Source organism: Chaetodon trifascialis, chromosome 7 (assembly GCF_039877785.1).
Source record: "Chaetodon trifascialis isolate fChaTrf1 chromosome 7, fChaTrf1.hap1, whole genome shotgun sequence".
Classification (NCBI taxonomy): domain Eukaryota; kingdom Metazoa; phylum Chordata; class Actinopteri; order Chaetodontiformes; family Chaetodontidae; genus Chaetodon; species Chaetodon trifascialis.
Window position 1 is genome coordinate 23,514,717 of NC_092062.1, and position 70,347 is coordinate 23,585,063.

General features: G+C 42.3%; 4 protein-coding genes across 7 annotated transcripts; all 4 read left to right on the forward strand.

The window, feature by feature from the left end:
- The first annotated feature begins 9,060 nt into the window (after positions 1–9,060).
- Positions 9,061–20,149, forward strand: csf3r (colony stimulating factor 3 receptor). The gene is made up of 17 exons (XM_070967425.1): positions 9,061–9,200; positions 11,666–11,754; positions 12,872–12,946; positions 13,126–13,422; positions 14,421–14,553; positions 14,711–14,877; positions 15,894–16,063; positions 16,211–16,361; positions 16,650–16,732; positions 16,852–17,059; positions 17,169–17,357; positions 17,573–17,674; positions 17,933–18,079; positions 18,163–18,303; positions 18,409–18,505; positions 18,583–18,661; positions 19,307–20,149. Exons 3-17 carry the CDS (start codon positions 12,883–12,885, stop codon positions 19,787–19,789), a joined length of 2,511 nt encoding a protein of 836 aa, XP_070823526.1. The 5' UTR covers positions 9,061–9,200; positions 11,666–11,754; positions 12,872–12,882; the 3' UTR covers positions 19,790–20,149.
- Positions 20,150–20,382: 233 nt separating this feature from the next.
- On the forward strand, positions 20,383–24,787 carry mrps15 (mitochondrial ribosomal protein S15). Of its 2 annotated transcripts, none has more exons than XM_070966542.1 (8): positions 20,383–20,640; positions 22,390–22,458; positions 22,537–22,612; positions 22,739–22,787; positions 22,938–23,022; positions 23,484–23,542; positions 24,045–24,236; positions 24,517–24,787. In XM_070966542.1, exons 1-8 carry the CDS (start codon positions 20,502–20,504, stop codon positions 24,601–24,603), a joined length of 756 nt encoding a protein of 251 aa, XP_070822643.1. In that variant the 5' UTR covers positions 20,383–20,501; the 3' UTR covers positions 24,604–24,787. The 2 variants fall into 2 exon arrangements, with proteins under 2 accessions (XP_070822643.1, XP_070822645.1); XM_070966544.1 differs by having other exon boundaries at positions 20,405–20,640; positions 22,396–22,458.
- A 3,800-nt stretch (positions 24,788–28,587) lies between these two features.
- On the forward strand, positions 28,588–37,285 carry oscp1b (organic solute carrier partner 1b). Of its 2 annotated transcripts, XM_070967034.1 has the most exons (11): positions 28,588–28,869; positions 29,394–29,435; positions 32,182–32,336; positions 32,752–32,919; positions 33,704–33,784; positions 33,904–34,007; positions 34,491–34,619; positions 34,778–34,847; positions 35,093–35,232; positions 35,310–35,373; positions 36,216–37,285. In XM_070967034.1, exons 1-11 carry the CDS (start codon positions 28,758–28,760, stop codon positions 36,333–36,335), a joined length of 1,185 nt encoding a protein of 394 aa, XP_070823135.1. In that variant the 5' UTR covers positions 28,588–28,757; the 3' UTR covers positions 36,336–37,285. The 2 variants fall into 2 exon arrangements, with proteins under 2 accessions (XP_070823135.1, XP_070823134.1); XM_070967033.1 differs by lacking the exon at positions 29,394–29,435 and having other exon boundaries at positions 28,640–28,869.
- Positions 37,286–39,763: 2,478 nt separating this feature from the next.
- On the forward strand, positions 39,764–56,610 carry stk40 (serine/threonine kinase 40). Of its 2 annotated transcripts, none has more exons than XM_070966685.1 (11): positions 39,764–39,984; positions 43,569–43,695; positions 44,159–44,244; positions 44,902–45,045; positions 46,022–46,246; positions 46,560–46,612; positions 50,313–50,428; positions 51,850–51,994; positions 52,357–52,476; positions 52,596–52,680; positions 52,941–56,610. In XM_070966685.1, the coding sequence occupies exons 2-11, from the start codon at positions 43,578–43,580 to the stop codon at positions 53,157–53,159; spliced, it is 1,311 nt and encodes a 436-aa protein (XP_070822786.1). In that variant the 5' UTR covers positions 39,764–39,984; positions 43,569–43,577; the 3' UTR covers positions 53,160–56,610. The 2 variants fall into 2 exon arrangements, with proteins under 2 accessions (XP_070822786.1, XP_070822787.1); XM_070966686.1 differs by having other exon boundaries at positions 39,891–39,993; positions 52,941–53,281.
- Positions 56,611–70,347: the final 13,737 nt, after the last annotated feature.

Below are 70,347 nucleotides of genomic sequence, written 5' to 3' on the forward strand. Positions count from 1 at the left end.
AGAGGGGATGATGGGAGCTGAGCGAGGGCGCTCGTCGCCACCCTGAGGTTTAGAGGTGGAGCACCGATTCTCTGTTGCTGACCTCTTACGCCATAACCTGCCTCCAGAGGGTGTGCGTCAAGCGATTCAACCTCATCCACATGGGATGTAGGTCAGCTTTGGAGTCTGGAGGAATGTCAGCCGGCACAAAGGCAAAGGCAGCATCACTTACTGTAGCTGATGGACGTTCCTCCGCCATCAGTGTGCCTTCGACGGTTTGAATTAGTAGCCCTGGGTGTGCACTATATAGAAAGCCACAAAGTTAAAGACAATGCTAGTCCATCCTTAATAACAAACAGATGGTGTTTGCAGTGCAGGAGCAGAGGAGCAGGTCTGTAGGTTGATTGAGGGTTGGTGCCACTTTCTGGCTTCGCTCTCCCTCGGGTGACACTGTGGTGGGGAAATAACATGAGCTCCTTGGCCAAGCGGGCATTCACATCTTTGGTTTCACATCACCTGCAATTTAAATTCCATTACTTGCCTTGCCACACTTCAAATAAAGCTCAGGCCTATTAATTACCAAAGTATGGGTTCAGGGTAAAGGTGAACGTGCAATTACAGAATTAAATCAAGCTCCCGTTTAGCTTGTCAGTCCTGACAGAAATAATTTGAGTGAATTATTAAATGCTTCCACCGCTCCCAGCTTCTTCATTGTCGGTTCAGACATACCCGGCTGCAAGAATCCGAGCTCCGTTTCTCCTCCTTTAAGTAAAGCGATTAATTGTGCTGTTTTCAATTAGTATTGAATTCTGCATGTTTATGATAAACAAAGGAAAAATTACCCACTTTCACTGCTGCACATACGCTTGCACATAATGCTTCCTTTGTTCTTTGAACCGTATAATAAAGGTAGTCAAGCTTAATGAGACCATTTTAAATTTGTGGTGGTTATGGTAATCAATTGTATATCACTATCATGGGTTTTATGTTGGGTGAATTAGAAGTTTTAATTAGCTACCTGTTCAGGTAATTTAAACTTCTGCGGTGATGTTATTAATTATATGACAAGCTTGCAAAATATATTTAAATTCACACCAAACGATTCTCCTCACACCTATTTACACATTTTTTCAATTTAGTAACCAAGCCCATACAAACTTCTTTCTCTCTTGCTGTTGTGTATGATTGAGAGATCACAGAATTACAAGTTTGTTGAAAATTGGACTGAACTCTGAATCTTTGCTTGACTCTTATCCCTGCTGCTCAGCCCGCCGTGCAAGTGTGTGTTTCACTTCGCTAAAATAGAAAATAAACAAAAATGTCTTGTTTCGTCGAATTCTGCTGCTAGCAAGCATTTTAACTAATTGCCTGTAATGAAGCAATTTGCCGGTAGCTGACTGGATTCAGTGGTTGAGTTTTGGTCTCTATGACAACCAGCTGTCTGTAATTAGTAAATCAAGCCAGGGCGAGGTTTTGGGCAGTCAGAGTCCTGCAGAAGACGAAGTCCAGAGAGGCAAATGTTTTTTGTGCTGCTGTGACGTTTATGCTGACATGCCTGTAGGGATGTGTGTACCTCTGATGGTTTTTCTCAGGTATTTTAAACCTGAATGTTTCCTGTGGTTAGAAAACAATCATAGCTGCTCTGTGCTGTGCTGTTTGGCTTACAGTGTTTGCTGTCTTTTGCAGCTCCATTGTGCTTCGCTCTGTGTCAGCTGGAGGTGTCTACTGCGCAAAAACAGCTAGAGGTATGTAGTGAGCTTTGAGTGATGTTACTATTTTCATATAATTACCAATTAGCAGGTATGGTTGACATTTGAAAATAATGAACAGAATAAATACAGTTTGAAAATGTGTGTTGTTCTGCTGTAGCCCGTGCTGCTGCCTTGGGTTTGGATTATCCTGGAGTCCATGGAGCTCCTGATCTATACGGACCAGCTCATAATGGGATGCACACAATGCCATTTAGGCCTCAACCTTATAGCAGCAATAACCGTGAGCTGGCTGAGACTGAACCCTATCTGGCCTCCTACATGCAAAATCAACTGGGAGTGAGATACTTTGATGACAGAATACAAAAACAAGCTCACCCCAGGAGCTCTGAATCTACATTTCTACCAAGCCATGGCACTTACAATCAAGTTCAAAATGAGTACACCGCCGACCAAGTGCTTAGACTTCCCAGAGGACAGCCAGTTATTAGCCGCAAGTCCAGTTTTGAGGAGGTGAAGCGCGTTGCCCCGCTAACTCTGGCTGTAGCCCCGGGCCAGTCTGACCTTGTGAATTGGGATCCTCAAGGTCGTAACAAACCACTCTCATTTGTCCACAATGAGCATGACCTTGTTGTTGATGAGCCTGTCCCAAATAAACGTGGCGTGTCTCTGAGTGGGCTCCCCCTGGCCCGAAGCCGGGGTCGTGGCACTTACCAGAGGGTTCTAACTGGGTATGGCCCCGAAAAACAAGTTCCTGTCTACGGTTCATCTGGCTTCACTGACAAAGACCGCATCAGAGCGATGACTGTTCGAGGTCCCGCTGTTGGTACAAAGAAAGGGATTCAGTTTCCTGATCATCTTGCTCTGCCCCTGCGCAGAGCCATCAGTGCGAGACAGTTTGTTCAAGGTAACCCTGTTCTTAGACATATGACAAAAGCAAATTCAGGTCCACTTAGAGTAAGTCAGTGAGCTAAAGGGGTCTGACACATAGCTTGGCTGTCTTGTCAAATAGTGTCCCCATGAGGAGTTCTTAAAGTTAACAGGCAAACATTTTGTGAAGGAAAAATGATGTGAAATCAGAATCTATTTGTCTGTTTTTTTCTGTAATCTTTACTGAAATAAGCAATATCCATCTAATCAGTGTACAAGCTCCTGCATTGCTGCCTCCTCACCTGTAGCTCTAGAACAAGTGGCATCATACAATAAACATAAAATTACAAATGGTGATAATTCTCAGTGCCTCTCTTCCTTCTTTCTTTCCTCATCACAAATGCCTGGGTGTTACCAGAGTGCCATCTGTTGGTTCTAATGGGTAGATATCCTTTCTGGCTCACATTGTTTCACACAGGTGCTGCTAAACAGAAGGTCAGCCTTTGACAAATCCCATAATCTGTTTACAATCTGCTGTTTGCAAGTACTACTAGTGGTTATGCTAATTTCTCCCCATAACCTTGGTCTTTCAGCAATGGCATGTTTCACTGGTGGTCTGGCATCTCTGATAGAGGAAATGAGGTGTTAAAATGCAGCCTGAGATTTGAAATTTGGATAAGTGTCAGCAAATATTGAATATTTATCCTTGCAGTCATTTGATGGAGAGCAGGAGTTAAAAGCACAGGTGGATCTTCTAAGCAAGACTGATTGAAGAAAGGCTTCACGTCAACCCCTGGCTTTGATTCCTCTCCCAAAGACATTTGACTGTGTGAAAGAGTCAGCAGGTAAGGTTGTCCAATGACTGACCCATAAATCAATCAGTCGGGAGGCAGAAAGTGAGTCGGTTATGAGCACTCATCCAGAACGTGAATAGGGAAATGAGTGACAGAACAAAGTAAAGCAATCGACTGTTTATGGGGAGTGGGATGGAAGGCAGTCAAGAGTGGCCATACATCACACAGGATGTCAGGTTGGGAAGAAAACGAGGGCGCTTGGCAGCAGCAGGCAGCCTGTTTGAAGCCCACCTGGAGACCACACATTCGGTGATCAGGCTAAATGCAAAACCTAGAGGTAGATTCTGTGTGTTGATCGCTATAAACTACGTTGTGGAGGAAGCATATGCCCTGAAACTGCTGTTTGCACTGAACAAAGTGTCTTGGCATATGCATTTAATTCATGCAAATGTAACATCTCTATTGTAATGATTCCTGTGAAAGGAGGGCAAATGCTAGACCAGGTATGAAAGTCAGCTGTGTTTATCTTGAATACAGCAAGTGTAAATCACCAGCAGCTTGCAAGACAGAAGCTTTAGTGACTGACAAAAAGTCTGACATCTCTTTATATCAGAGCCTCTGCCTTGTAATACAGATTAATTCAGCTTTTACAGTCAGATTAGATGATCGACCAATGTCACTTCGAGAGCGGCGAAGGGATTGGATTTACGTGAACAGGTGGAGTGACAGTTTGTCCATGTTAACAAGGAAAACAAGAAGAGGGACTAATTATCTGCACAGACTGGACAGAAGAGCATGTATACCTGTAAAACCACCGTGTTACTTTGACATTTACAAGGAAGACCTTTCACTGAGGCATCGAGGGGTTTTAATTGGACTTACGGTCATTTCTGAGGCCCAACAATGTTAGATATTTTTCAGTTGTTTTTTTTTTCTGTAAATCACCATCATAAAATACATTTCTGTGCACCTGTGGGACAAAATAACCAAAACGTAGCTGTTCTTTTGCTTGTGTTGTGGGGTAGTAAGGCCCTGAGACAGGCTTAAATCAACAGACTGTTGACAGTTCACAAAAATTGAACAGGTAGCATTTGTTGCTCAGCTATTGTGCTTACAGATGGCTGCACAACTATAGATTGTGTAGCTCGGGAAGTGAGTCTGTGATCTTCATCATGTTTGCCTGCAGACAGGATTTATGCTTGCCGAGAAAATGTGCAAACATTGCTTATGCCGTCCCAATCCTGAACAATGGATACTTTTGTGCACTGCAAACAAAAGCAGTGTCAAAATAGCTCCGTAGACAAGTTAGCAGCTATACTGTGCACATTTAGAAATGAGCAGCAGTCGATAATAACACTGCAGACCACGCAAACACAGGCCACACCAACACGCTGGTTCCTGTTGGTTGCTTCAGTTTATCACTGAGCAAAGTTTTAAGTCGTTTGGTTTCACGACAGACTGGCACTCTGTGTGCTCGCATCCCCTACAGAATTCAACACAATGGTCCAAAGGCCAGTTTAGTTTTGATGTCACTGGGATCATTGTCCACAGACCAACACACAGTAAAGCTTTATAGGGCCTGCAGAGGAAGTCGTGCCACTCAACTTAGCCGTCAATGGAGCTTGTCGTGCTGCTCATGTCGTCGGCTTTAGGCTGCAAAGTTTTACAAGTGTTTTAGGACAAATGGGCTAAATGTCTGTAAAAAGCTGAATGTTTGGATATCAGCATTATGAAGGGGATCTGTGCATATACATACAACACATGCATGTTCTATTAGTGCACAGTAATTCAGAGCAGAGACTGTTTGCAAACCTTTCTGTGGTGGTGCATTCAGGTGTTTCTTGGAAGTTTTAGTAATTATGTTTGACATCATCACATTATAAGAGGGAAGACTTGAAATCACAACATCTTACTACCAATAAACTGACACTATAAATACTGCTAATAAATAATCACAAATGTCAAATAACTCAAAAATAAATCAATACAAATTAGAACTAAGATTAAATTCACACAAATGCAATTGCTGGCATCACATCACCAAAAAGAAGAGGTACTCATGTTGGTATTCTAGTAACACTATCCCCAAGACTTCAGAGGTGGTCTTTGTGGGTGTAAATATTACATACCACTATAAACTCTGTACCGCTCTGTCCTTCGAGAATAGCCGTCCAAGGTGTTTGCCAACATGTACCCTTGTGTTCACACCCAACACACAACCCTGACAAACTTCTTCTGAGAGGCAGGAAAGTGCTTTTGTCACTTTGAAAATCTGTTGTGTGCGTGGACAATATCAGTGGTAATTTTCACCGTCTGATGATGTCAAAATATACAGGTGTGTATCCAAAGTAAACTAAATTGTCACAGTTTGGTGAAGCCCGCTTCCTAAAAGTAGAGGCTTAATAAATACCTGTTTAGGGGCGCCCGGGTTGCTCATCTGGTCCAGCCTGATGCTGCATTTTCTGCATGTCATCCGGTCTCTTTCCAGAAACAATCATCATTTAAAAACACCTGTTTCACAAAACTGCTTGGGACCCTCCAGTGGGTCTGGAGTTAAATCTTACAGGTCTCTAAATGATGAAAACATTTGTGTCAGATGTTTTTTCTCATCTCTCCTCTCTGCCTTATTCCTGCGAAACAGTGCGCGCTTTCATTTCATCGTGCCACTGAAGGTCGTTCAAATGAATCACTTAAAGGCAGCAAAATTCAGCAAAGCTGTCCACGATCAACCTGTGCTGATGTGTCACAGGCAGACATTATTTTGCACTGTGTCTCACAAATCTCATATATCTTTCACGGCCGTGTTTATTTAACTTTTTCAGCCTCACAAAACAAATCCCATCATCATTTTACCAAAGCTCTGCCATGTCCTGAGTGTGTTACACAATCCCAGAGAAAAGTAGTTAATAAGAATGTGTATTCTCTCTCCTGTGGTTGTGTGTGTTTTGTAATGTGTGTTTCCTCCTCATGTTCCTCTCCACTTGTTGTCCCATACGAGGCTCTCAGTGATCCCACTATAGCCTGCCAGCACAACTGACCTGTGGTAAGGGGGAAATCAATAGTCAATTCCATTTTGCAGCCAGCGTGTGACAGGTACTAGATAGGAGTGGATTGGGTGCATGTAAGGAGCAGGAGCGTGAGTCAGAGCTCATCTGACCCTCTCCTCCCTCCCTCCCTCCCTCCCTCCCTCCCTCCCTCCTTCTCTCAGTGTCTCACTGTCTCGCTCGACCAAGCCTCATGGTGGAAACAGCCGAAGTGTGAGAGGCCACGCTCTCTGGCGCACAGCAGCTCAGATGTACATAATCACATTAAAGCAACATCTCGTGCAAATGTTAAGTATGACAGATACTTGTGAGTATAACCGAATCAATATTGTGTGCCAAATACCACAAGGACTTGTTTAAACGATGCAGGCACACTGAATAAAGACATTAGATTTGTGTGAACTGAAAGCATATGGCAGGACACTTTGTTCAGGACATATGTAAACAGCATCCTTTCACATGCAATGATTGCAACAGTGATGATAGGAACAGAAAGTAAAGCGCATGCACCTTCCACATTGCCACGTTTGAGGACATATGGTCGCTCCATCTGGGAGTTTTGATAATGTGGGCAGATTGTACAGCCCATATCTGAACTGTCACTACAGAGCACATGCACTTTCAGAAGTCTGCATAAATTCAGTCGATTGGTTGGTCCACCATGTTGGTCCAAGCTGAAACAGCTACTGAATAGATTACCGCAGAGATTGCCTCACGTTTCCTGCCACCATGAAGTGGTCGTCTTTGTTTTTTTTTGTGATTTCCTTGAAATTTGGTACAGATGCACGTGAAGTTTAATGACAAAAAAAAAAATTGGACTATTTTCCAAAATCAAGACTGCACTGTCACACTTAACTTTAAATACGTAAAAGACAAATCTACTAATTTCATGAATAAGTGATACAGGAAAATGACATTTTAATGTAAATATAATAATGGAAAATATAATAGTCTGTCATTTTTTAACCCCAACCTCACTTTGACACAAGCGAGTAAGCTTTCACATCACACTTATAATGATAACTTCACCTTTTTTATACTAGACTGACACACATGAGCCATTTTCAACAGGCTGCTGTGGCTCTTTGCTGTATTCCATTAAAATTAGTTGACGTGATGGCCCAGATTTAGTCACGTTATAATGGACTAAAAGCCACTAACAATATCCTGGTTCTAGCTGGTCTGGCATCAGTAATTGCAGCTGTGAGAGGAGTATTTAATAGTAGATAAATATCTCTTACCCCTGAGCTTATAGGTTATATATATTTGAGAACACTTTCAGGACATTTGTGAAAAAGGAAAACCGATAGATTCAATCTGTGGTTTCACTGCTATCCCTTGGTACAGTACATTGATTTTGACTTGTGTGGAGAATGGCGTTGTTTCAACAGAGGGCACTGGGCCTAAAATATTTTTCGATTTGGATCCATGATTAGCAGAAGCCGTGATTACAGCAGTTGTGATTGCAGTTAACCACTGTAATTCTCTGTGTAATAGTTGACAGATATGAGAGGATATTTCCAGCAGTGACTAATTTGGGGTTAGTCACGTCTCTAATGTGAATAAGAATCTAAAGAGGAGACAGCATTCTATTAAGTACAGTACAAGAGCCATAATCAAACCTAGCAAAGCTTCATCAGTTCAACTTAGCTTCGGGGCCCTCAGCTAATTTTACTGCTCACTGAAACGTAGCATGTAATACCCAGTGGATGGAGAACACTTCGTTCATTACTGCTGATTAGGAAAAAAGATCAAGCAAAATATGTCAACGCATGATAACCAGTTAATGTATTTTTAATTAGTGCCTGCTTTCCTTTCCTCCTGTTGATTCCTATTCACAAACCTACCGCTGCGTGCGCTTAATTCCTCCTCCAGCGGCCTCTTGATTAACAGTTAGCTTCCATTATGCTTTTGAGGGCGGCGGAGTGACCGAGCGGGGATGCAGCTGTTAGATTAAAAGTTGAGTGGGTGAGCTCACTGACTCGCCTCGCACACCATTTGAAATGAGGCCTCAGCCAGAGAATCATTTTACAATTTAATAAGCTAATAAACGTGATATGGCAAGTAGTTTCAAGTGCCCTTGGGAGGTCAAGGCACAGTTTACAATCCCATTTAAGAGCTTGTTCTATTACCATGCTGACAAAGGCTTGGACAGGCTCAGAGAGGGAGATGACTGTGATTTGAGGCAGTCTTGGTGATACAGCAGATCTGCCACTTCAAAGGTCACAGTCGACACAGAGGGGTCAGCCTGAACCAGACTTACTGCACTCCTCAAGACAGATCCCTGGAGTCATATTGTAGGGCATTTGACAGCCGCCATATTAACACCTTGTGGGAAAAGACCATAAAATAAAGTTGAAATACCTCTGTGCTCCCATACCAGCAAAGAGAAAGTCAGAGACTGACATTTAATCAAGGTCTAATAGCTGTTCTTATTACTCCATCAGCAATCACAACGCTAATATAGTGTGACAATCATACGTATCACCCGTCAAGACTGACTGAATTTGTTCCAGATTTGATTATTTTTAGCTGAACTGTTCACCTCTTTTCTTTTCGAGAATTTAAACACCCCACTTTTCTTCCCATAACTGGGCCCCACCAGTCATGTGTCTCTTCCTGAAAAATAGTGAAGTTTCACAAATTCAAAACAAGGACGTCGCTGCTTCTGCTGCTGCCGCTGCTTGACTAACACACACATATGTCCTCCAGTCTGAGCTGCTTTGAGCCACACTGTTTCATCTAGTGCTATCAGGGCTGATGAGAGCCTCTCGTCTTTCTGGGTCTGCTGCAGCTGCTGTGTGGTGAGTGGCAAGCCTCTCTGATGGCTCTCCTTTATCTTCACATCAAGCGATTTGCTGGTCCTTTCATTTTGATCCTTGTGCCAGATTGAAAAGGGAAACTTCACAAAACTTGTGTCTGAACGACACAGGTTCAGGCCTAGGAGTCGCATTTTGATCCAGCTCACTGGCTGCTCCGCTTAATTTCATTTAAAACCCTCACTTAATCAGATTGTTTTGGCTGCTCTGTGCTGAACTTGTGCCATTTATCATCCTTAGCAGTTTCCTGTTTATTAATGCCAGCAGATTTTTAACAAACATGAAACACTATAAATATAGAGGATCTTCAAATATTTTGGATATAAAGAGGAATTTTAAAATAAGATGGTCCTTTTAAAGTAAATGTACGTGAAGTTTAATGCTCAAAACATGTCAGATTGAAACTTATTTTTTGAGATGTTTTTAGCTCTATTTTAATGCAGACTATCATTTTGTGAGTTTTGTCTTTGTGACATCCCTCCAAATGGTGACACTACTATGGAAGCAGTGTTAGCGTGTAAAGCTATGGAAAATATGTTTATGTTCTGGTCATCCATTAAAAAAAGAGGATGTGAAACAGATTGCTTTCCTCCCTTTTTGCTTTTTGGACTTTTACAACTGCTGACACTGACGGTCACTATTTCGGAGCTTGAAGGAACTGTTAATTAATCCAAATGCAACAAAAAAAGACTTTCTTGAATGCTTTTTCTTATCTAAAGCACATTGCTGAGTGTGAGAAACAGGACCAAAAGGGGGAAATAGTGGCAAGTTCGTCATTGCACTCTGTGTCAAGGATATTGCCAAATCCTGAAAGTGGGCGTTTGGTAACCCCCAACAGCAACGGGAAAGGAAACATACGGCGGCCATGGCACCATGTTTCTCTGCTCATAATGACATGACTCACTCAGGCACAGTCCAGATAACAAATTTGCATCGATACATTAGGAGCATAATTGGCCGATACACTGAAAACAGCCAGTTTTATTTCGCTGTCTTTATTTAAGCATATCAAATTGTGTTTGTTGACAAAATGCACTCCAAATTCAGAAGCATATCTCTGCTTCTCTCCCCTTCCCTTCCTCTCCATTGCCTTTTGTCAGAGCCACAGGCAATTACCTTTTAGTAGTAAGCAGAAATTCTAAAAAGGAAAGCAGAAGGGAAAATGGAGGCCTTTATGCACGCAGCTGATAAGAAACGGGGAGAAATTCCATTTCTTTTACACTGCTTTAACGCAGACTTCTCCAAATGGCTGGTTATTGCACACTGAGGGCAGCGATCTGACTCTGAGTTTGAGTGATAGTTACAAATTATTAAACTAATACCTCCTTGTCTTATGAGGTTGCTCTCAATTTGACAGTCCAGACATAACATTTCTGCCTAACGGTAGAGAGCTGCTCCAGACCAGAAATACTTGGAAGCGGAATTAATGGAAATCTAATTAGAAATCGTCTCCATTTGTTCCTTTCGCCTTTGAAGAATAAGCTGAAGCCTGTTGACAATAAATATGCTGATGCTGCCAACATGTTTTGGCCTGAGGAACAATGAGCTTCAGATTCTTCAATTTCTCACCAGAATTAGTCAGGGACACCAAGCCCGCGTGTTGCAAGACCACAGGAAGTTTCTTAATGCTGTGGTCTCAGTTACTGGCTCTGTTTATGCATGTGTTTGTGTGTTCACATGTGTGTGTGCGTGTGTGTGTGACCACGTCTGAAATTTCTGCCGGTGGAAAAATCAGTAATAGTCATCTGCTGCACTGTCACATACCAGATGAGAGCTTCCTCCCTTCTGAGCTCCTGGTAGCAATGGGATTATTAGCACCACTTAATAATGAATTGCTACTTGTATCCACTTTTGTGAATTTACAAGTTTAAAATGAGTTCGTTATGTGCCCTGCGATTGGCTGGCGACCGGTCCAGGGTGTACCCCGCCTCTCACCCGTTGACAGCCGAGATAGGCTCCAGCCGCGACCCCAAAAGGGATAAGCGGCATAGAAAATGGATGGATGGATGGAAAATGAGTTAGTTAGTTAATTAATTAATGGTGCCTCTTTCCACACATGAAATGGCATTTTAAATGTTGGAATTGACTCATTTCACCTGTTACTCTTCCTTGTAATGCCCAAATCAGCTGCAAATGGAGAAAAGATTTAAATTGACGTACGAATGTGTCAAATTTACAAATACGTTAGATGAGAAGTCCTCATGTTTTTAGAAGCAGGGACCAGAAAAAAATGCTGTTTGTGGTGTTTTTTGCTTGATAGATGTTGGGAACAATTCATCGATCTTACCAAAAAAAAAGAATATGAGATAGTAGTTAGTTTTTCAAATGTGAAATGGTGTGCCGCATATGATAAATCCGCGTTTTCCATTTATTTGGGCAAATGTAACTTTCCTGTCAATCATCTCATCATTATGTCAGACTAATGACAGCTTTGTGTTTGCTCCGTACAGCACAGAGAGACAGAAATGCTGTGAGGCATGTCTGTGCCTTCCTGCTGTTGCTTTGTGAGCCAGAGTTCGGAGAATTTTAACCTCTCATGGTGAGTGTTGCAAAAAGTCATTCCTCAAAATCCATTTTCATAACACCTGTGCTTGTAATGTGACGTCCCAACTGAGCCTCAAATGTAAGACACAGGTTGTTGACCTAATGTCATGAGCAGAATATGCTGGAGGAGTGCTCCCATCCCTGTTCATTAAACATGACCAACAAGGCTGGTTACTTTTTAACTGGGAATTATAATCTTCCTGTCTGCTTGAAGAAGTTTTATCCCTCTATTAGAATCATAGATTACAATCAGATACAGTGTTTGCTAACAACATAAATATTTTCCCTCTGCAAAGAATCGAAATTTCATGTTGCAACAGCAGGCAGAGCTTTAAATGTCCAAACCGCTCATCGGAAGAAATGTTAGCATTGTACGCTTAAGCAAAAATCAACAAAAAACCCAAACTTTACATTTCTTTACATTTTAATTTTGCACTGTGGTTGAGGGTTGATCAGATTTAAGCAGAAAAGCCCCTCGGTTATGGTTGGAAAATGGTCATCTTTGGGTTTAAAAAACAAGATTTAGTTGCCAGAAACACAGCAGCAGCAGCAGCAGCAGATCCCCTCCTCAGCTCATGTACATGTAGCAGTAATCTGAACCACGTAACTCTGATGCCTATTATAGAAACATATAAGATGTACATATTTAATGGGCCTGAGATTTGCAGAAATGTTTAGTGCCAACAATTTATTGCAACATGGCTGAAATGAGACATCCTTTGTGCAGTCGTGTTGCGTAAATGTAGACCCAAGCTGTCGTGGATTTTCATATCCAGGAGCGTGTCACGTGTCAGTCTTTGGGGTTTGTTTTCTATATGCTCTGCAAACGCCTTACACAGACGGGAAGCACTGGACTCATTCTCAAGCTGTCTGTTCATTTTGAAGTGTTATGCATTATGGAGATCACATCCTTGCTCACATCGGGCCATCATACCAGGCACTTGAAATACAGCGCTGATGATGTATTTTGAAGCAACAGACGCTCTCAAAACCTCACCTCGCACAACGCGGCATGTCTCTGGGAAGGAACGGCAAATCAAATATTGTTGTGATGAGAGGTCATGAGAGTTTGTAATTTAAAAATAATGCATTTCATTTCGGTTGCCAAACAGGTTTTATCATCATGATATCCGCATGGGCGTCAGTGATTGTCATGCTGGTGGCATTTGTGAATGGAGCCAGAAATGGTGAGTGTTGCTCTCAGAGTGAAATAGCAAATCTAAATGGAAATACCCAACCAGCAGTTATGAAGACAATTGTATTACTCTAGGCTTTTCTTTACGATAGTCATCATTTATCAGACTCAGCATTTACAGTTAAGATTCTCTTCCCCCTGCCACATTTGAATTCATGTTCTCGTTGATAGAGGGTGTCATACAGCCATGCGCAAAGCTCCAGACGTCCAGCTCCGTGGTGCCTTTGGGGTCGCCTGTCACAGCCACATGTGTCATCAGAGACAGCTGCCCTCTGGTCATCGGACAAGCTGTTCAAATAGAGTGGCGCCTCGACGATCGCTTTCTCCCCAGCAGCCCCGTGGCCAATGAGAGCGGCACGGTTTCCGAGGTTGTTATACCGAGCTTCAATCAGACCAGGGCGTTCCTCACCTGCTGTGTCCAGGCCTCTCCTGCTCAAGTAGCAGCAGGAGTGGAGATCAGAGCTGGATGTGAGAGAGATTTCAGCTTCTTGTGCATGTTTGTTCATTCACAGTCGAATTAAACTGCTTATTTCACGAGTTCATGTGGGTGGGAAAGTTTATTAAAAGAGCAGTTTAGTGTGAAAATAAAACTTCAATACTGAACAAGTAACTTTAAATTTGCCAGTAACATTGTTTTGTCCATTTTAATGGATGTATGGATGATAGGCCCACATTTTTCTGAGCGCTCGTCCACAGCCTGCGGGCCTTTTTTTAATACAACAGGCTTGTATCTCCGCATTTCATTCATTTCTGCAAAGAAAACCAAATGCAATTGTTCTTTGTAAAGTTTATATTATTTTTTTCAGATATAAGCAAAAAGAAATCTTACAAGATAAGGGCAAGGTGAAGATCTGAACACAAGCTGTATTCACAGAGCTTACACAAGCTTCAGTTATTACGTTCACGATTTGGATTAAATGTACAGTTTTTATTGTCATGCTTTGAATATCATGTGAAATATCCATAAAATATGTATCGTTGTCAGGAGTCTCAGAGATAGAAAAGTGGTCCCTTAAGGAAGAAAATGAGGAAGCACTGATTTAGAAGTTTACAACCAAAGCAGCAATGATTGTATCAGAAGATTAAGTCACAACAAATCACATCAAAAAGAGGCCATGCTTTTTAATTTCTAAAATCTCTTTGCACAGACATTTATGAAGTAAACTACATTTCTAAAACTGCAAACATTAATTGGAAATATAAATAAAGGGACCGAGTACAAAAAACATTAATGAAGAGATCTTGACACTAAATAGTAAAAAAAAAAAAACATAAATACAAATTTCAATCATACAGCAAACCCTGTGTAATAATATACTCATTCTTACTTGATTCCCATGATGCATGAATCCTGTCTAACTTCTAGCTTGTGTCACTTGTAAATACATGTGTAGAAAGTGAATGAAGAGCACTTTCCTTCACAACTCCATAAAAAAACCCTCATCCGCGTATTGTTTCATCTATAGATCCACCAGAGGCACCACAAAACCTCAGCTGCCAGACAAACCTCACCACCCCCAACACCCTGACCTGTAGCTGGGACCCTGGGCAGCAGGAGACCCATCTACTCACAAAATACACCCTCCACACCCAGATATGGTAATAATCTGCCTGTAAATACCGTCTACCAGGAACACACTGACACGGTTCCCAGAAAGCAAACATCTGGTGTCAGGGTTGTTTAAAGTGTCATTTACTAAACATGTCTGCCCGCTTGCACAACTGTGTTTCCCGCTTTATAATTTCCTCATTTCAGGGATGCAAACGAGAGCCACGCTTATGAGGTGCAGCCAGGAGTCCACCGCTATACCATCCCTCGCTCTGGCTTTGTCCTGTTCTCAGAAATGGAATTATATGTAAAGGCGGCGAATGAACTTGGAGAAGCAACCTCAGTACCTCTCATTTTGGAACCCGTCAGTGCAGGTGAGAAACAGAAAATCTGCATTTATTGAATGTTGTCTTTGATTGTTTCCATCGTGGGAATGCAGTGACCTACATTACCAGCCACTATCCAGTTTTTAATACAATTATTATATTGTCCTGAACCATCCTTGAAGGGGAACTCATCATTTTACACATCAAATCTGTGTACAGGTCTTTGGAGCTGTGTGAGGTCTGATAAATGTCTTCACATGATGAAGACTAAAGTCTGACTATGAAATGTTAGAACAAAGTGATCTTACCAGACCTCTGCAGCCTGCTACTCATCCCTGCTAGAGGCTAGCAGCTCAAGGCTACATTAGCCTCTACTCGCATAATGTCGAGTTCACATTACAGGATTGTACCCCTGATTTCCACTTGCTGACAGTTTTTTGGAGATCAGCAACAAAAGGCCTCCAGATCAGAGGCAAATCGGCCTCCACTTGACGCTTGCAAATTGGTGCTCGCTTGATATGTGTGGCCTGTTCAAAGATGCAGTCTGAGAGCTTGCCAAGAGCTCGCCAGAAGCTCACAGACGCCCAAAAGATATCAAGCAGGCTAAATATATGGTCGTGTTAAGGACAGGTCGGGGGACCACAACCATTACATTTCTCTACTTTTTTCACTGCAAATCAGCAACTTGGATCATTTGTTTCTTGCAGACATCCATTTTGGAAGAAAAAAAATCCTCATTATACAGCTTTTCAGTGTTGTTGCCACGTTGCCAAATCCAGCCACCATTTAACATGCAGGGGACAGAATTTTTTCACACAGTTAAAATAGTCTTTGAGGATTCTGTAAATACCCTGAGACCAGCTCTAAGTGCCGTTAGATGACCTTCTGAATTTCTCAAAGATCACCAGGTATTGATTTTTTGGGGGAAAGACTGCTGCTTAGCTGTGTGACACAAACGTAATGGTAATACACGAGAGGTGAACTTTTTCTACACAGATTTATGAGGAGAAAAGATAAGTTGCATCTAAATCACATCGGGGGGGTTTTGCTTTGTTTTATTTCAGCTAAATTTGACCCACCAACAATTCTGAAGGTTCAAGCAGTGCCTAAAAAGTACGGCTGCCTAAAGCTGAGCTGGAGCGTATCTCAGCACCAGGCCTGGATGCGTAGCTTCCAGCTGAACCTGGAAGTCCGTCTCAAGACTGTTGACAGCAGCCAATGGAGTGAACAAGTAGTGAGTACAATTCATTCCAGTATGATTTGAAAAATTCACCTTTGACGTAGTAGCTATGAGTAACCATACAGTAGTATCACCTGCTTGAAGTTGATAATGTGTGTGCCTGGAGTCACATCTGTATGGTTTGTGCGTTCTGTTCCATAGATCCCTGTGAGCAACATTAGACCAACCAGACCTGTTGACCAGTGTCGTCTCCTCCATGGGACTCAGTATCTCACCCAGATAAGAGTCAGATACCAGCAGAGTCCGTGGAGCGAATGGAGCAGCAGCCAGTCTGGACTCACCTTGGAGAGCGGTAGGACTAAATTCAGAGTGACACAATCAGTCACTCTCCCATTTTCCAATCTATTGCCTCTTCTTCCATTTCCTGGTCTTTTCAATATATGCTAATGTCATGTTCTACATCTCTCATTGCTTTGCTCTGTAGCACAGGCTGAATTGATGTATTGAGTTCTGCCACACACTCTGGCAGTGAATCCATAGACCTGTCTTCTATAGAAAAGTTGTATTTTTTTAAAGAATGGGGAGAGAGGTGCAGGCTTTTGATGAGCCGCTAACCTGACAGCCGTCGCTTTCTTTTCAGCTCCCACCGGACGCTTAGACTGGTGGATGAAGGTATCGGGGGAGCACATGCACAAACAACTCAACATAGACTTGTTTTGGAAGGTACACACATCACACATGCTGCTTGACACCTGTCACAAACTGATGTATTTTCTGTTATAGCTCTGGTTGAGTGTGTGAGGTCTGCCTTTAAAACATATTCTCACTTTTTTTTTTTCCAGCCATCAAAACAATTCCGTGCCAACAGCCAAAATGTGTCATACGTTGTCTCGGCGCAAAAACTGCCAGGTGAAAAGGGAAAGGTCTGCACTACAATGGGGAATTATTGTACTTTCCAGCTTCCCAGGAGGGCAAAGAAAGTGTATCTGAGTGCTGTAAATGCAGCAGGGAAATCCAACCCAACTGAAGTTCGGATTTTTCTACCTACAGGTAAAAGTGACATCCTTAAATCACGTTGAACTGGATTAGAAATCGGCTCAGGGACAATAAGCTCAAGACGTTTTTCTCACAACGTGTTCGATATGTTCTGCGTCTGTAGCTCACACAGTGATATCAGACGTCTCAGTCATTCCTCGGGATGACAGATCCCTTCTGGTCCAGTGGAGAAGTCTGGCTTCTTCCAGTCCGACTGATTATGTGGTGGAATGGAGACCTTTGTTAACAACAGACCTCTCGCTCACCCAGTTTGAAATAACTAACAGAAACCAGACCAGCCTTGTTATAACAGGTATGTTTTATAGCATTTGTATTGCAGGTTTTCAGATCCATGTCCTTCTTATTTTACTCACCTTTTATTTGGTTTTCCTAATCTGATGCTCATCCTTTACCATGAGAATTCCTGCTTATGCAAGGTCTTCTTTTTCTTGCGCATGACCTGCCTGTACACACTGTTAGGAGCTTATGGGCGCTGATACATTCTAACCTCTTCGCTCTCATCAATAGGCAGCTTTGAGCCCTACAAGCCCTATGGGATCTCTGTGTATCCTAGGTTTAAGGATGGGATAGGCCTTCCTCAGACTGTTAATGCCTACTCGAGACAAAAGGGTAAGTCACCAAAGACACGAAGAGGATCACACAAAGAGCAGGCAGAGGTGTGAGAGCTGGCCTGCCTTAACTTTGAAGAAGTGGGAAAAGAGTTTGCCACACGAATAAAAAAAATATATATTGTGCAAACCACCAGGCGCAGCTGATACATGATGGAATAATGCCCTCTTGTGGGTGAACATTTTGCTGGCTTGAAGGCTTCAAATCATGAGCATAATAGCCCACTATGATCACTCATCATGATATTTCCTTTTCAAGCGCCATCCTTGGTTCCAAAAATACAAATTAAAAAGACCTGGCAGTCACACATTGAGCTTACCTGGGATGAAATACCGTTAGACCAAAGGAACGGAATAATCCAGAGCTACAAAGTCTTCTACTGGAACGAGAAGGGACCCATTAATGGTGGGTTAAACGCCTTCATTTCACTGTTCTGAAACATTTTTGTCACGTACTTGACGCTATCTGATGTCTGACTTTTCCTTCAGTTGTGAATGCCGACCCGGAGGTGAGGAGGGTGGTCCTGAAAGACCTCAACACAGTGTCCGTGTATGAAGCTTTCATGATGGTTAGCACGTTTGGTGGAAGCCTGAATGGGTCAACAATTCATTTTGACATTGAGCCCCTTGGTCAGTATCATTATTTGTTTTTCTAGAGTCATGAAAGAGAGATCAAGAGAGTGTGTATTCCTAGAGCAGATATTTCATTCATTATATGCATTTCTTTCTTCTCAGATGGTGTTTCTGTTGTGATGATTGTAACTGCGTCGGGTGTTGGACTGTCAGTGTTGATTATCTTCATAGTCATGACTTGTTTCTCCAACCAAAGAAGGTGAGATCACTTCCACATTGTGAGCTGTGAAGTTGTGATGTCATTTATTCTCAAAACCATTTTACTTTCTTTTGCAGGCTGAAAGGACGTTTCTGGCCTGTTGTTCCAGATCCCGCTAATAGCAGCATCAAGAGATGGACATCAGAGTCCACACAGGTGCAGAAAATGAACCTGTGCAAGAACATGCTTTTATGCAATTACCCCCTTTAGGTTAAAGCTGCAATAATCAACATTTTTATATAATCATTGGACCATCAAGGAATCACTCGAAGTTATGAGTTCCCCTCTGTTCTATGGTGCATTTTAGCATCTTGCAGCTTGTTGTTTACTACTATAACCCATAACTTTACTGTTTTTGTACATTCTCAGTGCTCTTCTCGACCCAATTTCCACCTTAGAGTTATGATAAATCCTCTGTACGCTACCCGCCCATCACTAAACGGCAGCAAGTACATTAGCAAGTTAGCAGCTAGCTGGTGAACATAGTGGCTCTTTCAGAGCCAGATCTTTCCCTTAGGAGTTGGAGACCAAAGAAAGCTAAAAGGAGAGGAATATTGGACTTGTGATGGGCCCAAATGTGATTCCAAATGCCTGATTATGTCGCTACAGGATGTATATATAAGCAACTGTTTGCTGCAATACTAACTTTATGCCAGTGTAGTGTTCACCGCTTGTTCCACTGCCCCCATGTGGTAAAAAGCCATTAATGCTGCTTTAATGAAGATATGACAAAGTACAGGCCTGACATTTTGTCACTTAATAATGAAAGAAGATGATGACTAATTTATTTTCCTTATGCAGGATACATATCTTGCCTCAGACAGTGAGGAGCCCAATCCAATATACCTGTCCCACCTCAGCTTCCTGGATATCCCTGTGAAGCTAAGCAAAGAGGACAAGGACCCATGGTTAAGCAGTGCAGAGGACACGAGTGACCTGGGAGAGTCCATTTGTGGTTCACCATTCATCCCTGGCTACTCTGGTTCAAACAGCGACTCTGTTCCTTATGCTACTGTGATCTTCACTGGTCCATGCAACAGCCCTACAGCTAAAGCGTCTCATGTCTACCTGCGTTCTGAGTCCACACAGCCACTCTTGGAAACGGAGGAATCCTTTACTCCGAAGTGCTACCAGAATATGGCAACTGGTGGGATGCAGAAAGAGCAATGTTTTTTTGGACCCTGCCATGATGGTGTAACCGAAGAAGGGCCAGACCCAGAGGTTCTGTGGAACGACTTCCCTTTTCTACGAGCATTAGCCATGAATGATACTGAAAAAGACTGAAGTGCTTTGCTGATTTTATAAGAGTAAATGCTGCAAGATGTTCATGTCGATCTGAGCTTGTGTAATGAGCTTGATCCAGTTTAGAACACAGCTGTAGATAGCTGCTAGATTTAATCCTAAAATCAATCTGATATATAAAGATTATGATGTTCATGCTTTGTCCGTACCACACTTCATAGAAATGTTACCTTTTAAGGAAATAAAGGTTTTACAGAAGAAACTTTTTATATTGTTGAGATGATATTGTTGTAGGTCATACGTGAACTTTCTCAAAAATATTTGTTTTTTATGACAAGGGGACACAGTTAAAAAAGTATCTATGAATAAAAAATAATGATAATAAAAAAAACCTATAACCCTTCTGCTGACTGATTATTTGCCTGCATATACCCCAACAGTTGGTATTTACCTACTTTGCTTGCCAAAAAAATGATGTTCTCTGTGATTTAAAATGGAAGCAATTACTTCGTATTTTAGCAAACTGTAGAAGAAAGCAGAACAAAGACTACCAAGGTCAATTTACTGAAAAGCGAAGTTAATCCTATCGATGTGTTCTGGGATTGTTCGTGTAGCCTAGAAAACATTTCCTCATTCCTCTGCTTTGGTCTAGTCAAAATGGCGAACCTCATGTAGGGGTCGAGTGTGACTACCTGTCCCGTTTTCATCACTTTTATGCAATTCAGTTTCTACCTTCTGGTTTGTCTTGACAGCCATGTTGGCAAACATAGTTTTGCGAACTGTTCTGAAATCGTCGGCTGGTATTTTGCGAGAAAGCGGCGCGGTATGCTCTGTTTTGTCAGCGAAACCCTGGACAAGTAACTCGGCTTTATTAGGAGCGAGAGTCGGCTGTGGTAAGTGTAAGCGACAGAAAGAGTCTGAAGAAGCAGACTAAGAGAGTTTAGGAGATAGCCTGCTTCTGTATTTTGTTACCTGGCTGTTTACACTGCCCAACATTGCCCGTCTGTCCATGCTAAGCGAGAGCGCCGTTGCTTAGCTAGCTAACGGTAACACGAGCAGCAGTGGCCTCTGTTGACAGTGCTGCAGGGGTGGAGCGGAGGGTCACAGTGCGCTAGCCACACAACATACAAGCTAACACTTCTATGGAAAGCGCTAAATGATGTTTAGTTGTGAATATTGTCGCCCCACCTCCCAGATTATTATGATCATCTAGAGCAGCGATACCCTCACTTCCGCTCCAGGTCTACCAAAATGTGACAGCTTGTCTTCACACTTGCGCATCCTATTTGCTGCTCGCTGTTAGCCACAGATGTACCAAACCTTCATTAGCAGTCCCGCCTAGGACTTGTTTGCTCAACTCAGTGACAGATGCTGGGAAATCATGAAGCACACGTCAATAAATACGTAGTTGTTAACTCCATGTCATAATTTATTTGGTTCACATACAGCTTCTAGTCTGAGGAAAATAAAATAGAGTAACAGCGCTGTCGAATAGAAATTAAATCACTGGAAACATAACAAGCAAAGAGTAGTTTAAAGAAAAAACATCATTTGGTGCTTCGGTGACACAGAATTGAAAACCGCTATCATCTCACCATCTGATATGTGCGTATTTATGTATTATCTGTGGTATGGGACAGCCACGTTATCCAGATTATCTTGATTGTGCTCTTCAAAGTATGCAACTTAAACATGTGCATCTGCTGCATCATCATCCACTAACTGTCTTCACACAGAACAGAGTAGAAATGTAAGTGGCATGCTGCAAATAAACGTTTCTGCCGGTCACTCTGACCGCACTGCAGCTCAGAACGAAGTGAGGTTTCTGTCCAAAGAATAGTCTCAAAGGCCTCATCAACACCTTGTCTGCTCGGCCTCTTCTATAAAGTCATCCCCAACTCTCAGGGCTGGTGCTCTAGAGTGCCATACAGTTTATATCACAACTTTTTTTTGTGCTACAAGTGTCAGGCATGATGTAAAAATCGATTTCTTGAGAAGGAGCTGGACCATTATTATCTTTCAGAACAGCTTTATTCCTGTCTGAGTTCCCATCTTCTTGACTATTAAATAGCCATGAATCTGCTCATTGAACTTCATAAAAAGATGGCACTCAGTATCATTACAGATTCACCACTTTAATGACATAAATACATCGATGGTATCTTTTTAATACAAAACTGTGTTGTCTGTACTGTCTTACATTGAGCTGCAAAGATTAATCGATAAGTTGTCAACTATTTAATTAATTGTCAGCTATTTTGGTAATCGATTAATCAGTTTGAGTAGTTTTTTAAGAGTAAAAGTCATAATTCTCTGATTCCAGCTTCGACATTTTTCAACAGATTAGAAATTGAAGTACATAGCATGCATTTTTGTTGAAACCTTGTCACACATGTCTTTATTCAGTCCTGTAGTGACTTCAACATAATGTGAAGTTTCAGTATACTTCACTGTCAGCTTTGACTGGCAACCATGGATCCTTAGCTGAGGCAGTTTGGTGTGTATTTTTTCCTTTGTCTTGCAACATTAGATCACAGCTGCGATAGCTATGATCCCTTTGTCAAAGTTGTTTTTCTTTTGTTGTTTCCACTTTTCTGTCCGCTCATTGCACATTTATGGTTTCTTTTCTTCTCTCTCCTCAGCCGCAGGAAGCTTCGCTGTTCTACCACCAGTGAGACATTATGCTCGGGCTGCAAAGAAAAGGAGGGAGGGTATGTTATGAGACTGCTGTCACCAAACCATATTTGTTTTTCATTTTGCTTTTCATTCAAACGTTTTGTTTCTTCCAGGCTCTGAGAGCCAGCTCAGCGATCTTCCACCAACAATGCTGAAGATGGATTATGCAGCTGTTCCCCTCGCTCAAACGTAAACATACATACATACCATACCTTACATGAAATACACTTTATATTCACATTTCATGAGAAGTTTGCAGTCACATATCTATTACATTCATCATCCACTCATCTAATGCGTATTTTCTGTTAATAGGACTGATGATATTGTCAAAAGACTTCTTTCACTGGAGTTAGCAAATCATGTGAGTCCTCATGTCCTTGCAGATCACTTTGTCATGTTTTATGCTGCTTTCTTTTTTCCAGTATTTTTGATGATAATAATTCTTGAAATGTACACCAACAGGAAGTTAAGTCACATACAGGTATTGTAATCTCTGTGTTCGTGTCTTCAGAGTGAAAAGCTACGGCTGAAAACGGAACAGCTGATTGCAAAAGTCCAGAGGGACAAAAATGACCGCAACTCAGTGGAAGTCCGGGGTGAGTTGATTATTTGGTTGCGTACATAAGTGTTTTCACTGTAATACAAGCCTGATTCCAAAAGCTTGGGATGCTGTGTAAAATATAAATAAATGCAATCATGTGCAAACAAACTGTGTTTACTGACAGCAGTTTAACAAAGTGTTCCTGAGCCCATCTAATAATATCCTTCATCCAATCATGTGTTCACTAAAGTGATGAACCTCACTCCATCCTCACTTGTGATCGACTGAGCCTTTCCAGGATGCCCCTTTCGTACCTAATCATCCTATCACCTGTTACCAATGAGCCTGTTTGCCTGTGGAATGTATTGAGTATATGTAAAAAAGGATTAGCAAGTTATCACGTTGTTTTATTTATGTTTTACACAGCATCCCAACTTCAGGGTCGTACAAAGGCAGAATGTACTGTATTTTAACTGTTTACTGATTCAGTCCCCTTTTTAATGTCTTTTCCTTCAGTGGCTATTTTGACAGTAAAAATCCGAAACTTTCGGGAGCACTTGCAGAAACACCAGAAGGTGAGTGAAAGCCGTAGAATCAACGTCATTTTTACATCATTCTCCTGCCTTACATGGTAAACCGGAAGTCTTGTTCTTGGGACAGGTTTTATATTGCATATATAAATCTTCGATGATGCATCATGTCATAGGCCAGTTGACTTGCACCACCAGAGCTTTCATGTATGAATACGTCTCTCCACATTTCCTGTCTGCCTTGCTCTGGTGTGAAGCATGCGTGTGCTACAGGATATCCTGTGTACTCCCCCATATGAAATGAGAACATGCGTAGCACAGCCATAGTCGGAAATTTCCATGTTACATCATACATTGAACATTGTTGCTGAAATGGACACAGATAGGGAGCAGAGGTTGCGAAGTGTTTCTCCGTTGCATGTGTAATTAAGTATCTCCTCATGATCTGATCAGTGTATAAACCGGGCTTCAGTTGGTGTCCTCGTTTCCTCCCTACTTGAATCACATCTGTAGTCCAATCCCACTCTTTTATGCTATTTCTTCGCAGGACAAAGCCAACAAGAGGCGAATGCTCATGGCCATTGACCGAAGGAAAAAGCTGTTGAAAAACCTCAGGCTGGTTAACTATGATGCCTTTGAGACAGTATGCAAGCAGCTGGGCATCACCTACACCTTCCCTCCAGAGTACTACAGACGGGCCACTCGCCGCTGGCTGGCCAAGAAGGCCTTCTGCATTAAGGTAGCAAACAAGTGACCCCACTATTCTGTTTACATCTACATTTTCTATGTATTATAATGAGCACTGTTTTTTATTTACAGTGCATGATAATGGTATCAATTGGAGATTTATATCTAAGGACCTTAAACTTCGTTGAAACGTTTTGTCCAGTAGTGATTCTGATGCATATTGTGCGTGTGAGAGAATAACAGGCTTTCTGTCAGTTGACACGTTCACTCATCTAACTGACTAATATGGTCAAGGTGTGATTCTGTGCCTCCTCTGACACTTCTCTTCTCAGGTCTTCAACGAAGTGCAGAAGCAGAAAAAAGAGGAGAGGCTGATGATGAAGAAGAGTTTAGCCTCCACAGACACAGGGAGCCATTAAAAAGACGATATATTACATATTATAAGAACTGACTCTAAATGCTTGTCTTACCCAACATCTTTACTTTTACACTTTCAGATGTGGTTATGTGGCGTGTGAATACAAACCTTTTTTTCCCTCTTTTTTCTCATGTGTTACGTCATACAGTTGCTTTTGCTTTCAAGTTGAATTTAATGGAAATAAAATGTCACAGAAAACTGTATTGAAATGGACTGAATGATTTGTACTGAAACATATGATTATCAGTTACATGTGTTTAAGATTTATCTGCACAAAACAACTGAGGAAGCCACTGATATCACTTGTGTAAAGTATTAGCTGAAATAGGGAACTCAAGGTACCAGATAATTGGGAAATATTCTGCAGTTTGGTGACACAAAATAGCAAAACTTGTCCACTATGGGATACAACTTAAAAGGCTTGATAATGAATCTCATGGCAGAAAACTACTGCACTGCTCTCTGGGTCAAACGTGTATTGTGTTGCACTACAGGCCATAATGTCAGAACTGGTATTTTTCCAACAGCTGTAAAAGTTAAAGTTCCTGTTGTTTCATCATTTATCAGTCTAACAAAACATTTAGTGATTACACAATGTTACATGTTTAGCCACAGTATTAGCATTTCTTGCTGTGCTGTTATGGCATTTTTCTGTAGTCCTTGTAACTTCGCATTATGCCAATGCTCCATATCTTTAAGAACATCTGGTGACATTACCACATGACTGAGCACTTACTGAGCAAAGGCTTTTAAATCGTTCTAACGCAGGAGTCAGAAACCAGAACATGGACATCTTTGCAGTGTGATGAATCCACTACAAAACCACTGCAATACTTAAGCCATCTGAGAATCTTCCTGCCACAGAGGTGTGAAGAAACAGCTCACGTTAGAAGCTTTACGGGTGGGGTTGCAAAATTATATTGCAATGTGTCTCTTATTTTGTCCAAATACCATAAGTGTCCATTAAAACATCACCAAGAACTGTGAACCCAGCAATAAAACACATAGTTTCTGTTTAATTTGATATCCAGTATGTTAGATAAAACTGTATTCCAGAGATGTAAGCATCAATACTGTCTAAATTAACTATGTACGGGCTCCATAATCTTGTGAATTTACATTAATATTTTAAGTTGTTTTACATTTACTTCTCAGAAACAAATAGCCCTGTGTGAAAAGAACATTTTAATTCCCTCAATCAGAAAACAAGTTTTTGCAGTTATGTGCAGTTTTCTGCTAGCTCAAATGTTGAGTAAATCTATCCCTTCTTTTACAAACTGCATTGGTGACATGTTTGAATGAAAACTGGATCAAGCTGTATATTAAAGAAAGGACATGATGCATTTGTGGTTGTTCTATGAAAACGTGGTCTCAAAGATTCTCACAACTGCGTGCATTCTCTTAAGTGTGCTGATCTAATGTGAGATTATGAAATGATTTCATCGCAGCCTTCATCTCTTAACACACTGATCTGCAGCTGTTTGAGATCATACTGACTATCAGCCTCTAAGTTAAGTGGCAGTTCTTGTTAATGGCCTGAGTCTGTCAGTGAATAGCCACAGATCTTTGTCATCCTCAGAAACTGCAGTGTGTCGGCAAACCAGTATTTCACAGCTCGAGCTCGTCACAGCTTCCTGTGTGGTGTGCAGCTTGTCAGTTTGATCAGGAGGAGTGCACACTGACTGACTCTTCTGGTAAGTGACACAGTTTTTTCCTCTCGCTGCAGATTAGCTGAAGAATTCATGACTAACTTAATAATGGTGACATTGCTAACAAAGTATATTTGCAGATCTTTATTAGTTTAGAATTTTTTTAGAAGTTGTACATTCACAGTAAACTCCTGTTTACTAAATATGTTGGATATGTTCACATGCTCTTTTGTAATTCAGGTTAACTTACTTTTTTATGCCAGTGTCATGGTCACGTACTATAGACAGTATTACAATTACAATTAGTCATTTGGCAGGCACTTTTATCCAAAGCGACGTACATATGAGAATATAGCAAACAGCCCTAAAGGGCAATACAGCAGTCTTTAAATAGCTGCTTACATTTTTTCCAAGTCAAGTTCTTCAAGTTTGAAAGGCGATTTATGAGTAATATCAGAGGACAGGAAGCTGAATTCTTTTGCTGAGAAGGATTTTCTTTAAATTGTGTACTTCTGATTAAGAGCCATTAGTGGGATGAATCTGATTAACTCTGTAAATCACAAAACCTCTCAAAGCCAACAAACCAGTGTCTCATTCTGTATTAATGAAAAAGTCCATGAAAGGTTTGTTGATGTGTTGCATGCTTTGCAGGGAGATACGGGAATGCTGCTTGAGCTGTATGAGTAACACTTTTTGAGGAGAGATCTCGAATAGTTTGACTTATACCTGTGAAAGATATTATGAAAAGTCAAACTATGACATTTCCCACTCAGGAAATTAACATCACATTTAAGTACAGGACAGAATGTGAAAACAAGTGTGGCACATGGAAAGATTGATTAAGGTGATTTCTCCTGCAGCTCTTCTTCAGTTTTGCTCTACTCCAGTGCTAACAGCTGAATGTGCTCTTATCTAGGCTGCTACATCAAAAATAAGCAGATCCAGTAATCCAAAATGTCAAACCCAGTGGTCACCCATCAGCCAGGTGCAGGCGGCTATGGGACAAATGTCCAAACAGGAGAGTGGAGCACTGGCTTGTGCTCCTGCTGCAGTGACTTCTTTGTCTGTGAGTACCATTCAAGACGGTTAAAGTTAACGTTATTTAGTTATTGTCTATGCACCAAAGAAATGCTTAGGCACACATTCATGTTTGTTCTCTTTAAAAAGTTCACAATGAAATACACTTCTGTTGTGCAGGTGCTCTTGGTTGCTTTTGTCCACTTGCATTGAGCTGTTACACAGCAAGTAAATATGGAGAAAACTGCTGCTTGGGATGTTTGCCAGGAGGCATAACAGCCATAAGGACACATATGAGACTGACTTACGGTATTCAGGTAAGATACTCAAATACTTCTTGCATATGTCAAACTCTTCAGAAGACCCTCACATATTTTTGGGAGGTGCTGCAAGTCTCATACAGGAAGCCTGACTGGTTCATAAGGTGGCTCTTGTGAAAGAGAGATTTCATGAACATAGGAAATGTTGGGTGTTCCCTGCAATTGAGAAACCACAACTGCAGCGCATTTCCCCACAGAGGGCTGGTGTTCCATGTTGTGATTTTTGCTGCAATCTTTTAACCACAGGGAACAATAATCAATGATGCCTTGATGACCTTTTTCTGCGGAATTTGTGAGACATGCAGGATGGCACGAGAAGTCCGTATCAGGAATGGAGACGTTTCACCATAACAAGACACAAAGGATTTTGGACCATGCAGAATTTTCTGTTTGTTGATGTTCAGCTATTAGGGAAGTCATTTGTTTATTGTTGCAGCAGTCCTAGCTTTCATGCAGACAATAAAGGAAAACCAGTTTATGAATTATGCAATTCAGTGTATTCAGTGTAATTGTACCTGCTGCATTATATGCCGGTGTGTGGCAAACTCCTTGTATTGATCTGCGTTGTTGTAAATAGAATGCATTGTTCAGTGAGAACACAATTAATTGCATGAACCACTTTGTACGACATTTTCAATAAAAAAAAAAAAATAAAAAAAAAAGTGACTATTTTAATGTTGTTTAATTGTAGGAAATTACATAGTAACTGAAAATATGATGATCGACATGGAATTCTGATTAAAAAAAATATTGAGGATTATTTTGCTCAGTATAAACCTCTTTAAACCTGTATTAAACGTTTTGACCTGCTGTGAATGTGTGAACTTGAGAGACTCTGTCACAGGTCTGAGCATCAGTTGTAAGCATTTCAGCTAAAGGGTATTTTCCTTGTCCAGTTTTTCATTTTTCATTGCTTGTAGAGGTAAAAATATTTCACAGGAATGTTTATGTACTGACCAGCACGATGCAAACTGAAAGTTTCATTTCCGCCTGACCCCTTCCCTGCACTGTATGACGTAAAGCATCCTGATTGGCTCTTACCTTCGTGGCCTGGCAACCAGAGGAGGCTTTATCAAATAGACAGACCCCCGTATCGGCAAGCTTTCGAGCTAGCAACATTCGCTAGCTACCGACGTTTTTTGGAGGTATTCAACCGTCCAAACACCAACATGTCTTCAAGAACTCTGCCCCTGCTATTCATCAACCTCGGCGGAGAAATGCTGTACATCCTGGACCAGCGGCTTCGGGCTCAAAATATCCCTGCTGACAAAGCTAAGAAAGGTAGCTAGCTTAGCAGCTATCCGGATAACAACACAAATGTCACCCTGCAGTAAAACGGCCACGTTACACAGCGACAACTGCACATTAACCGTGTCGTTTAGTGGTAGTGGAGTAAATGTATAATTTGCAGATAAAAGTTTCGGTGGTTCATAGAAAGTCAACATAAGGTTAAGTCAAGTGATAACATTAATGAATCATTTTTTTGGTAAGTTAAATGCACATTTTTTTTGCTAACATCGTAACTCGTGTCACATTAGTTTGTGTTGCACGGGGCAATGTAACATTAATTAGGAGTGCAGAGCAAATTTCAGTTTCTTATTCCCGATGCCCCATCGTCAGTAAATAGAACCCCTTCCAAGAAGGGTTATAAGATAATTAGATAATTCACACACACAGTATACTGGCATATTTGGCATACTTTCAAATTTAGCCTACGGCGACATTGATCAAGTGTTGCGATGTTATACAACAGTCTGGTTTTCAGCACATCATTTCATGTATCTATCTCCTTTTAATTCATAAAGTTTCCACAATAGCTGGCTGGATAGACGAGGACAGAAGGAGAGGTATTATTACAGAGCTTTGAAATAATCATGCACTGATGCATTAGTAGCTCTTCGCTCTGCTTTGGCTTAAACTAAATCAACACGCTGAATTCACAAAGGGCCTAGATAAATAAGCAACAGGTGAGACCTCATATGCACATACTTCACAACCAATGCTCTGCAGTTGTCTCTGCATCCAGGTACATCATGTAAGTGGTTGGGTCAATCAAATGCTCAGGTCCTGGGCACGAACTTTATTGGTTATAGGGGCTTTCATTGTATAGTGTATTGTATTGTATAGTCTAAAATTAGGGGTGTTTTCATGACACAGCATACACTCTATGCCTTAAAATAGTCACTTTATAAAGTGTCTCTTGTCTGCATATATCAATGCACTGACTCTGCTCTCAGAGCAGTGTTACATTTTTTACTTTTGGGTAAGCAGCAGAACATACTACCTAGCCTCACTTTGTTAAGCAAGTTATCCAAAGAGGCTTGAATCAAGGACAACTGGACTTGGTTGTTAAAACCTGAAAACATTTTGGCGTCTCATCCCAGGGTCTTCTTCAGTTCTAAGTGGCTGGCAGGGAGTCCCAGGTGTTTAACCTCAGTGGGGCTGTTATCACGGTTGTTGAATCCACTTGGGGAGTCCATATATGTGTGGAAAGGCTTCACCAGGATACAATGGATGATATTGTTCATGATGGATGGTTTTCTCCTTCTGTTGCTGCAACACACTAAGAGAGAAACTGTGCCAGCCAAAAGACTGAACGCCCATACACAAGAAAAGCAGTCTTATGTATGCAGTCCAATGCAGTGAGGAATGCACAAATTTGTATATCAGGGAAACTGAGCAGCCGTTGAAGAAATGCATGGCTCAAGACTCAGCAGATTACCTCCACCTGGAGGATAAGGGACACTCATTAGGAAAACATATTTTGGACAGGGGGCAGATGGTTTGAAAGAGGAGTGAAGGAGGCCATTTAAGTAAAAATAGAGAAAGTGATCCCTCAACAGAGGAGTAGGTTTATGACTCCACTCATCCCCCACATACTATACTGTCCTTTCATCCCATCCCAAGTGATTTAAAAACTTTTTACAGTTGACCTCATGTGACCTTAACAACTGGCTTTCACACAGCCAGCCACACCCAAGTGGTTTCAACAACCATTAGAACGACTCCACAGAGGTTAAATGTTTGGGACTCCCCATCAGCTAGCTAGAACTCATCCAAGCGCCTTGAATGATGGCCGAACCCAGAAAGCAAAAATCCATTGAATCAACATTGAGATATGGTCATGGCTTAAAATTGAATCAACATTGATGTCAGACATTGAAAGTAACATTGAAAGCGCTCGTTATGATCAACATTGAAATAATGTTGAATTTTCAATCAGTCTAAACATTGATTCAATATTTATTCAACTACATCATTTTCAACATTGAAACAATGTAAAATTATCAATTAATCTGAACATAGAATCAATATTGATTCATTTATAAATGCATTGAAATTACATTGATTCTACATTGCAACAATATTATTAATTAAAGGACCATTACAGCACTTTTCAGCCTTCATCTGTAGGTTTTACATATGCTTCATGCAAGGCAAATTGCATGAAGCATACGCGATTTGAAGCTCATTTTGCCGGGCGACGCGATGGACGCGATGCGCGGCGCGATGGACGCGTTGGCCGCGAAAATCGCTCTCATCCCGTCGCCAGGCTTATAATACACTGGGGGAAACCCTGAACCCTCAGCGTAGCCTCTGCACACGGACACACTAGCGTTAGCTAGCGTTATCTAGAATGCTAGCGCTAGCTAATGCTAACGACGCTAATAAGCTACAACCTCACGGTAATAATTCACAAAGTTGACATGCTGGTGAAAATACATTGTGTTCTCATTAGGACTTACCAGTTTGTCTTCTTTTGTCACTCGAAGATAATAAAAACCGCTAAAAGCTGCCAACCGCTGCCAACTGTTGACTGGTTTGAACTGGTTTGGTCTCAGGAGAGAGCAAGTCTCGTGGGCGGGGGCACAGGTGCACAGCCACAGCATGCCATACATTGAAACCATGTCTATTTAATGTTGACATTTCAACATTGAAAACCCAGCATCTATACAATGCTGATTCAACAACATTTTTTCAAATGTTGAAATGGTAGCTCTAATTAAACATTGAATAAACATAGATTTTTCAACTTCAACCAAAAATTTGGTTGAATTTCACCAAAATTCAACGCTGAATCACTGTATTTTGCTATCTGGGAAATGTTTTCAAGCTTCTCCAGCCGAGTTCAGCTGCCCTCGATTCAACCCTCCTTGGATAGCTTTGACCTTGATGACTGAGATTCTTCATAGACACGTCAGGCAAGTTCATTTGCCTCACCCTTGACTCAAAAAAAAAAAAAAAACGCATGTAAAGCTTGTTTACCTGATTGTTTGACAGTCACAACACGGTTAATGATCACCTCTGTCAATCTGACTTGTGGAAGTAATTATAACAAATAAAAAGATTCTTAGGGGAGATCAAACACAACAAATGTCCTACCTGGCCTACCTAAGTAGGATACATGCTGACGACTTTCCGTGCTGCTGCTTTATTAGGGCTGTTGGGTTAGGCTTTGGAAGAAATGGTTTTGGCTGAAGTGTAGTCTAGAATGCTCATCTGCCTGCTTTCTGAGCCTACGGTGTGCAAAATACACTTGCAAACCTCAGCTAACTCCTTGTGGACTTTTCTCTGTACTGTTTGCCTGACTAGTTATGAATGACATCATCACCACCATGTTCAACAAAAAGTTCCTAGAAGAACTTTTCAAGCCTCAGGAGCTTTACTCCAAAAAGGCCCTACGCACTGTGTTCGACAGGCTGGCCCATGCCTCCATAATGAGACTTAATCAAGCAAGCATGGACAAGGTAAGTCCCCATGTACACAGCTCTAGCCCTCCTGTACGGCTGTGTTGTATCCTGCACATGTCAGATTGTTCTGTCTCTTTTTCATTCTAAGTTGAATTTTCACAGCAGTGCACCAAGTTTATCCACACATTAATCAATAATCACATATTCAAGCATGCTTCAGATCTACATTAGTCAAATCAACACACCAATCAACGCTTTATTGTCGTATAACATATACGTGGAAAAAGTGGATTGTGTCTTCTTGTTGCCCTGAAGCAAACAGTACAACAGTAATTCTTAAGCATGGAGTGATTCACATCACACTGTATGCTGCTGTGCATGACTCCCTCTAGTGTTTATTATACAACAACAGCTTTCATTTTAATTTGATGGATGAGTCAGTGAAGTCATGCTTGTGTGTCATTCTTCACAGCTCTATGACTTGATGACGATGGCTTTCAAGTACCAGGTGCTTCTCTGTCCCCGACCTAAGGACATCCTCCTCGTCTCCTTCAACCACATGGATGCAATCAAAGACTTTGTGAAAGACACTCCCGCCATTCTCAGCCAGGTTGATGAGACGTACCAGCAGCTCATAGAGGTATGACGTGTGACTACACTCTCGTCAAATGTGTTACAGACATTACGCGTGGCTTGTTGGGATTTCCTGCAGTGTGCTGCAAGATCTTTGAGCTTTTGGTGGTGTATGAACTCAGTCTAAGAGGTAGAATGCAAAAAGGCCCCCAAATGTGGCAAAGTATAACAAGAACAAAAGAAAGGGAAGCAACTTCAGATGTAAACATGTTTTTTTTTGTTTTTGTTTTTTTTATTGTTTCTGTAGTTTAGTCACAGATAGTCAGCTGTGGAGTATAGAACTGCATTCTGAATCATAATTGATGATACATTGTGAGAAGAGAAGAAGAGGAAACATTTGACAATGTTTGAAGTGTCATAATCTTATGACCAAGAATAGTATGAAAGTACACACATCTGACCAATCAAAGCAAGAGAAAACCATCCAGTTCAACTCCACGCTGACTCTAACAGGTGCATTTAATCGAAGCAGTTTAGGTGACAGTGACTTATTTGAAACAAGAGAATAAGCAGTGTTTGAAGTCAATATACAATGTACGATTAGAAACCATTTGGATTACAATCACACATCGAGCTACAGCATCACTGCACATGAAATATCAAGTGTCAGCAACAATTTATTTTCATTGCTTGTTATTATGTGATATCTTAAATAGGATAATGCTTAACAGTAAAGGAATATATATATATATATATATATATATATATATATAGTTATTTGCTTTGTGTATTTTTTCATTGCTCATTTTGTTTCTTTTCCATTTTATTTTAATTTCTGTATTTATTTTTAGATGTATACACCCTTGTCCAGTGGTGAGTTCCAGCTCATTAGACAAACTCTCCTTATCTTCTTCCAAGACATGCATATCAGAGTAAGTCCATTATTTTGCTAAATTTGTATCATGGGGAGAGGGTTAAATGGATAATAACATCTTTTGATTTGTGTCTTGTTGTTGTCACAAGCCTGTCTCTATGTTTTCTTTTATGCCAGGTTTCTATTTTCCTCAAGGACAAAGTGCAGAACTCCAACGGCCGCTTTGTGCTTCCCACCAGCGGTCCTGTGCCTCATGGAACACAAGTCCCTGGTTTGATAAGGTGCCACAGTATATGGCAGTTTTCACCAAACAGTTTTCAGTGGCTTGGATTGTAAAATTGACTTTTGGTCCATCAGTGATCTTTGATCTTTACCTTTTTGTCTGTGATATGTTTGCTGGTCTCACCCAAACACTGTAATCTTAAGTTAAGTAGGCCTATCTGTGGCTAATTGCATTACAGAGGTTTTGTTGTACAAGCATTTGCATTCTATTTTTAGATTCCGTGCCGTATGTTTAGCTTGGATCAAATTACCGAAGGGTTGTATGTGTACAGCGAAGCATTTAATACATGAAGGAAGCTCACATGTAGAATATGTGAGCTTCAATAATGCAGGCACAAGTATTCAAAGCAAGAGGGGTCTTAAAGTTTCCACTTAGGGGAACTGTTTTCATCATAGGCAAAAGAAATTCAAAAGAAACTGCTGTGCATACAAAGGGCATGCTTGTCCATAATATTTTGCGTTTTTGAATCTGGTAATTCCAGGATGTTTAGCTGTACTGGTGAAGAGGTCACCAGGCTGCAGTTCAACAATGGCGGAAACTATACCGCTGCTCTGCGGGAGGGGTCCTTCGAGATATTTGGAGACAGGGTCACCAAACTAGGCACAAACATGTAAGATATGTCATGACACCCTTACTATCATTGTGTGTCAGTATGTCTGCAAAGAACCGTATCCTGCAGTGAAATGTTTGTAATGTCTTGGCAGCTAATCTTTGGCACTATGTTGCACAGTCATGTGTTCATTCTCTCTTTTTCATCCTGCCATTCAGGTACAGTGTCAGCCGCCCAGTGGAAACACACATGTCAGGAACATCTAAGAATTCTGCACAGCACACAAAGGTGAAACAGATTCACTGTTATCACTGCGAACGTGAATGATTTCATTCATACACAAAGCGTTAATGAATTTCATGCACTCAGGCTAAATGTTCAAGTATTGTGTACAGAAATGTGGTGACGTGACCATGATCCAGAGCCATGTCCTGCTACCTGCTACCTGGTACATCATCATCATTTGCAGGATCTTGGAAACAACAGGTACAGCAGCAATATGCAAAAGTAAACAAGCTATTGTATGTCAACAGGTCAACACTGCTCCCAACCCTCTAGCCAAAGAGGAGCTGAACCTGCTGGCCAAGTTAATGGGCGGGTTAGAAGTTCAGAAACCAGGAAATGCAGACAGCGGCTTCCGAGTCAACCTCTTTGCCACAGATGAGGAAGAAGAGTGAGTCCCCTTTTTTCCTGTTTGTGCACTGTCAGTGTGATTACTCGAAACTAACACTGTGGCTCTCTTCATTACAGAGAGGCATTAATATCAAGACCAGATGAGCTTTCATATGGAGTTATTAAAATCCAAGCAACAAAGGTAAAGCTGTCCTCACAAAGTGTTTCTTTCAGTGGGAAAAAAATTGTCCAGTATCTGTGTCATGAAAATCTAAACTTTGCTGCACATTTCGTGGCAAATAATCTGACCATACATCTGGCATCTGAGAACAAGTGCAGACTACAAGACTGAAAATGTCACAGTAGCTGAGCTGCTCAAACCACAAAACATCTTTTACATCCTGCTGGGCACTGAATGCTAGTCCTCATCTTCACCCTCTTTGCGGCCATGACGTTTGTTTTGTTTCGGATCATCCACTTATCAGAGCTCCCTGTTTCTGACGTCTCTGAACACATTTTGTTTTTGGTTTTGATGAAGTCAGACATGTCTAAAAGAGCGCCTTGGTAGCCATGTGGTTACAGCCGCATGGTTGCAACCATTGCCAGTTTGGTTTGTCATACTTGCTTGTCATACCACTCTCTTTCCCCCATTTCTGTCTGTCTTTTTACTGTCACAGTATAATAAATGAAAAAACAAACTAGAGACCCTGTTGACACTGGTATGAGTGCAGATTTTATGCCGACCTGAGGGTTTTCATCTCAGATTTAAGAAATGTGGCTTGGACTTGCAAATCATGGCAAAAATCATGTAGTCTGCACTGGCCCACCCTGTCACATCTAGTAGGCTCTCTTTTACCCGTGATAAGCAACCTCCAAGATTAGACTCCATATTGTACTTATCTCATTGATAGGTTTAAGGTTACATAGTCAATGATCAGAGAGAGAGTGAGGCTTTGCCAGTCTAATGGGATTTACTGTAATGAGGTCCTAGTCCCTGTGATGATCACTCTGGTACTGTGATCGGTGGATGACGCTGTCTTTCAGGATCAGCAGTCCAATGCAGAGCTGGCCAAGATCATGGGAGAGTTTACAGAGTCTGGAGATCAATCTCCCAGTGCCAGCAGCAAAGGAGACGACCTTCTGGCCATGATGGATGGCCTGTGACGTGGTCATCGTGACAGAAATGCCTCGAGGAGTGGAGCACAATGCATCGTCAACAGTCTGGTCTCCTATAGACCAGTCTGCTGTCCGTACTTGCAAATACAGTGCAGTGACCTCAAATGCAGCCAGACAACCTTCTTCTTTGGGTGCTTTTAAAATGCACATGTGAGCAGGTATTTCCATTTGTTGTCAAATGACGTACTGCAAATTTGCATAGTTAACAAATAAGAATGTGGTGAGCCAAGCTTTAAGCTGCAGTGCACTCTAATAGTAAGTTCGTGTAAACTGAAACTGGTTTCAGTGCATCAGAACATACAGTAGGCCTATGTCAGTATGCTGAACATGTGTATGTGGTAATAGCAAAACATCCGTTTGTTTCATGTCAAGATGTTGGATTTTTCAAGTCGAACTGTGCTGTGGTACAAAATACACATTCCTTTCATTTCACACCGTGTCATTTATCTTAAATGATAATAATACATCGCAGTTTTAGCCTATAATTCCATGTTAGTTTATTACACAGTATGAAGAAGAAGTCTAACTTCTTCTGTATTCTGATGAACAAATGATTTAGGGATATTGTGGAGGAGTTGAAGGAAACCCAAGTGCTCTTTCTATGATTCAAATTCTGTCAAATCTGTATTTTGGTAAGAAATATGTGCATCTTGCATCACGCTGTTCTACCGTAAAATCAAATGAGTAGACATTTCTTACTCTCCTGTAATGTCTCAGAATGTTCAGCAAGGGCCCAGAAATGTGCTCATTGATGAGTATGTGATTGTAATATAGAGTAATGCAATATAAGTAATTGTGTAATATGTAAATATGTTTATTGCATACTTTATTTATTTGAAAATGTTATTTTCTGTGTATAGGAAAGTGCATATTGCTGCAATTGTTAAATTGTTGAATGTGCATTGTAGAATTTTTAATAAATAGTTGTGGGGAAATGTATGTTTTTACACTTATTGAATGAACTGTATCAACAGCTTGTCTACTGATGCAATAATGTGTTAATAATGGCACGAACCTTGTAATAGTTTGTTGTAGTTGAAAGGATGTAACAGTAGGGGGAGCTGTCTGACCTTTCTAAACAGTATGCACTCTGTGTGTGGTCTGTCCAAACTCTACCACACACTGCTACACTGCAGGTTATTACGCTGTCATGCTGTCTTTGACAAAATGCAGCAAAAGGTGATAAGCGTACTCATAAGACCAACGTTTTTTTCACTAATTCACTTGATTTATAGAGTGTAGGATCATGTGAAATGTAAAACAAATGTGTGATTGATCCTGTTTATTCTTATATATTTAACCACCAAAACAGAGCATTAAAAGCAGTATGCTTGAATGTAATCCACAATTAGACTGCTGTCCTCCAGCACAGACCTACAATGAGTAGCTGTACCCAAAATACTTGTGTGCAGTCTGCCCGCAGACGGGTCAAAGTGAGGCTGATAGTCAGCACTCCTCTAGTCAACCACACACACACGAACATGGTGCATACCATGCAGGCTAAACATGCTGAGACATTTCTCTGAATTGATCCGTGGGAGGAGTATTCTGATGAGGTCTTCCCAATAATCTTGGCAAAGGTGAGACAAGAAACACTACGTGCCCTGAGGATACAACCTACCTGCAAAACAAACAGAAACCTGAGCTTAGGCCAGGCACAATGCAAGACTGTGCACTGGAGTCAGCCAACCTCATCAGAAAACATTTCACCATAAATATTTGTCATCACCAGGATAATTCTGTTTTAGTGGCATAGCAAAGAAAAAAAAAACATTGCGCTGCTTCTTCCATTAGGACCACACGCAATATTACAAAGCTCTGAATTTACAGACAAAAAAAGTCCAGTCAACCTTAGTTTCCCTGAACATAAAACTAAATCATGTTTCTCTCACAGACCCTGCATTTCACGTTATGATTCAGTTTCCTCTTTAAAGGCTGTGGGTAGGACACTGTAAAGCCACAGGCTGACAAATGTTTCATGTGGCCGGGGGCATGTGCTCTGCTGAGTCAAGGCAGGAAGACTCGAGCAACTCGAATAAGCCTCTTCCATTTAGGTTGCCCTCTCTTTGTCTATCACACCTGCCCACTGGTTTGAAACTGGTAGCTGTGGGTGGTATTTAAGATCAGTCGGGGGAATCTAAATCTGGAACATAGGTGGGCTTTAATAAATGTCATGTCATTCAAAAACTGTGCTTACTGAGTAAATGAGTAACACCTTGGCTTTTCAGTTTGCTGAATCGGTGGTACCCTCCCTAACTGCAATTTCAACATACAGGTAACATTGATTCAGAGATTTCATGGCTGGACAATGAGTGTCAAATATTGAAAAACTAATGCTTTTATCAGATGTGTGCTAACTGAAGGCAGTGATACAGTTTCACTGAGTCATATGGGTAACCTGAATGAGGTGCAGTATCTGTCTCGTTAAAAGCAACTGTAGTGTAGAGCATAATATTCGAGCTGCAGCAGTTAATCGATTAGTTGCCACCTATTAGGTTAACTGACAACTACTTTGATAATCGATTAATTGTATTGAGTTATTGAAGAAAGTCAAAATTCTCTGTTTCCAGCTTCTTATATGTGGATATTTTCTGGTTTCTTCCCTCCTCTATGACAGTAAACTGAATGGCTTTGGGTTGTGGACAGAAACAAGACATTTGAGGACATCAACGCGGGCTTTGGGAAACACTGATCAACGTTTTTCACCATTTTCTGACCTTGTATAGACCTGATAACTAATCGATTAATTGCGAAAATAATCGGCAGATTAATTAGCAATGAAAATAATCGTTTAATTGCAGCCTTACATTATATGAGGCAAGTTTTCAGCTGAGAGTCAGAGATGTTTATGAGCAGCTGCAGCTGCATTACATTTAGCTACAGAGACAGGTAAGTTAAATGATTTCCATGAAGAAATTTTATGAGATTTAGGTGAGACTGGAGATGAAGCTGATTTCATGTTTTATTGCTCATTAAATCCTAATCCAAGGGTTACTTAAACTTAAGGGTTATTTAAATTTCCTTCTTTCTGATGACTTCCTCTGGTTGGGTGATTATAGATACTTGCAGACCTTTAGACAGAACATATGCTCTGTCTGACAAACGTTTCACCACTAGAAAGGTATTTTTTGTGTCTTTTCCATGTGGGCTGGGAAGTTATTTGCAAACAAACTAAATCGTAATATTGTATATCCACACTGACATTTGCCTGTTTTTTCATACCACCTTGACCCAATCCTACTCTATCAAACTTTTCCCGTACGAACAACTATGACGTAATGTGTTTCATTTTGCAACTTTTATTATGCAAAGAATTTCATCATCAGTGCGCAACCATTTACTCGGAAAAAACAGGCAGGAGGTGGCATTGGTCGAGCGCAGCTGTCAATCAAATAAGTATGTGCGTCATTTCCGTTGTCAGGTGGCGCTGTCGCTGTGGAAAGATGCGATCAGCGAAGAGCGGAGGCTTTTCCTTAATTGCTCATTTCGGTAACAGAGGCTAAACAACCCGAAACCAGCCCTCTGTGGTCTCTCCTGTTTAAGCGAGGAGCTCCGCACATCCACCGCAGCGTTTACCCAAGAAATGTCGATGTTGTAAGCAGACAACGCAGACTTTACCCGGCGGTTTTGGCTCGAGGTAAGCGAGGTAGCGACTACATTGCTATCTAGCTTTCAGGCAAGGCTAGCCAACTGTAATGTTACCGACTTTGTTTAAATGGCCTCCCGGCTGCTCTGTAGCCTCCGGCTTGGCGTTAGCTAACGTCGCTCGCCAGCAATCATATGGAAAACTCTCCAGCACCTAACAATGCATGCTAAAGTAGCCATAACCGAGCTAACGGCTGCTGTGTGTAGTTTGCACCGACTCCTTGTTGTGTTGTGTGCCCCGACACCCCTTTGTGTGGCCGGTGTGCCTAAAGCTGTGGCAGCGTCTTTAGCCGAGGAATTCAGTGAGCTTTGTTGCCGTACTAAGTTTGAATATGCAGCCAAGGTTTGTTTTATGTTACTCTAAATAAAGATACATCGTGAAATAATGCCTTAGTGTGTGTTTAGTTAAGTAATTACCCCAGTCAGACGTTGTCTACATTAACGCACGCTGTGTAATGCGGTTTAGTGTGTTTTAAAGCGTCTCAAGGTGGTCAGATAGTCATTGTTGTGGGGAAAACACATTAGCACCTGGCTACTCAGGTTGTGAGCTGTCTGTGGAGTGGTTTTGCACAAGTTGTAAGGCATAACGTCAGCGTTTTACTCCACGATTACACTGTTCGCTGCCAGAACTGAACGGTGTCCAGACCTTGTGGTCGCAAAATGGCACCAAACAATGTGTGACAGTCTGGGTGTATTTGTAATTATTTTTATCTCGTGATTTATAATGTGACCGAGTACGCACAGACTTGTTGTCGGCGTTTTTATTGCAGTAATGTAGTTACATCTGCAGTAATAGGTAGGCTTCATAGCTGTAGATGTGTGAGCTGACATGATTGATTGACATTTCATTGAAGCAGCAGGATTGAAGCGTGTATGACCTTCGAGTTGCTTTACCTCTTTGTCCTGACTTTTGTGTTTGATCTATATATGGCTTCATCGATTTGGATCATACTGTCTTGCTGGGTCCACTTGCATGTTTACTACCTGACCATGTGTCCTTATGCTTTCTTTGTCCATCCTGATACTACCTTGATTTTTGCAATCAAGCTGTTCTTGCAGAGCCAGACAAGTGGCATGGAGTCTGGGTGGGTGGATCTTGAGACACCTACGTGGTTGTTTTGTTCTGATACTATTTAAGGAGCCCACATTTCTCGTGGGCACCGGCAGCGTGTCTCTCCTCCTTTTGTGTGATATGATTCAGAGGCTGTATCTGTTCTTGTCCTCCCTCTGGTACAGTCAGAGACAGAGGCAGTCAGAGGCAGTTTTGCTTGCCAGATCACTGGCTGTGCAGAGAGGCACAGCAGTGTCAGAAAAGGATAGCTGTGTGCTGTCATCACACTGATGTCATTTAGGTCAGTGTGCATTAGTTGGTTGCATTGACCTTTGCTTTTTAGACGTGTCAGGGGTTGGCTCCGCAGCACTGCAGCTGGTGTTTAGTAGGTAGATGGATAGCCCTGGGTCCATTTGCTGTGTGTTATGAAGCAGTTTGTGTCCATGAGTCAGTTTAGTGCTGTAAGTCCAAAGTACATGAATTGGTATGCTGTTTTTTTTTGTTGTTGTTGTTGTTGTTGTTTTTAACTCTTGACTAGATAGCTGTAGAGAAACGAAATTCATGCAAGGCACAATCACAGATAACCTTGTTAGGAATGTGGGAATTGGCCACAAATGAAGTGCCTGTTAGCTTGTGCGCAGTCTGCTTATTTTATTCAATCTAGCAGCCTTTCTAGCACTCAACCAACAATTTAAAATGGATTTATCTGGCAGCACCGAAAGCAGTGTGCAGATTGTCTATTTTGCCAACCACTTTGGCCACTGGATTATCCATTGCTTTGCCTTGCATGTTCTAGAGTAAGATGCTCTCTTACTATTGGCAGCGTGACTTGGTGTCACTCTGGCTTGTGCCATAAATGCTGTCAGAAAACCTCAGCTCATCAGACTCAGTGGGTGATGACTAGTGGAGATGGAGACAGATGGGCGAGAGACATGATGATGACACTGTCTGCTGTCTGGGATCACAAAAAGCCTCATGGAAGTGAGAATTCATACCAGCCCATACTGACTGCCAACTGTCCTGCCTCCTCTCTGCCCAAAAACGCCAACTGGCGAGTGGCGCACGATTAGTTTTGAAACAGGAAGATGGTCTAATTCATTAAAAATATTCATTTTCTCTAATTTGTTCCACTTGCAAGACTGATTACATATTCTTGAGGTTTTTTTGTGTGTGTGTGCTCTCCACTCAACGTCTAGTTTGCAGTTTATGAGGTGCTTTGGATTTTACTAGTCTGAATCACCTCTCGTGTATTTGGCTAAGATATGCATGCCACTGCTATCTGACATTGATCATTTACTTCAGATATGTCACTTTGTGTTGCCTTTTTTTGTTGCCCTAACTTCTACGAGGTGTTTTTTTTTCTGTTGATATTGTGCATGTCTGAGGCTTGGGGGCACATTTCACGCTCTTATTGGTGTCATCACCTAGACATTTAAGCATTTCTGTCCAATGGAAACTCAGGACGACAGCAGGGTGAGTCATCCCTCTTGGTTCAAGGCACTACTTCCCTGTTACAGGAAACAGATGGGGTTTCATCACATTGGAACTCAGTATCAGTAAACAAAGCATACCTCTTACACTCTGAATTCTGGGAGGTAGATCTGCTGTGGCAGTTGAAGTCGTTTGTGTAATGATGATGCGTCATACTGTGTCACTGGTTCTTCTGACATGTGAATCTAGTTCCTTATCATAGTGTCAGGGCTTGGCTTTTTTTTTTTTTTTCAGCCCTGTTTGAACATGCATGTCCTTTCAGAGGAAGGTCTGCGTAGATAAGCCGGCTGTACAGATTTTGAGATAAAACACGCAGATTAAGAGCGGAAGGATTTTCTAAACCCATGACCACTGCAGCAGGAAAAGCTAAAGATGGATAAGTGTTTCAGTGCTGAGAAGAATTTATTCATTGTTTATTTTCTGTTCGTCAGGATCCCAGCTCATCAGCTGTGCCCTAAAGCACAGCGAGTCCTCCTGGGGTCGACATTTAAAAACATACATTAAACATTACAGTCAATACAAATGTCAAATACAAGACATTCATTAGAGAATAAAATGAGGATGTATTTAAATGTGTATGTATGATTAGATTTGTATATTCATTTCATTTACATGATGGCATTTTGCATTTAAATTGTAGATTGTGGCACATTTGCATTGCCTGTTTGGGAGATTGAATCTGAGGTGTTACCCTTGACGCCAGCAGCCATCACTCTGAATGGAGCCATAATGGCCTCACATTCACACTGAGGTGTTGGTAAATGTGTGGGAGGGATATTTAAAATCGGCTGGGTGGAGCTGCCCTGAAGTTTACGGCCTTTCACTTCTGTTCACTAATCAGTCCGCTCTCGATCAAGCCTGTTGGACCACTGGTAAAGCTCTGTCTAGTATTTATTTTTGAAGAGATGGTTGGTTGGAGATTACTGATGCTATTTTTTTGTCATCAGATCTTGTCCTTGCAGTCACATGTATGCACTTACTCTGTAGCTTGACTATCTTTATCCCATGTACTAATCAGATATATTCCCCTGTAGAGCTCCAGTATGTCCAAGCGGCGGTCGTCGGAGAGGGGAGCTGGAGAGACATCAGGCAGGGCCAACAAGCTGCAGTGTCCTGGGATATCCGGCAGTAACGCCAAGAGAGCCGGGCCCTTCATTCTTGGTAAGGAAGCTGCCTGTCTTTGCATGAGACCTAAAAGTATCATAATCAGTAAGGTCTGTGTGGCTGAGATTGCGTCTAGTGCTCAAATTTTTTCATGAGCCTAAGTGTAACCTGTGTGCATGAGAGTTGTGGGGTGTCTCTGTGTGCGTGCATGCCTGAGACAAGAATGTGAAGAATTTTGCTGATCCCCATGACATCGGCCAGAAAGGTCTGACTCTGTGTTGGAAAAAGGTTGTTTCCTCCCGCTCGAAAATGTATTTGTCTCCCGTGCTCTCAAACTTGAATGTTTTCTACTACACAACTACTCCGCTATTTGCAATGCAGAGTGGCAAAGAAAACATTACACTAGGGGTGTTAATGGGTATGTGCACGTTCAGCCTTTAATGAGTTGCAGTGAGAGCACACACTCCAGCGTGTAGCCTGCCTTTTGGTCATGCAGCTGTTCCTTTTCTTATCCTTGCAGGGCCTCGCCTGGGCAACTCACCAGTGCCCAGCATAGTGCAGTGTCTGGCCAGAAAGGACGGCACCGATGACTTCTATCAGCTCAAAGTAAGTCTGTCGGTGTTGGCACATTTTTTTGTTTTTCTTTCTCACAAACACGAGTGAAGCGCACAGTTCAATAAAAAAATGAGCATGTTATCCAAACACAAAGCAATGATGGCCCAGTAGACATCTGAACCTTTGACCTTCCTTTGTTGGTGTTCATTTTATGGCCCCCCTGTTTTAGTCTGGCGCAAACAACAAAACCTCAGGCAGGCAGTCTGTTTATTGGGGCTATCCAATGTCTGTTCTGCAAGGGAGGGTGGTACAGAAGGGGGTGAAAAGGAAGGGAGGAAGGTAGTGCCCCACCTGGAATGTCAACTTTTAACCCCCAGGACCATATAGTAAGTCAGTGCCCTCCCCTCATACCAGTGACTGCACCACCTCAGTGTCTGCTGCACAGCTTGTTTACTTCACGTGCAAGCCGCTATTTTAAAGCTGCAGCTCTGTTATGCCGTTTCCACTCCACAGATTGTAACTTCTTGTTAAATGCCTGGCATGTGTGCTTAAATGCCATGTCTTCAGTCACTTGAAAGGTTCACCGTCAGGACTGAAGATTAGTTTCATACTAAATGGTTAAGGCTCTCTTTCCCCTGTCTGATCCTGTATGAGCTCTTGTCTTGTGACCTCTAATGTTTGCTCTGTTCTCATTTGTGGTTACGAAAGATCCTGACGCTGGAGGAGCGAGTGGACTCTGCAGGGGAGACTCAAGAGGAGAGGCAGGGGAAGATGCTGCTGCACACGGAATACTCCCTCCTTTCTCTGTTACACAACCAGGATGGGGTGGTGCACCACCACGGCCTCTTCCAGGTAGACCTGCGCACATTTGGCAATTAAGTTAAAAAAGAAGAGTTTCTTATAGTTTGTCTGTATTACTCAGTGCTGTGTGGGCAAGTATTCTGTATAACTGAACATGATGAATACACTATTACCATGGAGAAGCTTGTGTCACTTTCTATTCAGTTCAGAATATAGCATCAACATGCAAGTACAAGTAACCAGCCAGCTGCTTGCATTTTCCCTATCAGGGTTGTTTCAATAGAGAAGTGGGAGTACCATTAAAAGCCATATTTATCTGCAGTCGTTCTCTATTCACAGCCCCATCCATTCACAATGAGCCCCCCTCCCTCACCTGCCTTCCCGTCTGCCTCCTCCTTTAACTTTGTTATTGTTCCATCTGCCTTCCCTCTCTCTCTCTCTCTCTCTCTGTTTTTTCTCCTTTGTCTCTCTTTCACATCCTGTCTGTTCCACTCTGCTGGTGTTCTCAGAATAGCAGCATTGAGCCATGCACTCTGATTCATTTCGGCCTGCAATATTGATTGGATTATTATAGTGCATCTCCACTGTGAGAGATCCAGTTAATAATGTATGCTTTCAGAGGTGCTGACTGCATCTAAAAAAAACTGACAACCTGATACAGAAATCGATGAGAAGTGGTGACTCTGCTAAGACTGGAGTTGGAAGAAGAGGAATGACCTTTTGTTATTCGTCTTCCACCACCCGGTGTGAAGGGGTATATGTCTTATTTACTTCGGCTACTTGCTGGCTGGTGATTGATGGCCCCTACCCAGCTTGAATCTATGTCGCTCTAAGCTGAATGAATCCGCTTGATCAGCCGGTATAGCACAGGAATCCATTCAGTGCGATGCATTCGTGGGTGCCTCAATTTATATTGATTGGATGCTGTTGGAAAGTGCCTCTAAAACACACCGCTGGCTCTCTCCTTAGAAAGTAAGCACCTTCCTGAAGATAGCTGCTCACACTTCTCTTTGTTGTCGTTCCCAAGGATCGAGCCTATGAAATAGTGGAGGACATGGAGGCCAACAAAGTGCGCAAGATGAAGAAGCGGATCTGCCTCGTGCTGGACTGCCTGTGTGCTCACGACTTCAGTGACAAGACAGCAGATCTAATAAACCTCCAGCATTACGTCATAAAGGAGAAGCGACTGAGCGAGCGTGAGGCCATCGTCATCTTCTATGATGTGGTGCGTGTGGTGGAGGCCCTTCATAAGGTGAGTCTAGAGTGGAATTTGTTGGACTATTCCAACAAAAGGTGCACTCCTCTGAAAAGGTGTTATCCATCATACTACCAGACAGTGTGCTTGAGAGGAAATATGAACACACAGTTTCAATCGATGAAGAACGCTTGGACACAAAGTTGCTTTGTTACTGGTAGCTGCCAGTTGCTCATGCTCTCTAATTACTCATTCTCCATGCTTGTGTGCCGCTCTCAAAAACAAACATATTGTTTTGATGCCAATGACCCCCAAGCATGAATTGACCAGACATCTTTTTTCCTCTCTTCTCTTTCTTTCCTACATGCAGAAAAACATTGTGCACAGAGACCTCAAGCTGGGAAACATGGTGCTGAACAAACGGTAAGAAGAAACTCATTCACTTATTCGGCTTTGCCAGTTAACTGGCCAATAACCTCTCTTATTATACCGGGTGGGTCATTTTAGCCTGCCAGTTAGTCATTCTGTCTCAGCTCACGTATGTGAGAGGCCCCAGCAGCCTGTATCCAGTGTGCATTTGGCTTTAAACCCAAGCAGGGGTCACATTCTCAGACTAAGAGTGAGATCAGTCGCAGCAGCCTAAATCCTTCCTCTCTTGTGCCTGACGCTCAGTCCGTGTCTGTGCGTTGAGTAAAGGCTGATGATTCATTCCCCGTGGTTGGATTTTTGAAAGCGGAGGGTGAACTGGACTCTGGTGCAAAATAGAGCAAAAAATATGCCGTGGCTTTGTTCTCGGTAGAAGTGTTTGCGGTGGATGGGGTGTGAGCAGTGTTATGTAGAACACAGTACCCTGGTGAGTGCACCTCAGGTCACACAGTGCTGCAGCTCAGATAGGCCCTGCAGAATGGAAAACTACTCATCTGTAAGGCCTTCTCCAAACACCGTACATGCAGAGTGCATGGGAGAGAGGGTGTGTGTATTCGGGGTGAAAGCCACCCTCTAACAGAATGTGTTTTAGCTGCTACTTGCTTTTTGATATGAGTTTGTCCAGGTTTAGATGATTCAGCTAGATTTTGCATTGAACCTGTGGAAGGTTGCCTCTGAACAGCAGAGGTCAGCGCGCACACTCTTGGAAACTCTGATAATCATCCCACAAAACCAGTCTTTTCATTTGGAAGGACATGACTAACACGGGCACACACACACACACACACATACTCTGTTCCTACGCTTGGTTACACACACCTTCACATCTAAACACCGATGCATCACGCACAAGTGAGTGTAGTCCTCACACTCTACTCAGTCACTTCTCAGGCTTCATATGCGCGTCTGAGTTTGTCTACTGAGCTGTCATGTTGTCAGCTTATCTCTACTACATACACACTCTGCATCTCAGGCGTCAGAGCCTGCCCCCACCACCACCACCACCACCACCACCACCACCAGCAGTAGTGGTGGTGGTGATGAAACAGGAAAATGTTTTGGCCAGGAAAGGAGGGTGGCAGGGTGAGGAGCAGACGAGCGGAACACTCCGTCCCAGCTGTAGACAAAGGAGAGGCCTGCCAAAGGCCCCATAGCTCAGAGCTGACTCACACCGTAATGCATGTCTCTCTCTCTCACACACACACACACACACACACACACACGCACATATACATGCACACACTTAGTCATCATTTATTTACCCTCTGCTTTTTCTCTATTTTCTTTTACACCCCAGTCCCTTTCCTGCTTTCATTGTCTTTCTCTTTTCTCCCCTTTGTCATATCCTTTTTTTTACTTTTCACTATTCCTGGTCTCCTTTATGCATCATTCTTTGCTGGCCTGCACGTTTCCTCTGTCACTCCACCCTGGATGTACAGTCAGTATGGGAAGCACATGGGTCACTTAAGATGCAGACCGATCCCAAAATCCCCTTTCCTCCTTTGCGGCTTGTCCTCACTCCGGGAAATGCAGCGATGCCATCAACAAGCTCAGCACTTAATGCAAGAGTGATGTGACTTCCTCTTGCAGTGCCAGCTGTTATGAAAGCAGGATGTCATAAATCAATCTGCGGGGTAGTTGACAATTTATGTCAGAGCTTGTTTTGACTACTTAGATATTTGTTGTATTTCTACAGGGACATTCATGCTTTTGTTTTGTGTGTCTTCCAGAGAGCACCTGTTAATTTACGTCACTGTGTTGTCTCAGGGATGGATTATCCCCTCTGACTCAATTAAACATTTGTGGATTGTTTTTTATGCTGCAGTAGCCATAATTCAGCAATGCCAGCCTTAGAAATTGGATAAACACATTGCTACACTAAAGCTTGGGTGCTAGTATAAGTCTCCAAATCATTGGTTCAGGGAAATGAAATTTGCTGGTCTCTGTACAACTTGCCCTGCGTTTCACCTCCTTTCTCGTCAGCTGGTGTATTTTCAGCAAAATGTTGCCGGGAGAGCGAAGTCAAGGGGGCTGTTTAGGTTTCTGGTTTCCTGTCTTACCCGGGGTCACATGATCAGGAAGCAGAGATGATGTGGTCTCTCTTCAGTCCTCAGGGACCCTTGCCTCACGAGGCAAACATGCAATTTCATTTACCCAATCTCCGGTGTAAGAATAGAAGCCTGGGTCGTGATGCACACAGACAAAAGAACCGACTCCTCCATAAAGGAAGCTTTTATGTCGAGGGTCCTTGAAGCATTGCACTCTGTTCCTCTGGCCCATCCCTGTGCACATCACAAGGCCACTGTATGGTTATTGAGACTTGGATCACCAAAGCCATTGAAGGGTTGGATCACATAAGCAGCTGGAAGTTACATGAACTGAATGTTCAGGGAAGGTTGAGATTGGAGCATATGGTTGAAAATTGAGTGTTTGACAGGAATTGGCTCCAGACGCCATAATGGGAGCAGTGAGTGTGTGTGTGATGGAGCAGGGTGTGAAAGTGAGAGAGAATAGGGGAAGCTGTTGACCTCAGGCTTTTTAGAAAGCGGATGTGGGCGAGGAGCGTGATCCAGAGAGGACCCGGGCTCTAGACCGTGGCTTTTGTGTGTGCTCATGTGCCTTTGAGTGTATTTTCGTGTGTGCGTGTTCACCATGGGAGTGATTGTGTGGGTGCACTTGAAGTTGTGTGTTTGTGTACATATTTTAAATCTTCGTGAGCTTTATATATTCATTTGCCAGCCCATCACCATGCAGGCTTAGTCATCAAGACAATTATCCCAAGCCACAGGCTGACTCATATGTTTGTCAAAGTGTTTTTCCTCTTTCTCTGCTAAAAGAACAGAGATATAGAACAGTCCATATTTCTTCAGCTTTAATACAGTTAGGTTTCACTCCACCGCAAGCAAACTAAATTTACCTTGATGACTCAGAGAAAAATCCTATAGTACCACATTGTTTCCACAGAAACCAAATTAATCAAACATCGCTGGTAACAGCAGTGGGTCTTCTCAGACTTTGAAGCGCCAGTGTGTCTGGAGTGGTCTTGTTCTCGAAATGTCTCAGGCCTGATGTAAGAAGATTGCCATCGGCTAAAGCAGTGATGTCTGTCGATGATAATAAACTTACACTATTCAAAGCATGGTTTACATGAAGCTTAACAGGAAGGTACAAGAACAAAGAGATAAGAGAAGAACGTGAAGCACATCTATAATAAATACCAAAGGGTGCTCTAGAATTTAGAGGCCCTGATGACAGAAGCATATATCTGGACTACATGTGTAGCATAAGTAGATGGGAGACTGTCTTCTAATAAGACTGGGTGTGCAGGGTGTGTTGCATCTGGCAGTATTCAGATAATGATGTATTTTTAAGGCCCAGTGCACCGTGAGATTATTAAAACAACAAGGCACGCTCGCAAATTCTCACCGTCTCTGTCATCCTGTGTTTACTTCGTGCTTTCAGCTGTGAGTGTGTTGTGTTTCACATTCGAAACTTACGTTTGTTATGATGAGTAAGACTGTTTGGCTACTAGTTTGCTAAGATGTGTTTGCCACGGTTTGATCGAGTTAAAGTAGAGAACACAGAGCAGGATGTGCATAAGCTGTGGGACTGTTCAGGTCAACATTCACTCCTGATTCAAATTAGAAGCACAAAAGGTGTTTATCAACAGCGTCTGCGTGTTTACTTGTGCTTACAGGACTCACCGAATTACCATCACCAACTTCTGCCTGGGAAAGCACCTGGTGAGCGAGGATGACCTGCTGAAAGACCAGAGAGGAAGTCCGGCCTACATCAGCCCTGATGTATTAAGTGGTGAGTGAAAGAGATGTCATGCATGCTTGTTCTTTTTAAAGGACAACGCGTGCATCAAACCAGCAGCTTCTCAGACAGTCCTAGTGCTGAGAAGCTCCTTTGTGACATTGAAAGTGACAAACTGGGTGATGCTGCAGGTGTGAAAACCTTCTTAGATTTGCCGCTGTCCTACTTTAGGATGTGAAACGGGGTTATGAAGTGTATTAACTGCGAATGACACACAGCCCTCTGAATGTGTGCATTTCCCGAAAATGCCACACCAGCTAGTTCTGGTCAGAAGAGTGACCCTTGTTGATTGTGGTCCAGATGGGATCCTGGGATTCTTTTAAAGAGCATTGCTAAAGCGAGCAGTCTTGTGTTTGATTTTCCGGTTATTAGGCAAGAAGAAAGAGGTTATGTTGCAATCTTGGACTGGCAAAAAGCTCGGAATAGCCTTTTTTTTGTATTTGTGTAGTCACAGTGATGTTGCATTTTTCTCATGATATGTGTCTGCAGAGGAAGCTACTTTCCTCTTTGTGTGAAACATTTCCTTTGTCTGAAAAAAAAAGCAGAAATCCATTTTTTTATGTACTTAAGCCTCAGTGCTCATTTGTCAAAGTAAATGTGCAGACCTGAGTGTGACACACCAGCCAGGCTGCTGCTTGAGCTTGCACGTCCTTTGGAGGCCCCCAGTTCCATCTATTTAAACACTGATTTCCAGAATATCGTCCTGCAGATTGCACAAGAATAAGAAGGATCTTTGCAAACAGAAAGTGTTCATTTCCAACTACTCAAAGTGTAGATAAAACCTGGGCGTGTATATCAGCATAACGTGACGGGTACACAATTAAACAGAGCTTCAGTGACTCACGCACTGATGACTCACTGGAGGGAAACTACTCCCATTTACCCCCATCCCCTCCCATCCTCTCTCTCTCTCTCTCTCTCTCTCTCTCTCTCTCTCTCCCTTTGTGTGTGTGTGTGTGACAAGCTTTAACATAATTGCCTGCTGCTGTTCTGTTGCTACTGCCTGCCTGGCTGTAACAACACTGCCTATGGTCATGCATAGCCATGATGCTCCACCCTCACCAGCTCCAGTTTATTTGCCGCAGATCCACGGCTGATTTAATGGCTGGGGGTTAATTATTGGGAAAAATAAAAAGTCAGCCGTGTCCTGGAAATTTCCAGGAAATATAGTGGATGCAGAGTCATTGCTTGTGTTTGTGCTTGCGCCTCTCGTTAATCATTAGACCCGGTGACCTGACATGAATTGAACTTGTTAAAGGGTTGATCACCCCTGAGTCACGCAGGGCAGTTGCACTAAACAAATGCCGATTTCAGCCTCTATGACTTATCTGATTTCGGAGCATAGCAAAGCACTTTGCTGTCACCATTTCAAATGCCACAGTTGATCTCATTGATCCTCTCCTTCCTGTCTCCAGGTCGGCCGTACCGCGGTAAACCCAGTGACATGTGGGCTCTTGGCGTGGTCCTGTTCACCATGCTTTATGGCCAGTTCCCCTTTTATGACAGCATACCTCAAGAGCTCTTCCGCAAGATCAAGGCTGCCGAGTACTCCATCCCAGAGTGAGTACCTGTCCCGTCCATGTGACATTTGGTTGCACTGTTTATTCTCTGTTCGTTCTTTCATTATTCTGCAACACAGAATGAAATGAACTGCAGTTCAACTGGCAGCAATAATACCAGATGTCTCCATCAGACAAAATCAATCATTGTTTATATGTTTTGACCAAATATTTTTGAATGCTTCAAGCTAGATTAAGATTCCTTATGCAGAGTATTTGCCGAGAGTGGACCACATTTTCATATTCAGTTTGGACCCGAGGGGATGAGGCATAATCTTTCAATAGTGGCTTTGTAGACTGGTGACTTATAGTCACATTTTGCAAATAAAACCGTCCCTTCCTGTTTTCTCGACCGTCTCGCAGGGATGGTCGCGTGTCTGAGAACACAGTGTGTCTGATCCGAAAGCTGCTGGTGTTGGACCCTCAGCAAAGGCTTACTGCAGGAGAGGTGCTGGAGTCTCTCAGTGTCATCATTGCCTCGTGGTAAGCGCCCCCCCTGCTGGATGTTTGAAAATGACATACAGTGATTCCACATAGGTCATCTCAGATTGATGAGCTCTCTGTTGTTAGTCGTCATCCTTGTTGTGTTTTCTTAATCACAGGCAGTCTGTTTCATCGTTGAGCGGCCCCCTGCAGGTGGTGCCGGATATTGACGATCAGGTCAATCACCCAGAACACCTGCAAGAGGTAAATTATCAAAGAAACATGACATCACAGGTTGGAATATGGCGCCTGTTGGCGAAATCCAGAGTAGTTAAAATAGAGCTACCTAAGATGGGGAGTTAGCCAGATGCAATATGTGCAACAATGAAAATAAGTTGATATAATTCACCTTTTTCTGTGGGTTTGCCTCATGCATATACTCCCAGATACACTTGGAGAACATGTTTATTTCAATCCGCTCAGATGTTGCAGCACATTGAACAGAATACATTTTCTTCCTTCAGGCCAAGGTGATAGAAGAGTCTTCACAGTACGAGTTTGAGAACTACATGCGCCAGCAGCTGCTGTTGGCTGAAGAGAAGAACACTATCCATGAGGCCAAGAGCTTTCTCACCAAGCGCCAGTTTGGCAGCATCCCACCTGTGAGGCGTCTGGGCCATGACGCCCAGCCTGTCAGCCCGCTAGATGCTGCCATCCTGGCACAGCGTTTCCTCCGGAAGTAGTCCCCAACCACCCACCTCAGCCCCTCTGACCTCTCCAGGGAGTACAGAGTCCTGCGGAGTCCAGAGAGGACTGATGAGGATAAGCCCCCAAACTGAACTGGCATACATGAGGCCCAGCCCAAAACAAGGGTATGAAAACGGCCGCATTTGTAGGCAGGCTTTGGGCAAGCAAGGTGGAGCCTGCGTGAGGAGGGCACCAGAACAAACTGCCCATTTAGAACTTCACTCCTCATGTTTGGATCCTCCAATGAAACATGGAAAGCCCTGGAGGAAGATCTGAACCAAAGGTTCCTTGCCCTCAGGTCACCCATAGTCAGATCTCACTGTGCAACCAACCTGATGGCACAGTCACATGCAGGCCTAACACGAGGCTCTGCCTGAAGTGTTGAAGAGACGATTAACCCCATATTCCTCCTCCTCCTCCCCCCCCCCCTCCTTTGAGCTCTCCCTGCTGTAACACTTTCCCCATCAACTCTGGATCCCTGAGCAATACAGGACCAGAATCATGTAGCAAACCCTTCTCTTCCTCGTGGTTAATGGTATTGCCTCAAGTCAGATCACACGATCACAGATGTCACTTCTCTATACCTCCATTCCACCCTCCTCCCCTCACTCCTTCCTCTTCCTCTCAGCTGTTTTCCTGTACCGAAAATGATCCAGACTGGTCCCGTCTGTTGACTTCAAATCAATCTACCTCTCTGTCTCTCTTCTCTGTTGGTAAACCATGCTCACTGTTCTGAGACAAGGGATTGTAACAATGGAGTCTTGATGCCACCAGTGACATAAAGCATTAATGTTTTCTGTCAGAGTGATGCTTTGAAACCTTGTCAGTGGTTTCGAAAAATCTGAATAAGCTTTTTATCATATTTACCTTAATAAGTAGCATTTTATCCCTTCCTTTTGATTGAAGATATTGAATATCAAGGTATGTGTTCATGCATCCTTTGATATTTGCAGAATGCATTGTCTCCTGCTTTTGCTCATCCCTGTGGAAATCTATTTTCATCTAGGCAGCTAGTGTGAGGTACCTGGAAGTCACAATGCCAAGAACTGAATGGGAAAAAACTGTCGGATCCTCCCTGCCAAGGCATATTGATGGTTACGCTTCCTCAGTGCCATCATAGTGAAGATCAGGCACTGTCACGTCTCTATTGCCAAAAATCATGTCTTAAAATTACTCTTAGCCAAGGAAACTGGTACCCACAGCCTCATTCAGAATCAAATGGCTTCCAGGTATTCCAACTTCTCTTTATCAAGACAGATCATGGGACAAGTTTTTTTTTCTTTTCTTTCTCAGTATGAATGTGAACTGTCATTCTACACTTTGAGAAGTCTGCAGTATCCATGAGTGTGTACGTGTGTCTCGGGCCAGGCAAAAAAAAAGAGCCTGCCGAGCTGTCGAGCCGTTAACCTCGGACAGCCGCAGGCCCTTTAAGCTATCGTCCAGTCATTGTGTTCTGTTATCTGGCCTGCCTCAGTGGCAGACACTGTGAAAACCGGAGCAGGCTTTGCTGGGACGGGGCTTGACTGAATGTTTTAGCGATCGTCATGATTGCCGTGAGTGCTTTGGTCAGATTGGAAAATATGACATCTCTATCACCGTTCTCAAGCCCTCTCTCTAGCTCAACTTGTACATGCTTGTAGTATCTCACCACGGCAGCTCTCTATTCAGAGAGGCTCGCGGGTGGCTGGTAATCGATACTGTAATATTTCATAGAGAAATGAAAGTACAGACTCATAGGTTTTCAGCTTAGTTGCTGGGTCTTCTTGGCTATTGATGCATTCTTCTCTTTTATCAAAGGGTTTCTTCAAACCATGGCAAAGCTACTAACCAGTGACTGTTAGGCATCTGTACACTGCAACATGCCTTTGCGTATTGGTACCTGCTTTAGGCTCTCTAGACTTCTTCCTATTTATATTCAAATTGATTGCATGAACATAGGCTCTGGAATATTTTCAAATGTCTTTAGATCATCTTTTTTTCTTTGTAATTTCATGTTGATTTATTTATTCACTCCTATAGCCCCACCCCCTCTCTCCCCCACACCAACCACTGGGGCTTGTATCACAGACATTCATCGTAGTCCGTCAGAAAATTTTATGACAATATCTTCTCAGATTAGGTGCAACTCATGCCAGTGAAACAGGCCCCAAATCTCTGCTCGCTCAGCTTTAAGAAGTGTTAACTCCAACAGTGGTTCTCAGTTCCTTCTCAGCCCCATTCATGAAACAGTAGCATCTGTTTTTGTGTTTTCCTTCTCGGATTCCTAAATAATTTTCTTGCCATTTTGCCACAGAATCTGTGGTCGACTTAAGCTACACTAATAACAAGACTGACTTTTGCATAGTTCTATTTTTTACATAAAACAAAATGATACTCGCACATTATCTTGACAGGAGGGTTTTTGTAGTGTCTTTTTGGTTTTTTTTTTATTCCGTCATTAACCCCCAAAAATCCCCACACATGGCTGCACTCTTGGGTCAGTATGTAAATATGTACCATCATGACTGCACCAGTCATATTGTATGTAGTTCCACCCAGTGAGACACCAACTCTGTTTCATCATATGCCGATTGACGTGCTTTATAGGCCACGTTGGCCGTCAACCACCACATCCGGAGGCTAAAATATATGTCAAGAGAGCTGTCGGCTTTCTCCCACCTCAATGTGAATTCCATGGGTATACAGCAGTATTGTAGTAGTCTAGATTGTTCATCAGAAAAGGGTGTTTCACGAACACCGTAGCCTTTGCTGAATGCTGACATTAATTGATCGTCTGTGGAAAGTGTCTTAAGCCATCTTCCATGACACCCGACTACAGATTAGTAACTACAGGTACAATAGACCCTCGATGTAGATGCTATTTTTTGTCCCCTGCCCCCAAATCAAGAAGTGTTTCACTTTCTAGCTAGTGGACTGTACCACATTCAATGTTCGTTTTACAGAGTTGTGTTGGTAGACTGCGATGTGGACTGAAAAGCATGGAAATAGTGTGAAACTCTGTGTAAAACATGTGACTGTTGCATGATTTTGAATTTGCAAGGTGTGCCAACTAATAGACAATTTGAAGATAATTTACTCTTATGACTCCTACAGGAAACTAAGAAGAATAGATGTGCCCCTTAATTGGATGAGTAGTAAAATTTTATTGTTAACTTAAAAAAAAGTTCAGTTTTTATGATTTTCACCCTGCTTATAAAGTCTTCAGTATATAACCAATATATTGATGACTGTTTCAACTGGAAACTTGGTGTAGGATATGAAATGTGGTGTAGTTTAAACCCAATGGGATAATGTGTTGTAAGCTGCTTGGTCGGACGTGGGCATCTAGATACAGAAAACTGCGTAATTGTACAGATGAAAAACACGTTTGTATAAAAAAAAACATATTTTTCTACTTCATCAGATCTCTACATGCATGTCAGCAATAAACTTTGATATGGAAACATTCAACTTTGTCAGGTTTTGGTGTTCTGACGCTGTGGCGCACCTTCTGCCAGTAGGTGGAGCACTTTCTTAAAAAATGAAACTAAAGCTGGTGCTAGGAGTATTTAAATGTTGCCACTTTTATCATTCATCGTGCTGAATGTTCTTTGTTGGCCGACCAGACGTGGACGATACAGTCTACAGAAAGTGCCGAGTTGTACAATGCCGGCCATCTGTATGTGCTTTTACACGATGTGGTCTCAGGCCTCTGAGGGTAAGACCTGCATGAGAATGAACAGAATCCAGAATAATTGAGTCTCTGTGCGTCTGTAACCACCTCCTTGCGGTGAGTCGGGTTTTGGACCAGATCGAGGTAGACGTGTTCAAACAGGAAGCCTCCTGCTGACTCTGACAGCACCGCGGGACCCTGTGGGCTCCTCTGTCGATCCCCACCTCACGTCAGGCCCATGAACGCACGCACACCTCATGAGCAGGGCATTAATTCCATTAGATATCATGTTAAGTTGCCAAAAAAAATGCACATAGATATTTCACCATTCACAGGCCTGACAGACATATTGGATTAAATCTGTGATAATGCATGTATGAATGTTGCATGATCAATTACAGTGAACGCTGCACCTTTTTGGTCCTTTTTATACCCCACTGATGTGCTACATGAATTACTGTGACTCCACCTTTCACCAGGAGGAGTTCAGGGCACAGCAGTGGCTCCAACTGACGGGGATGAAATCTTAAGCCCACTTTTACTGTGGCATCGTAGGACAAATTAGAGGATCAGACCTGTGATCCACTCATTATAGATCACTTTCCACCAATAAGCAGTTACCAAAGGGGGAAATGCTGTGCTGCCTCACTCAAAAGAAGAATAACAGAGTTCAGAGTAGCCTTTCCCACCCTTCTGAGATCCTTACAGCAAAGTTTGTCTCAACTGGGTCTCTGCTCTGGATCATTACACCCCTCTCCCAGCATGTCAAGAAGGGCGGAAAAGTCTCAAGGGTCAAAGTTCCACAGATGCTTTGTCCCCATAAACTACAACCAGCTGGCCATGAGGAGGTCCATCCTGGATCCTGGATGTCTACAGCAAACGATTGTTCATTAAGGGCTACGTCAGACATCTGCAATGTTCTTCCTCAATTACCTTAGAGAGCATTACATATTCATTTTCAACAGAGAAGGGCAGGCTTTATCCAGCTGGACATGGACAACAAGGCATAAACAGGGATACACATTTCCAGATGTGTATATGTGGCAGTATTATCATAGCTTTGTCTGTGTGTATTTTACTGGTAGCAGTGTATTTAATTGTAAAAAGTTTATTAGAAATAGTTGATTTAAGTGCGGATTTGAGTGCTTTGTAATAATTACTCTGTGTGTTTGTGTCTGTCAGAGCGTGTGAATGTGTCTCCAGCTGTGTTCAGCATGTTGAGGCTTTATGGCCCCTCCTGACAAGACACACACATTGAAGCAAAAAACAAAACATGATTTACAAAACTGAATAACAGATGCACTCCTCTCAAAGCTGCATAAGACGAAGCCACATGATCTAAGCCTCAAAGGCTTAAACATCATGCTGATTTCATGCAGTTGAGAGGTTAGTGGCTGGCGGAAGCTCCACCTCTGGACATGTGCCTGTAATGATTTTACAGTATCTCGCCTTCTCCAAAATCTGCTGTCCATACTCGTCCTCACAAAAAAAAGAAAAAAAAAATCTGTAAAGGCATTCAGTTTGTGCAATGAACATTAAGCCCTGCAGAATTAAAGCGCTGGAAGTGCCAGTCAAAGTAAAGATTATTTAGCTATTTTCAGAGCCTCACCAAAAGTGCAGCTAATGTTTCATACTAATCATGAAAATCAAAAGAGTTTGTCCAACAAAGAGCATTTGCTCAGCAAATGTCTTCCCTGTTAGATTATGAAAATAAATAGATAATAAATACAAAGTTCATTTTGGCCTGAGAGCAGTGCCAGCAGGAAAGTGAAAAGGGTTCAACCTCAAAGGAGCATGAATGTGCACAGTGAAAAGCAATTTAGATTTTGATCTTTCTTCTGGGCTGCACGGTGGCGCAGCAGGTAGTGCGCGTGCCTCACAGCAAGAAGGTTGCCGGTTCGATCCCCGGGTCAGGCGGGGCCTTTCTGTGTGAAGTTTGCATGTTCTTCCCGTGCATGCGTGGGTTCTCTCCGGGTACTCCGGCTTCCTCCCACAGACCAAAAACATGCTCATTAGGTTAATTGATGACTCGAAATTGTCCGTAGGTGTGAGTGTGAGTGTGAATGTTTGTTTGTCCTTTCATGTGGCCCTGCAATCGGCTGGCGACCGGTTCAGGGTGTACCCCGCCTCTCGCCCATTGTAGCTGGGATAGGCTCCAGCCCCCCGCAACCCCGAAAGGGATAGGCGGTATAGATAATGGATGGATCTTTCTTCTGGATAAGTTTGAATAGAAAAGGGTAAGGGGATCATCAAAAATGTTTAATGAGTATTAAGGAATATATTTTGTGTCAGTCTGGTCTGTGGTTTCCAAGGTATCCTGCTCTGGAGTGTTGTACAAACAACCACCTGATTATTACCCGTAGCCGCCAACACTACAGGGACAAAAACCTACATTTGTAAATCTCATATCCCACATACTGTAGCCTATTTGAAGTGGAACACTGAACAAGCATTTCTATTTGACTGCAGTTCCTACCTTTTCAGACTCATAAAGGAGAAGAGAAGATGAGATTAGCAGCATTATGATTTGTACTTACAAACATGCTGCACTAAGTTCATTTTTGTTGGCGCGCCGTCACGGCCACAAAGCGGGCCTCAAAACAGAATACACATACGGGCCCCATATGAGCAGCAAGGAGGGAAAACATCTGTTAAAGGGTTTTCTTCACTTATTTTAAGTTACTTTGTCTTCAGTCTCGCTCCTCATATCTGAGCGTTGTTAAAATAGATGATAAAACAGGAGATCTGAAAATAACGCATGCAATGACGGTATCATCAACCACTCGGTGTTAGTGTGACCACAAAAACATATAAATCGTCTGAAGTGTCCAGATATCCTTGTTTTATCCTTGTTTTTATCGACTTGGCAGTTGCAGTTGATTACAGTCACACGGTGCCATGTTTTCTTGATTAATACTGTGTGACTTTGATATCATGTTCCATTACACCAGTGAAGGTATGTTAACATGATACCTTCATTTACATTCATTCATTTTGACAATAAAGCGAACGAGGTAACAAAACCGCCAGTCCTCATATTCTTCCCACATTAAAGGGTGCAGCCTAATTCAGTAACAGACAGTGACTTTAAATGTGGTCGGAAAACTGGTGCCAGCAGAAGCAGGCTTTGTTGTGGCGCTGAACACATGGCGTGCCCGATAGCAATCAGAGAGCTGCACAGGACAGCGACCAAATCTAATACAGATAATTGTTCTTTTCCTGTGATGAACTGGTTATTTCGGTCAGATTGATACCACTGTCAAGTTTTTGTGTGAAGTGCTTAGCTGGAACCAAGAGGTGATTAGCTCAGCTAGCATAAAACCTGGAGACACGGGGAATCAGCTAGCCAAAACAGCTAAATAACAACACCTCTTAAGCATGCTAATTGACATTTATGTTTAATCATTATACAAACTGCGTTCTAAAAAGGACAATTTGTGGTTTAAGAGGGGGTAACATTTTTTCTTTCTTGACCAAATGCACTTGACATGTTTAGCTGTTTAGCTAGTAACGTTACTTCAGTGCAGCAGATACAAATTTGGCCATGGTCATGGTTGGGGGGCCGCAGGTATGGGAGACTCAGACCGCCTCGAGTAATGATTTGACTGGCAAACGACAGGTGCCAATGCTCAAAATTTGACTTATTTAGTAAGTAATGGTGGCTTTTATGTGTTTTTTTGCCACCTTTGTAGTTCTATTCATCAAATGATCATAGCTGTCAGAAATTCCTGACTTATCTCTGACTTGGAATTACAACCAGGAGGCTGATGCGAACTGTTATTCTGACATGGCTGCTCATAATTATACTCTGAGTGATATGAACGCAGCCTAATCACCTCCTGCGTCCACCGGACACACAGACATCCAACTTTGTGAAAGCATACTTCCCAACATGTACTGTTCTGTTCCCAAAGACTCAACAGCTGATGTATAATGTGGGCACAAATCTTCCCAGAAGTTATTATTACTGAGGCCTCATGCAGACTGAGGGCATAACCCCCGTTACTCACAATCATCTGAAACCCATCAGTGTGTGTAGGATTGTTTACAGCTGCTCTGTCTCCTTGTGACCTTGTCCTGTTTCTGTGAGAGAATGAAACACTTCTGTTTCTTGTCTCGATTAGGATGACATCCTGGGACAACCATACGTTGAGTCACAGGTCTGGTTTGATGTGATGCAGACGGGTTTCGATGCTCTGTCCAGTCCTTGCATATTTCGCCTACACATGGCTTTGTCCGGTGTTGAGAAATAGCATGTTCTGGCAAACAGGAAGGAACATGCTGAGGAGATCCAGGCCAGCTGATGGTGGAGTATTAGGGACTAAGGTTCAAACACTTCTTCCATCTAATACTATTTCTGAGCTTTTTTCTTCTTCCACTCAGCAAACTCTACCTCTCCTCACCTCCTCAACTCATCTGTCGAGAGGAAAATCCAAAATGGCGCAAGAATGAGTGTGTCATTTTCAAACTGCCCGCTAACTCTGAACATCTGGTGCTGCAGGGAGGAGGGCCACCCTGTCAATGGGAGCCCTTGTCTCCCCTGTCAACGCCACGAGAACAGCCCACCACAAGGTGAACAAGGAGGCATGTGTGCTTTTGAAATGTGTGTGCATGGACCGACAGTGCTCATACTGGAATGATGTTTAACAGGCATCGTTAAGACTCCCAGCTTTGTGGAAGGAGCTACTGTAATTTCAATGGATATTTTCCTTCGATATGCCTTCAAAATAGGCAGCACAGTCGGCTCATCTTTTTGCTAAAGCTCATCTCTGTTCCCCCTTTGATTGAGCAACTGACATATTGAAGATGATGTGGGTGATTCTTCTCTATGAGGTTTCTCTCCTGTTCTCATTCGTCCCTGGTCTTGTCATTCATTGAACCTGATGCAGCTTGTTGACTAATGAATTGAGTGCCTGGTTATTGTTGCCACCTGTGTGTGAACTGGCCTCTACTAGCTCTTTGACACTTGACAATAAAACCACTAACACCTGCCTTTTGTCCTCAGACAAATCACCTTCAGATAGGCCCTGCACTGAAACCTGCTGGTGAATTAAAGACAAATGTTGCTGTTAGTCTGCTTTTGTTGCTGAGTTGTTTCTTTTTTCACATTTGGTATTTTGTTACTTGAACACCTAGTTGGATGGTGAGGCAGCAGCAGCACACTCCTCCTCCCACATGTGAGCTGGTGTCTGACAGTAAGCACGCTGATGAAGAACTTGGCCTGAAAAATCTGTGTTGAAATATTTTTTCTGCTCTGCAGACCTTTCAGTTGCCTGATTAGTCCCATCACCTTCATTTTATGGCTACACGATGACATTTTGGATACTGACAGTCCTAAATAGTAGTCAAAAGTTTATTGAATTTTTACAGATTCGCCACCTTGAATCATGCGCAGCATGATTCAAAAATAAACCAACATTATAAACACACATTAACTTCCAGACTGTGAGAGTCTGGAGGTTGTAGAGAAAATATTTTCCTTCAGCAGGTTGCTGTGATTATGATTGCTTCAGATCTTAGATACGTCACCCCCTGCGTTTCAAGCTGCTGGAGAGCAAAATGTGATTGTGTGATTAGCAAATTTTGGGTTGCCATTATGTGAAATATAACACTCCTCCTCCTATCTAGGCTGATGAGATAATGTATTCTTTTGTTGTTAAAAAAAAAATGCAAGATTTAGTCGATGTAAAATCAAGTGAGAATAACAGATCAAGTGCTTTGTGTACTGAATGAAGAAGCCATTTGGTTTTATCTATGTGACAATCAAGAGCTGGGAAATTTGAATTGTGCCATGCAGTCTGACATCTTTGCTCGCTTTACTGTACCTACCCTCCAAATGAAAAAGCCTGAACAGAAATTTGAATTGACACTCAGGCCAATCCCACACTCGCCAGTTGTGGGCTGAGGGAGTGTTGGGAAAAGAGCTGCTTGTCCATCGATGGTGATTACGGCTCTCGCAGCTGTCTGCACTGCAGCTCTGCTGATCGACGCTGTGGAAAAAGCCGGGAGAACGTAGCTGCCTGTCTGCACCTCTGTGTGTCTAATGATGTCTGGGCTCACACCACATTCTCTCTCACACACAGAGACGTAAACAGTCGAGACACTTTCATAAATCAGATGCTGTACTTTCCTGAGGGCAGCTGCTGCTGCAAGTGCAGAGGAGTTTGAGTGTGATGTTTCTATTTGGTTTGGATGGACAAGAAGACTACTGTGCACTGAGAAAGTAACGGTTCCACTTAACTGAAATGACTTTCAGTTACACATGAAATCCACAACCTTATTTGAATTATTCAAAACTAACTTTTCAATATTGAAATGAAGTTTCTCATTCTCGGTCTTTCGGTTCACCACGTTGGTCCAGACTGAAATATGTCTGGACTGCCATGAAATTTGGTGCATATAGTCATGTTCCCCTCAGGATGAACTGTAATAACTCGTGTGATCCTGCGACCTTTCCTCTAGCGCCACCATCAGGTCAAGATTTCATTTTGTCCAAAATTTTGTTTTACATCCAAATACCTGCAGAACTAATGACATCCCCATCAGCCTCGCTGTACTGTGTTTACTACTAATTAGCAAATGGATGCTAGCAGGCTAAGCTAAGATGGTAGACATGGTAAATATACCTGGTGGTAGACAGCATGTTAGCATTGCCATTGTGAGCATGCAATAATATATATTATTCTAAAATGGGCCAATCTATATGTTGGCTGCTTTTACTTTTGGTCCTTTTAAGGTGCAGTGAGTGGGATTCAGGGGATCTATTGGCAGAAATGGAATATAATGTTCAAAAGTAGATTTTCATTAGCGTATAATCACCTGACAATAACAATCCTGCTTTCATTACCTCAGAATGAGCTGTGTACATCTACAGACGGAGCAGGTCCTCTTCCACGGACTCTGCACCACCATGTTTCTACAGTAGCCCAGAATGGACAAACTGGACACTGACTCTATAGAGCACCTTTTGCTTTTTTTTTTGCAGCTACTGTTGGTTCTCCTGCACGCTTGGAAAGAGATGGGTGAGGCGAGGGGTATTCAGTTAGATGCAGTCTGCAACCTCACCACTAGATGCCACTGAATCCTACACAGGGGAAAATTAGCAATAGCTATAAACTGTCTATGCTGCACATCCTGTATTGGAATCATGTTAAATTGCTTCATCTGTATTAAATAAAAAATCATTTTAAAAAATGTTTATTAGACACACAGGGCTTTTACTTATAACAGAGTATTTCTACTCTGTGGTACTACAACTTTTACTTTGGTACACGATCTGATCTTCCACCTCTGCTGACATTAGCATTTAGATTAAAACACCAAGTATCTGCGATTTAGTGCCAGAATAATGTTGTTTCTTCGCTTTTTGTAGCAAATGTTTTGTTTGTGTCCACGGACCATCTGCATCACAGAATAAGTTGTGAAATGTAATGTCATGTCAGGACCTTCAATAAAAGATGTCTCGAGGGGCCTCTGCTGCAAACAATAAAACATGCCCTAAAAGCAGCTGACTGCATTTTTTTTTTAACATTTGTGGCGTATTTAGACACAGACAGCTGTTGACCAGGACACAGAGGAGCTTTCATTCTTTAAAAAGAAACAGCAGGTCTGCTTTTTCCTTCAGGTTTGTAGTTTATAGTAGTTTTTATCCACTGATTTCAGCACCTTTAAAAGGTGTGGAAATGCTCTATTCGCTTCAACATCACAGCATTTCATCAGTTCAACCTTTTCAGCAGGATATTAAGTTTTGGCATCAGACGTGTGGGCGTTCAGCAGCTGAATCATTTACAGAAATCAAGTGATCTTACTTGAGATATGAGAATGTGGAGGAACACAAAGCCCACCGGCACTGTGCTGAGAAACCACAAAGCTTTATGCTCGTCATTATTCCAGTAAAGATACCAGATTTACCAAAATGTTGAATAAATTCTGACTCTCACATCCGCCTCCTCTTCTTCTTGAGAGCCTTCCACGCCTTCATCCTGTATCATTTGGTGGCAAACAGTCCTTGGATTTCCTCTTGCTGCCCCCTCAAAAGCAAATTTTGGTGTGGGCGGTTGAGACACGTCTCTTTCTGTGAGTGCACGCTGTAAATATTTTCTCCAATCAAAGAGTCAAACTTCAGAGCTCAGTCTAATCTCTAAGACACACATCAAAGCACAGGATGAAGCAGATGGGTGAAATGAGAGAGAGTTAGTGCGCGACTCTTCCACTTAGACCAGTGTTTGCAGTAAGAAGGACTTTATGATTTAGTTTCTGCAGTTCACAAATAAACACATATGGATTGCACCATATTGCATAAAATGTCTCTAAATGTGCGCAATGACTTTTGAAAGATGAAGTAACAGTTTGTTGCTCGTACCAATAAGAAAATAAAATTCATACGCATTAAAACTAAATTTTGCACGCTTTTGATTTGACCACCACAAAGGTTGCCTAATGCCTTTAAAGCGACTGACAGCAGAGAATCTGACGAAATGGACAGAAACACTTTGTGCCATTATCCTGTAATTACTACTTGGGACCACAGTGGCCTCTGTTCAACAGTGAACTCAGCCCACAAGTGATTTTTCACATATATAATAAGCACATGCATGTAAGGGATTTAGCTAATTCCTCATATTTGCAGTATTTCAGGTTTCTGAAGGACAAGGAAAATAACATTATTCTATATTGTTCTCTTTAATATATTCCATATTTTTCTAATTATATTTAGGAAAATAAAACTCAAAACCAGCAATCACTGAGCCTACAAACAACTGTCTGTGTGATGCGTAATTCATTGTGATGAATATTAGCACTGTAGTCAATCCAACACACACCATCCTGGCACCGTTAATGCTCACCGGTGCACCAAATGTGCATTCATTCATACATGAAAGTAGTTCCTAATAAATTCACTATTCTACAGTGTCCTGCTGTTTTTGGAAATTACTTAAACTTTAAAAAAATGAGTCAGTGAAACGGTGGCAACACTGTCGCCTCACAGCTAGAAGGTCCCGGTTCGATTCCTGCTGTGGGCGCTGGTGGCATGTCCTCCACCATGCCTTCAGTGCCTGCTGCTTGAGGAAAAAGGGCCTTTCTGTGTGGAGTTTGCATGTTCTCCCCACGCTCACCTGGGGTATCCTCCATAAAAATATACCCACTAAAAACATGCAAGAAGATCACCTCCTGAGCAATGGTGACGACAAAGGAACTGGCCCCCGGGCACCGGCCGGCTGGCAGCCCACCACTCCTGGTCTGCCGCGGAGGAAGGAATGACCAAGGATGGGTTAAAAGCAGAGAAAGAATTTTAGATATGCATGGCGTGTGCAGTCCCCCCCCCCAACTCTGCTTGTTGTGTTAATTGTGACTTCTTCTTCTCATTTGTACCTATTAAGATTTTCATATTAAGTAGGAATGAATGGGCCTGAGGGACAAACACATGGTAAAGTCAAACATGTATTTTTGTCTTTTCATGGGGGTTGTCAAAGATAAGAATAATATATAACAATGCCTGATGTTCCAGGCACTGGGTTTTCAGATCAATCACTCTTGACTGAATTACCTGCAGAAAGTTTCAAGAGTCTGCAGATTGATGATCATACAGAAAAAAATATAGATTCAAACATTTTAAACTTGCGTAAAAGAATTATTGGATTGAAGAGAAAACTTGGTATAGTCCTTTAATTCAAGCCTTCCAAGTGTCTTTTATTTAGGTCATAGTTTGATCCTTTTTTGGACATGCGTACTTTTATTTTCCGCTGCTGGATTACAAACTAGTCCATTCTGACCATGTGCACCGACAACTGCGCCACACATTCATTGGCTTTGTTGCATGAGAGAGAAAAGAAGTGAAATTCAGGAATAGAAAACAGAAACCCACCTACAACAGTCATGGAGATCTTTTTTTTTTCACCTACTCTTTCTGTTTCTCTATGAAGCATCACTCTCCCCACAGAAAGCCAAATAGAGCCAGAGGTAGTCATTACAGGCTTCCCTGGGTAACGCTTGGCTGACTGCTCAGGTCTATTCTCGCTCAGTCAGGGTGCAGTGGGTGCACAGTGGTTCTTATAGTAGACACTGGGTGACAAACATTCATATAGGGTGTAATTCTTGCGGTTGTGTCCTCAACCCCAATGAGGCCTGGGTGGAGTGCCACTAACTAAAACCAAACTAGGATTTCCCAAGTGGTGCCAGGCACCCAGGGAGAAGAAACATGTCTGGACCAAACTCTGGCTACATAGTGGCCCAGATGTGAATTCCTGGGGGATTTGGTTTGGGATCAGTCCCATCCTGGCTGCCGGTTTGCTTTGCAGTTCCATATTTTCGCGTGGGGCTGTAACAGCGGTAGGATGTAGGAACTGAAGTCTCCAGAGGTCTGTCATCAGCACAGATTAAGTCTGGAGGTGTCGGCTACCTGGTGGTTCTTACTCAGCAGACTGTTTGGGGTTTTGGTCATGTGGTTTCTGTCAGTCCTGTTGGAGGGTTGGTCTGTTATGGATCAGTCTGGACTCTCTGGTGGCAGGTCGTTGAGTCTCCATGCTGTTAGCAGGGTGTTTATCAGTGGTAGGTGAAGTATTCAGATCCTTTAAATAAAAGCATCATTGCAACAATGTAAAATCATGTAAAAGTCCTGCATTTACAATGTCAAGTAATCATTAGCAAAATGTACTTTAAGCCGGTTGCTCCTGTAGCTGCTGAAACTGGACCTACATTTTACTTTACATACAGTTAGGCAGTAAAACCAAGTGGGGGGTCAGGCCTCCTGCAATGGCCCAGAACATAAATCTGAGGGGTCCTGACATGATTAAGGGGAAGGAAAGAAGGAAAAACAAAGTTCTGCTTCAAAACTCTGAAGTAATTTTGGGGATTTTCCACTGATCTGTGCCATTTGCAGAATATTTAATAATTTTACCTCCCTGGGCCTTTAAAACAGTGATTTAAATGGAATCATCAGAGGTTTAGAGGGGAAATGTCTGTTTGGCAGGACTGCTACTGACGCAAACATGTGAAATATGACAGTGGGCCCCAAACAGACCCCCCAAAAAAGGTTAAAAACCACTCATTTAACCTGTAACAATGTCTTGTTAATGTGAATCCAAACAGTAACTAATATCTATAGCTGTCAAAAGAGAAGTGCAATAGAAAGTAGTAGTAGAAGGTAGCAATACTCAAGTAAAGTATCTCAAAATGTACCGTATTTGAGTTACTTTGCAGCACTGGCATTCATGTTCTGTTTGTGTTCTGCAGCTGCTTCATCTGCAGATGTAATAAAATATGTTTCCTGTCAGTCTTTGCTAACATCACAGTTGTGTTAACACTTCCCTTACATGCATCAAGCTGTGCTACATGCATTATTCATAAGAAGCACTCACACTGTCTTTGCCGTTTGAAAACCATTTAACATTTTGACAGAAATAGATTACAGCATGAATTACAGCGCTCGCGGGGTGTGTATACTTTGGCTCTGTTTAGATTTAGAAAATTAAGACCTGCTCTTTTCATGCCTTTTTAAAAATGGGCTCTGCCTCTCGCACACCACTCTTTTTTAAAGGCAGCGGCGGCTGAAATCCCTGACAGGCTATCATTTCCCCTGAGAAAATGAATGTATTTGAAAAATGTGGCAGCGTATCATTTTATTTTTTCTGGAAGTGACACACAGTGTTCTGTGTGGAGCCCACTGAAATAACACGGATAAAGGAACAGTTTCAGAAGCCAGAATATTACACAGATAACATCTCTTCCTGTGTTAATTGAATTCAGATACCAAAGGGGCCATTTTCACTCTGGGAACACTTCAAACTCTGCAGGGTCCATTGTTGTGTGTTTGATTTGGATGCAAACACTTTTACATTGCAGTCATTAATTGGATATTCACAATGACTGACTTTAGTCTCGTACAATTACAGAGTAAGTGCGTTGAACAAATCAGTGTTTGTGAATCAGTGAATTTCTTCCGGTTAAACAGAAATAATTGCTTGTGGAGCCAAAGAAGAACAATCAGAGCTTAGAAATCTTGGTGTAGTCAGAACTAAAGCTCCACATTAAGACAATTACATTGGCCTACTATCATCTTAAAAATATTATGAATTAAAGGACTGAGCAGACAGCTTGACTGCTGTAAATGAGTCTTTACGGGTCTCTCTAGAAAGCCAATCAGACAGCAGCCGCCAGAGTCCTCATCATGAACAGGAAAGAGGATCACATCATTCCAGTTTTCAGATTTTTTTTTCCTCTGGCTTCCAGTGTGACAAATAATTGCTTTGAAGCTACGACCATTGTGTCACTGAACAGTACAGGGCCAAAATATATCCACATGAACTGTACAGCACAGATCGTCTGGGAAGCTCTCGGTTTCTGTGCATCAAAACAAAGCTTAAAACTTTGCTGTTCGCCCAAAATCTTGATCTCTTTCATTCATTTTCATTCTATTTCATCATTTTAAGATTAGATTTTTTTATCGCCATGTGTTCCTCTAGTATCTGGCCTTAATGCCTCTTTACGTCTTATGAAAACCTTGCTGTTGAAAGATACTTCGTGGACAAACTCAAATTTTCTTTCCTCGATTGGTCAAAAATTAGAAGGCAGCCATGAAACAGAAACTGAAATGTCTAAAGTCTCTCCACACATTCATGCTGAAACCTGGACCGCCATTTCGACCACAACAGTAACTTGTCTTCCATCTGCAGAAATGCTTTGCACCAAAGCCCAGAGTGCATTTTTGCAGCAGTGCTCTCGTTGTAAATGATCCCCTGTACTGTAAAATAAGCTTTAAGAGGCCTGACTGTTATTTATTAGGCTCCGACTGATCTCTCTCCTCCATCGTCTGCTGCTCGCTCGCCACCTCAGCTGCAGGTAAATAAGAGGCTTTCATTCCAAACACCTGGGCCATCAGGAGGAGCGGCAGGGATTCAGACGGCGGACGGGACCAGGAGAGATTAATGTCCAGAGAGAGTTGTGAAGGTTCGGTTACAGAGAGGAGAAAAGGAAGGGGCAAAAAGGCAAGCATGAGCCTCTTTCTGAAGATCAGATGAATAGTTTCTGCCTTGGTGTACACATTCAGGCATAAATATTTGCGCAATAACACTGTATTTCTCTTTTATCCGCTTAACTGGTGCCTCCCTCAATCAACATGCTGGTAGAATCAAATTAGTCGAATTTCTTTCACTTCTGACAAGGTGTCAGCTGTGTTTATGCTCCAATATGTATTAAAACTGCCACAACAGCCTAGAGTTCAGGGCTTCAAGCTGTGTTTATTGTTCCCACTACACACTCACATGTATCATCTCTCTCTCACACACATACACACACATACAAACTGCCCCACTGCTTCCAGTGAATATTTTGTGAGCCTGTAATAGTTTATTTTCCCCACTCATATGTCCTGGGGTGAACTTGGCAGCCGAGCTCTCCGGATTGCACGTCTGGCCTCGCTGAGCCTCCAGGCTAAACATTACCCCCAATACTGTACTGTCCATCCACACAGAGCCGTTGATTCTATTTCTGGATGCCTGGATGTGATGCCACGATGAGTCACGTGGAGCTAAGAA

What these genes read in the sequence shown, in the direction of transcription:
- csf3r (XM_070967425.1), top strand. Translation starts at nt 12,883, where the DNA reads ATGATATCCGCATGGGCGTCAGTGATTGTCATGCTGGTGGCATTTGTG. An exon ending in TCGGATTTTTCTACCTACAG is followed by an intron (nt 17,060 to 17,168) that starts GTAAAAGTGACA and finishes CTGCGTCTGTAG; the next exon opens with CTCACACAGTGATATCAGAC. An exon ending in TTTTGACATTGAGCCCCTTG is followed by an intron (nt 18,304 to 18,408) that starts GTCAGTATCATT and finishes CTTTCTTCTCAG; the next exon opens with ATGGTGTTTCTGTTGTGATG.
- mrps15 (XM_070966542.1), top strand. Translation starts at nt 20,502, where the DNA reads ATGTTGGCAAACATAGTTTTGCGAACTGTTCTGAAATCGTCGGCTGGT. An exon ending in AGGAGCGAGAGTCGGCTGTG is followed by an intron (nt 20,641 to 22,389) that starts GTAAGTGTAAGC and finishes CTCTCTCCTCAG; the next exon opens with CCGCAGGAAGCTTCGCTGTT. An exon ending in GCTGTTCCCCTCGCTCAAAC is followed by an intron (nt 22,613 to 22,738) that starts GTAAACATACAT and finishes TTCTGTTAATAG; the next exon opens with GACTGATGATATTGTCAAAA.
- oscp1b (XM_070967034.1), top strand. Translation starts at nt 28,758, where the DNA reads ATGTCTTCAAGAACTCTGCCCCTGCTATTCATCAACCTCGGCGGAGAA. An exon ending in TCCAAGACATGCATATCAGA is followed by an intron (nt 33,785 to 33,903) that starts GTAAGTCCATTA and finishes CTTTTATGCCAG; the next exon opens with GTTTCTATTTTCCTCAAGGA. An exon ending in TTAAAATCCAAGCAACAAAG is followed by an intron (nt 35,374 to 36,215) that starts GTAAAGCTGTCC and finishes GCTGTCTTTCAG; the next exon opens with GATCAGCAGTCCAATGCAGA.
- stk40 (XM_070966685.1), top strand. Translation starts at nt 43,578, where the DNA reads ATGTCCAAGCGGCGGTCGTCGGAGAGGGGAGCTGGAGAGACATCAGGC. An exon ending in AGTGTCATCATTGCCTCGTG is followed by an intron (nt 52,477 to 52,595) that starts GTAAGCGCCCCC and finishes TCTTAATCACAG; the next exon opens with GCAGTCTGTTTCATCGTTGA. An exon ending in ACCCAGAACACCTGCAAGAG is followed by an intron (nt 52,681 to 52,940) that starts GTAAATTATCAA and finishes TTCTTCCTTCAG; the next exon opens with GCCAAGGTGATAGAAGAGTC.